The sequence below is a fragment of the Muscardinus avellanarius genome (assembly GCF_963383645.1).
Source record: "Muscardinus avellanarius genome assembly, chromosome: 11".
In the NCBI taxonomy this organism is placed as follows: domain Eukaryota; kingdom Metazoa; phylum Chordata; class Mammalia; order Rodentia; family Gliridae; genus Muscardinus; species Muscardinus avellanarius.
The window spans coordinates 4,343,374-4,412,650 of NC_137797.1; the positions used below are offsets into that span (position 1 = coordinate 4,343,374).

The 69,277-nt window shown below is 62.0% G+C and overlaps 1 protein-coding gene across 2 annotated transcripts; it reads left to right on the top strand.

The window, feature by feature from the left end:
- Positions 1–14,760: 14,760 nt before the first annotated feature.
- Positions 14,761–55,791, top strand: WNT7B (Wnt family member 7B; the record flags this gene model as incomplete). 2 transcript variants are annotated; one of them, XM_080706013.1, is made up of 4 exons in its annotated part: positions 14,761–14,831; positions 35,990–36,216; positions 50,323–50,594; positions 55,312–55,791. In XM_080706013.1, the coding sequence occupies 4 exons, from the start codon at positions 14,761–14,763 to the stop codon at positions 55,789–55,791; spliced, it is 1,050 nt and encodes a 349-aa protein (XP_080562139.1). The 2 variants fall into 2 exon arrangements, with proteins under 2 accessions (XP_080562139.1, XP_080562138.1); XM_080706012.1 differs by lacking the exon at positions 14,761–14,831 and adding an exon at positions 18,617–18,699.
- Positions 55,792–69,277: the final 13,486 nt, after the last annotated feature.

Sequence of the window (69,277 nt, forward strand, 5' to 3'; positions counted from 1 at the left end):
ACAAAGACAGGGCCCAGCGGCCAGTGTCCCTGTCACAGTCAGAGAACACAAGCCAGGGCCATTGATGGGCCCCCACAGACACAGGGTCCGTGGGCACAGGACCACCCCGTGAGCTGCTCCCATGTGCCCCTTTCCTTCTTGTCCTTGTCTGTGACAGCCGAGGCCCCACCCAAGTGCTGGCCCCAAAGTGAGGTGCTGTGACGGGTGCGTGCCGAGTGCCTGGCAAGCGGGGCTGGGGATCCCAAAAGCCTGATTTGGGGTTCCTCCTGAGGCCCCGAGCCCAGCCTGGTCGGCCCACGTGTCAGGTCACGAGGGAAGGGAATCTGACCTACCTTTCCCAGTAATAGCCCAACCCTGGTGGGGAATCCCCTGGATTAAGATCGGACACCTCCTGTGTGCCCAGTAAACAGCCTCTCACAAACCACTGCTTCCCCTTTTTGTCTTGGCTGCCAGGGAGCTTCCAGCAAAGCTGTGAGCTCTTGGGCCGACCTTTGCCTCCCGTCTGCCCTCCACCTTTCACCCCTGCTTTATTTATTTTGGTGGTACTGGGGGTGGAACCCAGGGGCTTTCTACCTCCCGGCTATACTCCCAGCCCTACTTTAGACTTTATTTGGAAACAGGGTCTCACTGAGTCGCTGAGAGCCTCACTATGTAGCTGAGGCTGGCTTCGAACCTGTGCCATCGTCCTGTCTCAGCCTCCCAAGGGCGGGGATTGCAAGCGTGCCCACCGTGCTCAGCTGTCACCCCTGCTTTTAAGTAAATATGTGCCCGGCGGCATCTTTGTTGCATCCTCAAATCCTTTTAGGGCTGGGCATGGTGCTGTCATCTCCAGTGACTTGGTACTTGGGAGGCTGAGACAGGAGGATGCAGGTTCAAGGCCAGCCTCTGCAACTTAGTGAGGCCCTCAGCAACTTGGCAAGACCCTGCTTCAAAATTAAAAAGGGCTAGAGTTGTAGGGTGGATGAGAAATGTTCCTGGGTTCAATCTCCAGCACCACACACACACACACACACACACACACACACATATACACATACACTCACGCACACATACACACACCACACACACATACACACATATACACATATGCACACACACACACACACACACTCACACACACACATACACACACACACACACATACACACACCACACACACATACACACATATACACATACACACACACACACATAGGGGAGTGTAGCTCAGTGGTAGAGCACACTTGGGTTCAATACCCAGTATTGCACAAAACAAAAAAATCCTTTCTGAGGCAAACCCTAACTTCCTTCTCCAGGTTCCTTGGAATAAAATAAAATAAAATCTTTGTGTGTGTGTGGTACTGGGGATAGAACCCAGGGCCATTCTACCTTCGGGCTATACCCCCAGCCCTATTTTTATCCTTTATTTCTTTTTTTTTTGGTGGTACTGGGGTTCCTGGAAGCCCTTCTAGCTCCGGGATACACTCCCGGGCTATACCCCAAGCCCTATTTTTATCCTTTATTATTATTATTATTATTATTATTATTATTATTATTGGTGGTACTAGGGTTCCTGGAAGCCCTTCTAGCTCCGGGATACACTCCCACGGGCTACACTCCCAGACATTTTTTTTTTTTTACCTTTTTATTTGGAAATAGGGTCTCTTAAGCCAGCGCGGCTGGCTCGGAACCAGTGCGATCCTCCTGTCTCCGCCTCCCAAGCGCGGGGATGACAAGCGTGCGCCACCACGCCCGGCGGTTTATCCTTTATTTCTGAAACAGGGTCTCACTGAGTTGTGGAGGGCCTCACTAAGTAGCTGAGGCTGGCCATGAACCGCGATCCTCCTGTCTCAGCCTCCCAAATGCTGTGATTACAAGCGTGCGCCACCACGCCCGGCAAAATAAAAGATTTTAGACACCAGATCCTCGGCCAGTGTGAGCCTACATACCAAACAACGGTGGCGGGGTTAGGTGAGCTGGGCCAGCGGGGCCTGGGCCCCAGCAGGTCTCGGAGCCTTTGGGCGGAACAGGCTTAGGCGTTGAGGTCTGGCCATGCTCGTAGCCCTGGGCCCCTGGTGAAGGACAGGCGGATGGCACAGGCCAGGGAGCAGTAGGCATGGCAGGGCACCCCATAGTGGCTGTGGCAGTCATGCAAGCTGGAGAAGGACCCAGGGCACACCCATGGGACAGATGTGTGTGAGCGCAGGTGGGGCCAGGGGAGGGACGCTGGAGCCAGATTCTCCCGTCCAGCAGGACCACACAGATTCAACTCTGGGTGAATGAAGCCCTTGTCCCAGAGGACACCAGGCCATTCTACCTCTGGGACATCTTGGGGCGTGCTCTTTGCCCCCCAGCCTGCGGGTGTGTGCCCCAGTCGGTGGAGTGGAGGGCCAGGCACAGCTGCCTCTGCACCCACAGGGCCCAGCCCCAGGGGTCAGCTTGGAGTTCCTGGGCTGGACCTCTGCGCCCCCACCCTCATGCCAGGGATACAGGCCCAGAGTCCCACGGGGATAGTGGTGGGATCACTTTTCCTGACGGGCAGGATGGAGGGCCCAGCATGCCAGCTCCACACTCCAGTCCTGGGCGGCAGTGGGAGCCAGGCCTGTTGGGCAAGGGGCAGGCTGGGCGCGGAGGGCCACCGGGCCAGGCCGCCTCCACAAGCCCTGGCAGCGCTGGAGCAGCCCCACCCGCCCAGGGCAGCAGCTGCTTCCTGCCAGACAGGCAGACAATGCACTGGCCGGGGCGGGGAGGGGTGGCCCGGGGCCAGGGCTGTCCACCCCCCAGCTACACAGGAAGCGGAACTCAGGAGACCAGTGTGTCCTGGATTGAACTGGGCCTGGCGCTATGGTTTAAAGACTGGATTCTGGGAGGAGGAACCTCCAGAGAGTTAAACTGATTTCTTTTGGCCTTAAAAGGGCCGGGGTCCTGGGACCCTGCCTAGTATGTGCGGAAGGCCTCAGGAAATCTTGGCTTTATTTCCACACCCTCCAGTAGGCCTTGTGCTTGGGCTACACTGGCCGTGGGCTGAGCTCCTTTCTACCGCAGGGCCTTTGCAAGGGCCAGGCCCTCTGCCTCAAGGGCTCTTCTCTCTAAGCACAAAACCTAGTACACGGTAGGACTTTGTGAAGACCCTTGCTGGCTGGCAGCTGAGTGAACCTGCACACAGTAGGACCTCACAAATCCCCTTGCTGGCTGATAGTGAGTGTGGCACACAGTCGGAGCTCACAGGGCCCTTGCTGGCTGACAGCAAGTGAACCTAGCCCACAGCTGGCTGATGGCTGAGCGAGCCCCAGAAGCTTCCTGTGCGCCTCCTACCCGCCCGCCGCTTGGCTTCACCTCCACCCCGGCCCCTCAGGACTGAGGGCCTCTGGGGCCTCTGCACTGACCACGAGTCCTCGCCAGGAAGAGTGCTGGGTGCCCTTCAGCCTTGGAAAGGGTGAGGCACAATGAGGCCCTGCCCACCCCTAGGCCATAACAACAACAACAACAACAACAACAACAGTAATAATAGTAATAAAAACACAACGACAGAACATGAGTCTGCGGAGGAACTGGCACTCTCAGACGCGGTGAGAGGCGAAGGGCGCGGCCAATGCGGACGGCAGTCTGGCAGATCCTCAGAAAGCCAGGGAGAAGACAGCCCCCATGTGACCCAGCAAGTCCACTCCCAGGCCTGCGCCCTGGAGAGGTGGCCGCAGGGCTCAAGAGGACAACTGAACCCCACGTTCACAGCAGCGCTACTCAAAAGAGCCCTAACAGAGCCGGGTGTGGTGGCGCACCCTTGTAATCCCTGCACTGGGGAGGCAGAGACAGGAGGATCGTGGTTCAGAGACAGCCTCAGCTACATAGTGAGACCCTTTGCAACTCAGTGAGACCCCGTTTTAAAGTAAAGAATTAAAAATAGATGCCAGGCGTGGTGGCGCACGCTTGTAATCCTTGCGCTTGGGAGGCGGAGACAGGAGGATTGCTCAGGTTCGAAGCCAGCCTCACTAGCTTAAGAGACCCTGTTTCCAAATAAAAATATAAAATAGGTCTGGGAGTGTAGCCCAGAGGTAGAAGGGTTTCCAGAAACCCCAGTACCACAAAAAAAAAAAAAAAGAATTAAAAATAGGGCTGTAGCATATAGCTGGGAGGTAGAACCCCCCCCCCCCAGGGTTTCACCTCCAGTACTGCACTAAAAAAAGAAAGAAAAGAGAAAGAAAGAAAGAAAGAAAGAAAGAAAGAAAGAAAGAAAGAAAGAAGGAAAGAAAGAAAGAGAAAAGCTGAAACAGTTCTCTGGAAACAGGACGTGGGCATCCGGGCTGGACTGGCCTCTGCTGCGGCCGGTCCCAGCACCAGGGTCTCTGGCGCTGCTCCTGGACCTGCAGGCCCCACTCAGCCCTACAGACCTGGGCCTCAGTTTCCCCGTGTGGGTGGGGTGCAGCCAACGGTTCCCTCCAGGCACCAAGAGGGCGAGGGGTCATCAGGGTCACATAGCCCAGTCCTCTGGGTCCAGAACCTGGCGCTCTCTCTCCTGCCAGGCAGTGTGGGCACAGCAGGTCTTTCCCTGTGGCAGAGCGCCCTCTGGTGGTCACACAGGGCGCTGACGGCGTTGGAGCAGGAATCTGGGACCAGCAGATCCCCAAGGTCAAGGACAGCTGAGGGGTGAGGAGCCGCCCCGGGCAGGAGCGCACCGGGCTGGGCCGCGGTGCCTGTCGCTGAGACAGGCCAGGAGGGGAGCCCAGGATGTCCTCATCAGGTGGAATTGTGGCCGGCTGGCACCCAGGAAGGAGCTGCGGGGCGGAGCTCTCAGGGTTACCAGGTCTTCCCCAGAATGCCCTTGGGCCCCAGGAGCTGAGGGCTTCTTTTATGGGCGCTGTGGACTCCAGCCTGGCCAGTATCTTTCTTGACAGCCCTTGGAGCCCAGGATTCTGGGGTATCAGGCGCCCTGGGGTCCCCGACTTCCAAAGGGCTTCTAACCTGACTATACCCACTGAGGAGGTAGACTGCTCCCTGGATTTAATCTCCATACCCCCCAAAATAAATAAGCAAAAGTGCATCTACTCCCACCGTCCTGCATCCATTTCCCCCCACCCGTGGAATGCAGCTGAGTTTGTTGAAAATGGGGGTGCTTGGGACCTGTGGCTCTCCAGTTTTGGGGGGCCAGGGAAGGCTCATGACAGCTCAAGACCCACTTTCTCAGTGGCTGGGCTTGTCCTCGGCCCTGACCTGGGTTTTCTCACTGTCTGCTCCCAAGAGGGGTGGCACCTGCAGGAGCCACCCAGAGCCTCTGCAGGGACCCCAGGTGGAGGGTAATGGGAATACTGACCGACCAACTGCAGGGATCACTGTCCTCCCATGAACACAGCTCAGCAGAGGAGCCAGCCCCAGCCCAGGCAGAGTCCCAGGTCCAGAAGTTTCCAGGGTATCAGGACAGGCTCCTTCCTCCTGGGGGGCTGTCATAGCTGGCTTCTGGGTCCATAGAACAGACGGTGAGGGCTGGAGACAGGGTCTGGAGATGGACACCGTGGGGAACCAGTTTCCAGGCTACGGCAACCCTGGTCTTCCGTGGTGATGGTATCTCTGAGCTGAACACTCAGTGTGTGGCAGGCCCTCTACAGACTTTCTGCACCTGATAATTTGGAAGGTGTCACGGATGGGGAAACTGAGTCACAGGGCCCAGTTCCCCCAAGGAGCTGCCCAGCACTGTGCCAGGGGCTGTAGACAGTTTCTCACTGCAGCCCTCAGATGGGCCACTTTGTAGGAACGCTCGCCCATGGGTGAGCTCTGAGGTCTGGCTGCAGTTGGCCAACAGAACCACCCCCTGGAGTATGTTAAACATGGAGGCATAACCCCGCTAGTGCCTCCATTACCAGGCGGAGACGGGGAGCCTGTGGAAGGTGCCTGCGTGCCCGCCTTCCTGGGCCTTGCACAGAGGGTTGGGTGCCGGCATGCGTGGCCTGGCCAGCACCCCAGGCTTTGGGTCTGATGCTGAGTCAGCTGGCTGCAGCTACCCTGTGTGCGTGTACATGTGCGTGTGCGTGTGAGTGTGCACACTACACACACAAAACCCCCAGGGGCCTTGTGCACTGGGTCAGCATACTGGGGTTCAGATTCTGCCTCTCTGAGCCTGGCTCTCCATCAAGGCAAAGCGCTCCGGCAAGGCCAGCGTCCTTGCTGCTCATGGGTCCTGTGTGCTCTGCCCTGCCGCTGGGCTCTTGGTGCCCGAGACCAAGGACAAGCACCTGTGGGTTTAGGTCACCCTGGCAACGGGTTTCCAGCTGCAGGAGCACTTGCGCTGCCGATGGCTCGTCCAGCTTCCTGGAGGGTTCTTGGCTCGGAACCGAGCTCCCTGCCAGACCTGGCTGCTCAGAGAGGCTGGGAAAGATGATCTGTTTCCTGCAGGATACCCTTGAGCTAGGAGGCTCAGTGGAGTCCCAGAGCGAGGCTGCAGGGAGATTGTCTGTGGACAAGAGAACTGCCCTGTGCTTCGTTCTGAGTGGTGGCATGTGGAGGGGTGTCAGGCCTGCTCCTCATTCCTTCAGCCTGCCCCTGCTGGACCTGTCCAGGAGCGGCCCCTGCGGCCCCAGTGCGGGCCACAGGGTAAGTTGCAGGCTGGAAAGCGGGTGTATCCCAATATCGTTTCCCCAGTCTCCTCCAATTAACCCCTGCTCAGCTAAAAGATGACACTCACTGGCTGCTAGATGCAGCCATGTGACCAACTTCTAGCCAATAAGAAGTGGGAGAGTCAAGTGGGAGGTCCAGAGGAATGGGCCTACAGCACAGCCCTCCCGGGTCCTGGGCGCAGAGCGGTGCAGCCTATCACAGCCAAGGATGCAGTGTTGGGGGCGGGCGGGCAGGGAGCATCCCATCAGCCCCAGGTCCTCAGCTCCCTTCCTGAGGTAGGGCTTGTGGATAGAGAGTGAGCCTTCTGGCCCATGGGTCTCATCTGCGGCCAGGAAGCCTGCCCAGTGCAGCTGGTCTGCAGGGTTCGTGGGGCAGAGGAGAGGAGCCAGGCCCCTCAGTCCAGTCCGGTCACCGCCTCTCAGCCCACCGCCAGGCTCAGGTCTGCCCAGGCGTCACAGTCAGGATGCGGCCTGACCTCAGCGATCTGGGGTCCCCAGGGAACTTTAGTCAGAAACACAGATTTCTTTATTTTGTTTTGGTACTGGGGATTGAACCCAGAGGCATTCTTCCTCTGAGCCATACCCCTGGCCTCTTTTATTTTTATTTGGAAACAGGGTCTTGCTAAGTTGCTGAACGTCTCAGTTAATTACTAGAACCTGTGATGCCCCTGCTTCAGCCTCCCGAGAACACTGAGTTTATGGCATGTACCACCGTACCTGGCTCAGCTAGGGTGTTTTAAAGACCAAAATGGCATAGCAAGTTTGTTTACAGTGCACTCGTGATTTCCCTACCACAAGCCTCATCCAGAGCTCAGAAGTCTCCCGGGAGCCCCGCTTTCCTGCTCTGTGAGCTCCCGATGGCCCCTTAGCAGGGCGCCCAGAAGTACTGGCAGGCTCCTGGGCTCCTGGGTCCTCGCTCTTCCCTGGAGCTCTGTGGGTCGCTCCACGGGCCTCTTCCCCTAGGTGGGCCCCTCCCCAGGGGCACCCTGCCCCTCCTGTGAGTGACTCCCTCTGAGTCCCTGGACAGGGGCAGACCCCCCACGGGGCTCAGGACAAGTGTGTACACGGCAAGGAGCTGGCAGGTGGGCTCAGAGCATCCATCCACAGACGCTCTTGTCCAAAAGTCTCACCGCGCTCAGGGGCTTCCTTTCCAGAGTCGTGGGGGCAGCTACTAAACCGCCCCCTTCCCCAGACACTCCAGAGAAGCTGGGCTGGGCAACCCCAGAACTTGGCTGATTGTGCGAACTGGGACACTCCGTCAAGAGCGCCCCTCTTCCTCAGGGTCGCCAGGGCCCACAGCACCAAGGCCACGCTCTGTGGCTGGGCTCCCTGTGTGTGCCCTGCCTCCTTCGTCTCAGCGTTTACTCTTCCTGTGACTCCTCGGGCCAGGAGCCGCTGCCCACCCCGTGCCACCCTTTGATTTCTACCCAAAGCTATCCTTCACGTTCAAACCAACAACCTCCGTTTTCCTTCGTCATGTAGTAGGGTACCGTCAACTCAGCAGCTCCGACCGGCCACAGGTCTGTCTGTCCCATGTGCCGCTGGCGGGCCTGGCTCTCAGCTCGGGGTCTCCCAGGCAAAAGGCAAAGCATGGCAGAGCTGGGGTCCCTCCGGAGGCTGCGGGGAGAACCAGGCTGGAGGTCAGAGGACAGCTTCCTGTCTCCTGGAGATGCCCACACGCCTCACCCTGAGCTCCCGCCACCCCGGTCTTCAAGGCCAGCAAGAGGTCAAGTTCTGGGCATGCAGCAAATCTCTGACGGGACAGGGCCCTGGCCAGGGCCAGAGACAGCTCTACTTTTGAAGGGCTTGTGGGAATAAACTTGTGTGTGTATGTGGTACTGAGGTTTGAACCCAGGGATGTCCTCCCTCCGAGCTACACCCCCAGCACTATTTTATTTTATTTTATTTTTCAGTTTGTAACAGGGTCTCCCTAAGTTGCTGAGAGCCTTGCTAAGTTGCTGAGGCTGACCTCGAACCTGCGATCCTCCTGTTTCAGCCTCCCAAGGACTACAGGTGTGCGCCACCTTAACAACATCTTTTGCCTCTTGCGGTCACATGATGTGGCCATGCACAGCTTCTCACTCACAGGCCCAGGCTTAGGGGGACATCCTGGAGAGCCATTGAGGACCCTGCCTCACGCCCGTGGGGTTCACCTGGTCCTGCTAGTACCTTGCTGATGGCCTCCTGTCACCGGCCACTCTCAGCATCCCTCCTCTTCTTGGGCTGGGGGCTCCCAGCAAAGGAAGGGGGTTTCTACCCCACCCCACCCACCCATCCATCCCCAACACCACGCAGCCCAGGGCCCACCTTCCGGGAAGCTGAGAGGTGCAGTGGACAGAGCCTGGCTCTGGGCCCGACAGGGGTTTGAACCCCACCTCCACCAGCACCTCCCTCTCTGCCCATGTGTTTACCCATGTGTAAGGTGAATCCAGTAGCGTCACGTGTGTGAGGCCCAGTAGCAGAGCCCCGTCCTTATCCAGGGGCCACGCGGGCTCAGCGTGACCTGGACGGGGGTTGCTGGGTTCAGGAAATGCTCCCAGGTTGTGCCACGAGGTGTGGGGGAGGGCAGCAAGGGCCCCGGGTGGTCGGTGCTGGGGAAGGTGGGCTGCGCTCCAACTCAAGGCGTAGAGGAGTCCAGCCCGTAGCACGGCATAGCACGGCGGGTCACCCCAGCCGCCTGCTTGGAAAATCATTCATTTAGCTGCAATCACTTAACTGAGCACTGACTATAAGCCAGGGTCTCGTGTCTCAGGGTAGAGGAGTAAGCAAGGCAGCCATCGCAATGGCCCGTGGAGTCTGTATGCTGGCGGGAGACAGAAAACAGATAACGGCATGTTGTCCTCCAGGGTTAGAGGGAGCGTGATATGATGGTGAGCGCCATGGAGCTGTGTTTGGGGGCAGGAACGTGGGAGTTCCTCTAATGTGGGCCACTGAAGCTGGGGACTCCCAGAACTAGGGGAAGCATCGTGCCAGAAGGAACTGCCTGTGCAGAAGTCCTGGGGCAGGGACTACCTCGATGTGTTCAAGTGGAGAAAAGAAGTGGTACCTCAGGGCTGGGGCTGCAGCTCGGTGTTAGAACACTTGCCTAGAAGGAAGCACGTGGGGGATGGAGAGGAGAGAAGGGGCTTCCCTATGTGATGTGGTGGAGAGGCAAGTAGGGGACAGAAGATGCCGGGCTGAAGGGCAGGCATTCATTTCTTCCAGAGAGCAACAGGCAGCCACAGAAGGTTTAAGCAAGAGAAATGGCCCGATTCGGCTTGTGCTTATCCAGAGTCCTCTGGCACAGGCTCTCTTAGGGGGCCGAAAGAGGCCGCAGGGCACAGCGGCCCCTTCATCTTTCTGGGCGGAGTCGGTGGTGGCCAGTGGCCTGGGGGCGGGGCAGGGAAGGCGGAGCTGAGGACCTGTGACTGGATTCGATCCAGGAAGTGAGGCCCCCCTCGACTCCAGCTGGAGAAAGTGGGAGGAGGCTTTGGCCGGAAGGATTAGGATTCTCATCCTGGTCAGCACCAGCCCAGGCATACCCTGGAAGCAAGCATAACATATTGGAGGAAGGGGGATCCAGTTCCAGGGGGCCCACGTGCAAATGCGTGTAAGAGATGTGCTCCTGGCCAGGCTCATCTTCCAACCTCTGTGTCCTCCCCTCCCCTGCCAGCATGCCAGCCCCCAAAGCCAGGGACTTCCTGTCTGCCCCCTCTGTATCCCAGCACACGGCCCCAGGCTGGAGCCTCCAGGGACTCAGCAATGCCTGCCCAGGGGAAGGACAACTGAGCCCAGAGCATGGTGATAGGGCGGGCCTGCTTCGTGGGGGTCCTGTGAGGACGCAGTGGGGCTGCGCTGGGAACAGGTGGGATAGGCACTGCACTCACACGTCCAGCAGGCCGTGCTTTCCCATGAAACGTGAGCTGGTGTGGATCGAATTACTGGTTTGTTTGTTTTCTCGTGGTACTGGGGATGGAACCCAGGGGCATTCTACCTCTGAGCTACACCCCCAGACCTATTTTTTATTCTTTATATTTTGAAACAGGGTCTCACTGAGTTGCAAAGGGCCACACTAAGTAGCTGAGGCTGTCTGCGAACCGCAATCCTCTGGTATCTACCTCCCGAATACTGGATTATAAGCATGCACCACCACGCCCAGTTTCGAATTACTCTTAATATTTCCATTCCCACACAAAACTCATCCCAGTATGGCGAGCCCTGGGAGCTTCTTGCCAGGGCACAGAGTGACCACTGGCCTCTAGGGAAACTGTGGGGCAGATGTTGGAAAAGTACACACACACACACACACACACACACACACACACACACACACGCAACCACCCATCCACGCAACCATCCATCCATCCATCCACCTATCTGTCCACATCCATCTATCCACATATCCTCTATCCATCATCCACTCATCCATCCATCCACGTATCAACCCGTCCATCCTCCAACCACCCATCTGTTCAATCACCCCATAACCTATTTATTCATCATCTACCCATCCACCCATTTGTCCATCCATCCATTCATCTATCATCCATACACTTATCCACCCATCCATCCATCCATCCATCCACTCACCCACCCACCCATCCATCATCTTCCCATTCATCTACACATTCATCCATCCATCCACATATCCACCCACCCACCCACCCATCCATCCAAGCACCATTCGTCCATTATCACTCATCCATCCATGTATCTATCCATGTATCCACACATACATCCACATATCCATCCATGCATCCATCCATTCATCCATCCATCCATCCACAATTCACCACCCACCCACCTGTTCACCCACCTGTTCACCCCCTTCCATGCTCACATTCAGCCACCCACACATCCATCCACCCATCCATGCACATGCCTATCCATTCATTTACACAATCCATCCATCTAGTCATCTGCCCAGGACAGATTCATCCATCATCCGCTATCCATCATCCATTCCTCTACTTATCCATCCATCCATCCAACCACTGATCCATCCCTCTATCCATCCCCACATATCCATACAGGTGTCCATCTCCACATCCAGGTGCCCACACCTCTGTCCCCATATATCTATCCATGTACCTCTCCATGGGCGTATGCATCCAGGTATCTGTCCACCCATCTTTTACTCTCATCTGACCCTTCCTCAGCTCTGCTATGGACCTCGCGGTCATGGAGAAAAGTCAGCGTTGTCATTAGCCTTGGGTATCTGTTCTGGAGGACACAATTAGAGGAAGCTCGTGGCCCAGAGCCAATGGGATGCTGTGGACACAGGGGCTGTCTAAACTAAAAACCTGGCCCTGCTGCTCCCCTGTATGGGACCTGCTCCTGGCTCCCACTGTCCATCAGATCAAGCCCAGGACCCTTGGGTGGGCATTCAGGGTGTCTCCACCCCAGCCTTGTTCCTCCCCAGATCAGTCATACTCACCTGGAGCAGCTTCTTACAGGTCACATCCTCTAGAATGTCCAGAGAAGGCAGAGCCCGGTGGACCAGCTCTTAAAAAGGGACCCAGCAAGTCCCGAGTTCCTGTTGACCAGAGGAGAGGAAGGGGCTCTCAGGAGCGGGACAGTCACGTGGGCTGGCATGTGGGAGATGTGGCAGATTCCAGTGACCTCTAGCCCCTCTCAGGGAGAGCCGGACAGAGGCTCCTGACTGCCTTCCACATGCAACCAGAGAGTTGTCCTGCTTAGAGACACCCCACAGGCAGCCCCCCCCCAATGCCTCTGGAAACTGTGGGGCTGCCAGAGGAGGCCTGGATGGACAGTGGGACAGACATCTGACTCACCCTGCTGGGCCACGTCCTGAGCTCTGCAGCGGTTGGGTGCCTGTGTGTGCCAGGCTCGCGCATTCTGGTGTCAGAAGGACCACTGTGGGGAGTGGGTACCACCTGATGGTGATGGTGACCGGGGCCCGACACTGCAGGCTGTGGGTGGCCAGAGACCCCGGGGGCTCCTGGATGTCCTGACTTTGAAAAATTTTCCCAGCAGACGTGCAGCCTCCACTCTCTCTCCTCCATGGTCTCCCCACCGCACCCTCAAACAGGTGCAGGATCCTTGGAGCCAGACCTTGTCCACAATCCTATTCAAGCTGTGATGCCCTATTGGGGGGCAGGGGCTGACCTGTTTAAGGTCCCAGCCCTGCGGGTGCAAGAATCTCGTGCTGCCTCTGCGAAGCCCTACAGCTATTTGGGGACCCTTCAGGCACCCACCGGACCCCCAGGGTGGCAGGAACCTAGGGGGCCCACCGAGTTCAGCCCGACTCTCCCGCGGTGCCGCTTCCCCCAGCCACCGGCAGGGGGTAGCAGGGCGCCGCGCGGCAGGCCGATCTCCGGGTCCCTCTGCTTTCCCAGGGAAACTGAGGGACCGAGAGGCTGTGGGAGTCGGTGGACTAACACGGGGTCCCGCCAGCCGACTGTAATCCGCTTCTCTCCAGTCCCACCCCACCCCGTGAGTCCTGGAGCCAACCCGACCTCACCCGGGGACCGGCCCAGGCAGGAGCGAGAGGGGTCCGCGCGGGGAGGATGCCCTTGCTGTACCCGCCCCGCCGCAGCCAGACGGGTCTTGGGGACCGATCCCACTAGCGACGCCAAGCTCGAAGCTGCTGGCGGGAGGGCGGAGGGGCCCCCAGACCCATGCCGGCGTAGGGCGCTGCCGGCCTCCTGGACCCGGCACCTGTGCTCGGGCTCCCGCGTGCGAGTGTCGCTCCGTGTCGCCGCCAGGTGGCAGCATCGGCCAGCCCAGCGGCTCGGGATCTCGCTACTGGACCCGGCGGTTCCCCAGCCCGGCTCCGGGTCGGCGAAGTAGGGCGACACCCGGGCCGCTGGCGAGCAGGGGCACTAGGTGGGGCTGCCGTTCCGCTTCTGCCTGTGCCTCAGTTTCCCTGCCTGTGATCCAGACCCCTTTCTTCTCGGAGGCCTCCCTCCCGCCCCGCTCCGCACAGCTGCACATCCGCCTGCCTCTGATCCTGGGGCCCACTCTCCCGCGCCGGGGTCATGGCAAAGGTTCAGAGGATTTGGAGGATTAAGAGGGGATCAGGGCCGGGGTCGGGCGGGACGGGCGGGGTGGGGGACAGTAGCTCCTGCGGCCTCCGCGGGGGCGAGGCGAGGTGGGCTGCAGGGCTGCCGGCAATCCTCCTCCCTCAAACACCTGCTAGCTCCCACCCAGCAGCGCTGGCTCGGGACTGAACTGTCCCCGCGTCCATCTGCTGGCAAGGACCTGGACCACGGCCACCGGCCGCCCCCTGAGGACATACCGGGCCTGGCGCAGCAGGGTCTGCGGATCCCTGCGCCCACTCAGCAGGGGCTGAAGCGGGCCCGCCTAGCTCCGGTGTGCCCGGCACCGCGGCCGGTCCAGCGGGCGCGCCGGGTCGCTCAACAAGAACACCGGGCTGAGCTCCTCGGAGGGGACCAGGAGGGACGGGGCCCAGCGCCGGGGGCCTGCTCAGTGCTATGCCTTCCACTGCCGGCCAGTGCCCGTGCCTCGGCGGACCGGTCCCCCGTGCCATCCCCTTCGCGTGGCCAGGCTAGACAGCGCGTCTCCCGCGTCCCCGCGCTGGGCGCTGGGGATGCGGCTCCCCCCCAGGCGGCCTGGAAGCAGGAATACTGCGGCAGAGGCGGGCCCGGAGCGGAGATGGTGGTCCCTCCCACCCCCTCCGGCCGCCCGAGCCCGAGTGCCCCCCAGGCCCGCCCTCTCGGGGCCCGCCCGCGGGCGCAGGTGCCCCTTGGAGCCGCGCCGTCCGCGCGCTCCGCACACGCTCTGCCCCCACGCGGCCCCGGAGGGCGGTGGGAGGGGGCCGGCCGGGGAGGGAGGGGCGCCGGGAGAAGCGTTCGAGTGTCGGGGGCGGGAGGGCGGAGGCGGCCGCGGCGGGCGGGCGGGCGGGGGCGGGCGGGGGGCGGGCCCTCCTACCTGCGCTCGCCGGCGGGCGCCGCGGGCCGGCCGAGTCACCTGCGGAGGCCGGCGAGTGCGCACGCAGCGGCCGCGGAGCGGGAGGCGCAGGCGGGCCAGCAGGCGGCTCCGAGGCGCGGCCGCCGTGCTCCGCGGGCCTGGGGCGGCGCCCGGGCTCGCCATGGTGGCGGCGCGTGCCGAGCGCCCGCGCGTCGCCCGCCGCCCGAGCCCCCGCGCCGGCTGAGCGCCCGCCGCCCGCCCGGCCCGCCCCGGCCGTCTATGGCGCAGCCCCCCGCGCTGGATCATGCACAGAAACTTTCGCAAGTGGGTCTTCTACGTGTTCCTCTGCTTTGGCGTCCTCTACGTGAAGCTGGGGTGAGTCGCCGCGGCGGCGCGGGACCCTCGGCGCCCCGCAGGCGGCGGCCCCCACCCGAGCGCCGAGGCCGGCCGCGCGGAGCAGCAGCGGGCGCGGCGTCCACCTGCCCGGGCCGGGCGCGCCCCCTCCCCGTCCACCTGCCCGGGCCGGGCGCGCCCCCTCCCCGTCCACCTGCCCGGGCCGGGCGCACCCCCTCCCCGTCCACCTGCCCGGGCCGGGCGCACACTCCCTCCTTCTCCCCGTCCACCTGCCCGGGCCGGCCGGGCGCCCCCCCCGCCCCCCCCCCCGGCCGCCGAGCCGGCCGAGCGCTCCGGCCCGAGGGCGCGGCGGGCGGGCGGGGGGCGGCGGGGGCGCGCACCGGCCTGGAGCGCGCGGCCGGGCATATCCATCACCCGGACGTGTTGAAATTACCCTGACAGCTCGTCGGGCTGGCTGGGGATGGGCCGCCCGGGCCGCCGGCCGCCTGGGGCTCCCCGGGCCGCCCCCCGCCCGCGCGGGCGCCCCCTCCGCCGCGCTCCCCCTCTCCGGCGGGCGCCCGGCGGGCCGCGCTCGCTGCTCGCCGCGGTAGCTGCTCCGAGTCGTATTTCCACATTCCTGAACACAGCCGAGTCCTTACCTGTTGAGCCGCGATCTCCTTTAGACAGATTCCGTCCCGGCCTCCCTGGATTGGGGGTGGGGGCGCGCGGAGGCCGGAGCGAGCTGGGTGCACCCTCGCGGGGCGGCCCTGCGCGGAGCCGCCGCCGCCCCCCGCACCTGCGGGCGCTCGCGCCCCGCGCCCCCCGCGCCCCGGGCGGTGGGGAAGGAGGGCAGCCCCGCGGGAGCGGCGGCTTTGGCGTAAGTGCGAGACCGGCTCGCCGGCGAAAGGTGGAAGCCCGGCTTGGGAGTCATCGGTCGGCTGTCCATCCCCTCTCCTCCGCCACCTTGCGGGTGGAGAACTGAGTCCCAGAACCGGCAGGGGTCGGAGCCGGCGGCCTCGGAGGCCGGCCGGGCGGGAAGCCCCTGGAGCTGGCTGCGGCCCTGCCCGCCTGGGCGGGCGTGTCTGTGGCTGCTGGTGGCTCTGTTTGTTGTAGGTCTACGGGTAGGCCGTGTCCCTGGGTGTTTGTTTCTGGAGGTGAGGGGTGCCGCGTTGGGCCGGCCACCGTCTTCCGGCCACTCAGCAGCCCTCCGTGGGGTGGGCAGTCCCACCGAGTCCCTGTGCCTGCCGCCTGCGCTCAGGCCTTTCCAGAAAGCTTCTTGCAGCCCCAGAGTCCTGGGCTTGTGCTCTTCCGGCATGGAGGGTTAGACAGTGAGCCCAGGAGGCCAAAGCGGCTGTCCACAGGGACCAGGGGCAGAATGGGACTGGACCGCCCCTGGCCTGCACTGCCCACCACTCTTCCTAACACCAGTTCCCCAAAAGGAACCTTCAGGGAGCAGCCCCTCCCCCACAGCTAGTGGACAGGGCTCTGCCCTCTCTCCACCCCAAGCAGGAGCTGAGGGCCAGGCCTAGCCTGTACTCCTGGGCTGGCCTCTGGGCTTGGAGGCCTGCCTGGCTTGCCTGATCCCCCTGAACCCGCCCCCCCGTAAGTGGGAATGTGGCCCTGATTTCTCTGAACAGCTTGGTGTAGGTGAGCAGGACCCCATCCCGTCTCCCTGTGGCCCAGCCTGAGCTCCCAACCTCCTGAATCAGCTTCCCTCTGGGAATGTGCAAGAAAGGGGCAGTGGACAGATGTCCCTCTGTGTGCTCTGACTCTGCCCAGGAGTCCCACGGGAGGAACTGATTCCTCTACACCACACACGTCTCCCTCCTGGGATTCCAAAATGTGATCTCCAAATCCCTGGTGGGATGACGGCCAGGAAAGCCAGACACCCACCCGTGACCCGTTCAGGAGAGGTCAGGGAGAGGAGCAGGCTGGCTCCTCCCCAGGGGCTCTGGCCTTGCTCTCGGCGAGTAGGAGGATGCTGCTGGGCCCAGGTGGGGCCTAAAGGGTTAAGTGACTTGGGAGCCCATGGGTGGAGAAGGGGACTTGGGGTCTGGGACCATCCTCCCATCACCCCTGGCCAGTGCCCTGGGCGATAATCTACCTGACCGGGCTCCCTTCCCTCATCTGAAAAAAAAAAAAAAATAGGGTGATGTAAGCATCCCCTTGGGGCTGCTGGGGGATCCGTCCTGGGGGCCTCTGCCCTGGAGGTAGTGAGGGCATGTGTCCCAGTAAACCCCAGTGGCACTGGTAAAGCCTTTCGAATGTTAATAACTATGAGATCACAGCCAGCAGGCACCGTGGGACACTTCCAGAAGGTGTATTTCAGGACTTTGGAATGCCAGGAGCCAGGATCTTAGCGTCATCAACATATCCACTTCAAATTCGAGATGGCAGGGACTTGGGGGGATCTGTGCTCACAGCCTTCTAAGCCCACCCTCGCTTGCTGTGTGTTTCTGTGTGTGCTGGGGGGCTAGCCTCCCTTGCCCCCACAGTGCACATAGGTTCATCACATGCATGCGCCCTTCTGCCGGTGCACCTCACGTGTGCAGTCCCTGGGGGCTTCCCTCCTAGCAGGAACCAGAACTCAGTCCTCCCAATGCCAAAACAGCTATGTCTTGGATTCTGAGCAGTTTCAAAACAGGGTCGCTTTGAGAGTTAGTTTCTAACCCAGAGCCCGCTTGGGACGGAGCAGCGGAGCAGCGGGGCAGCACCAGCCTCTGACGAGGAGCAGGGGGACCTGGGACCAGGGGTGGTGGCGGGTGCAGGAGGGCGTTCCTTCCTGGAGGATGCTGGGGATGGGCCTCCGTGCCAGGCCATCCCCTCCTCAGGACCACTGATCACACTGTACAAGGCTCCTTCTGCTTGTTTGCCCTGTTGGGTGCCTTCCCTGGGGCTGGTTTCCACTCCTCTACAGAGAGGTTTGTTCTTACCCAGCCAGGCTTGGCAGACAATAGGAGGTGGGACCCTAAATCTGTGTTTTTAGGCTTAGAAAAGCTTACTGGAAAAGGGGATTGTTTAGAATAGTATGTCCTTGTGGGTCTGCTCCACCCTGCACCAAATCCCAGCCGAAGCCTCAAAAGGAAAGCTTGAGCGATGTATGGGGGAGCCGGGTGACCTGCACCCAGCCTCCCCCGACTGGTGGCCCACGCAGGCCGAGGCGCAGCCCGGACGGTGCCTCTGTGCGCGCACACCTGCGCCCTTCCAGACCGCCCACGCTCCCGCAGGCGCATGCCGGCACAAGCCTGCACACACGAGCACCGCCGCTGAGCGAGCCCCCCACGAGCAGCACCCCTCCTCCTCCGCGCGGGCGCCCTCAGGTGCGCCTTCCAGAGCCAGGCGGGAGAGGTGTGGCCCGCGAAGGTGGGGGTGCGGGTGTCCGGCCAGGGCCAGGCCGGCAAGCCCTGGGGGCGGCTCCCGCCGCACGCTCCGGTCAGCCTCCCTTTAAAAAAACCCGCCCGCGGAGGAGGCGGATGTAGGGGCGGCCCGTCCAATGGCAGCCGCGCGCCTCGGGAGACTTGGAGACATGAGCCCGAGCGAGCGACAGAGCCGGGTCGCACCGACAGACTGACGGAGGGCCAGACAGCCGCCGAGGCGAGCCCGCAGCCCCGGGCCCGGCCCCCGCGCCAAACTCCAGCCCCGGCGCCCGCCGCCGCCCAGCCCCAGCGCGATGCGCGGCCCTGGCGGCGGGGCGCGGGCGACCACTGCCCCCGGGCCCGCGAGCCCTGGCCCCTAGCGCCCCGCGCCGCCGCGCCGCCCGGGCAGGGCCGCGGGGACCCGGCCTCCGCTGGCGCCGGAGCCCTGCCGGTGGGACGCGCCGACCCACCATGCTCCTGCGGTCGCGGCGGAGCGCGCTCCTCTCCGTCTATTGCCCGCAGATCTTTCTCCTCCTGTCCAGCGGCAGCTACCTGTGAGTGCCGCGGGCGGCCGGCGGGGCGGGCGGGCGGGCGGGGGCTCCCTGGCCACCAGCGCTGGAGCGGGGTGGGCAGGGAGCGGCGAGGAGGCCGCAGGGTGGGGCGCTGGGTGCCCGCAGCCCCCGCGCACCGGAACCTGGAGGTTTCGGGCGGTGCTGCGGGCCCACGCCGCTGCGCTGGACACCTGGGGAAGAGCTGCCAAAGTGAGCAGTGCCCGGCTCGGGGTCAGAAAGGGGGCCGAGAGCGGCCCCACCGCCCGCCAGGATAGGCTGCGCGCACCCAGCGCGGGGCCGGCGAGAGCCGGGCTGCGCGAAGATCCCCTGCGCTTCCCCGCGGAGCCCTGGACCAGCCGGGCCCCTCTGCTGCGTGAGCCCGCGCGGTGCGCACGGGCATGGCGCACCCGCGAGAACTGCCCGCACGCCCGCCCCGGCGGCGCACGCACGGCGCACACGTGCACGCCGCGCCCCCCAGACGGCATCCAGGGCTGCTCCGCAGGCGCCGCGGCGCGGGCGGCCGGCCCCCAGCCCTGGGGGGCTCCTCGCCTGGAGCCCAGGAGGGCGGCCGCGGAGCGCCCAGGTAGCAGGCTGAGCAGCCGCGGCGTGGGCGCGCCGCCGGGCAGCGCCACCGGCCGCGGGCAGCCCGGGGTAGGCCCAGTCCGGCCCGGCCCGGAGAGCCGAGGGGGCGCGTCCGCGCAGCGGCTTCGCCCGGTTCCTAATGGGACGCATATGCTCTGGCCTCCATTTAAAAAGAAGTTTGATTTATGGAACCGCCGTTTGGGGGAATTCAAGCTGGATGCTACTGATTAAACCTCAGAGCCAGCTCTCCCTCCCCCTCCCTCCCCTCCCCCGCCCCTCCTTGACACGCGGGCCACGTCCGGGGTCGCCTAACGCGGCCAGAGGGGGCAGCCGCCGCCGTCCCGCTCCCCGCCGCCCCCTCCTCCCGCGCGCGGCCGCGGTCCTAATAAATCGCCGCGCCCCCACCCCCTTTTAATAACGACACAGCCAATTTCTCCTCCAGCTCCTAGGAAATTACTATCCTACCAGTTTTCCTTCTATAAATAGCCGCGCATCTTGAAACAAAAGTTCGCAACCGCAGCCAGATGCTGCGAGGCCCGCGGTTTCCCCGACTGTGGGACATAATTACAAGGTCCGGGCAGAGGGAGCGCTCCAGGCCCAGCGGGCAGCCCCGGCTGCGGAGGCATCGCCTGGGGCGGGGTGGGGGAGCAGGCGGCTCTGGCAGGGCCAGGGGCCTTAGGCACCGCCTGATCAGCGGGGGCCCAGGCTAAGAAAGTGCCCGGCCAGAGGGCCCTCCTTCTGACTCCCTTCCTGGGGCACTCAGGGGCCCTCGGAATGACCAGGCTGCAGTTCTTGGAGTTCACTAAGCCCCCCCCCCCCAGTCCTGGCATCTCAACATCAACGTGGAGTCTTGCTAGAGATCCCACAGCTACTCTGCCCAAGAAACCGTTTTTTTGGAGCTGGCTGGCTGAGGTTTGGTGTTCCTGGGGAGGTGTCCAGCGGTGGGAGCCAGGAGGAGCCCTGGCGGGGTTTGGAGTGAGAGTCTGAGAGGAGGAGGTGAGCTTGGGGCTCAGGAGCTGTTAGGGAGAGGGGTGCCCCCAGCGGTTGGGGGAGGTGTCTGTGGCAGGTGGTGGCCGGTGCACTTCTGCAGCCGCAGGTTTTCCTTAGGTGGGGGTGGCCCCGCCTCCCAGCCCGTCTGTAGCATCTGTACAGGCTTGTCCCCTGACCGCACACACACAGGCCTTGTGGGCAGAAGTTCTTTAAAGGGAGCAGCTTTCTTAAATGGTCCAGTGCTGGGGTCTAGCAGGAGCCCTGGGGCTCCATAAGCCAGCCTAAGCCCCCGCCTGGCCTCAGTGGGCAGCCCCAGCCCCAGGGGGAGAAAGCGCTGATGCCGCCTTCACTGGGACTCTGCTGTGACCCTGAGCCATGGAGGCCCGGGGGCCGCTGGCTTCCCCCAGCTTGCTGGGTGGCCCAGGGCTGGCGGGTTTGAAAGATGCCCCAGGTGAGAGCAGGACCCAGACTATTCTAAGGCAAGCCTGGGTAGCTAGAAGACCTTGCTTCTGTGGCCCTGGCTGGTGGCCGGCCTTGGGTGTGGAAGAGCCGGGAGGACAGGAAAGGTGGTCGGGCATTGAGCCCATCCTCAGACCCACAGATGGCAGGAATACCCCGAGGTCAGCCCCTGGCATCTGAGTTTGCCGGGGCCAGGGGAGGCCCTGGGCGGAGGCTCTGTTCTGCTCCAGGGAACTTTCCAGAAGGCATCCCATGGCTCAGATCAGACACTGGCGGACAGTTGATCCTGCCCCTTTCATCTGGGCTGTTCTCCCAGCTGCCCGTGCTGGGCTGTGGTCCGCACACAGCGAATCTCAGACACATGCCTGGCCCCTGCCGCTGATTGGGTTGGACGGGTGTGCTGGCCTGGAAGGGCCCCGGGCCCCCGGCGGATGCCGGGTGCGGCCCAGCTGGGTGAGGAGCTCCGGCCAGCCCCAGCCAGCCCCATGCTGGCTGGTCAGAGAGCAGGCTCCCAGGGCCAGTGAGGGTCAGCAGAAGCCCAAGAGAGGGCAGGTGGGGGCCGCAGTTCACGAAGAGGGCTTGCGGTGCTGGGTCGGTTGGCACAGGGGCCTGGCCCGGCATGGAGCCAGGACCAGGCTGGGCCACTGTCCTGGGCAGGTCCCTTCCGGTCTTGGCCTCCCTCTCCCAGATGTGGCTGTTGGCTGTGACACCCCCCCCCCAGGTCTTCCGGTACAGCCTCATGGTGACCGCCCGCTCTGGGGAGCTGGGTGAGTCATGGGTGACAGGGTGGTTACTCACCGACCACCTGGCTGTGGGGGGTGGGGGGCGCTCACCACGGCCCTGCCAAAGCCGGGCTTCTTCCCGACTCCCACTGTGGCTCGGCTGGTGGTGTAGACCGCAGTCTCAGAAGGCCTGTGGGCATGACCCTCGGCAAGCCCACTCCCTCCCATGGGGGCAGATGAGGCCATGTGGCTCCAGTGTAGACATGTCTCCCTTGGAGAGGAGCAGCGAGAGGCCCTGAGGGTGGGTCTCCCCAGGTACAGGAGGCCTCGCTGGACCTCGGTCTCTTCTTTGGTCACTGTGCCACAGGGAGAGTAGAGCGGGAGACCTCATGGGCTCTTAACTCCCAGGATGGCCCACCTGGAGGTCGGCAAAGGGGCCCCTCTGTCACAGCACACTCCACGAGACCCCTTGCCATATGGCTGAGGCTTGTCAACCTTGAAATTGAGGGTGGTGCCCACTGGGGAGGTTGGCTCCGGCTGCCGTCGGGATCCAGGCTCGAGCGGATGGGCCCTTTTCTAACCCCCCTTGGGTCCTTGTGAGGCCGAGGGGCGTGCGGACAACCAGATGTGTTTCTCCCCTGACTTTTCTGTGTGGTGAGGATGTCATGGGGTAGCCCTGGATGCCCAGAGAGAAATTGCGGGAAAGCTGTGCTCGGTGCCTGGTATCCAGCAACTGCTCTGGAGAGAGTTGTTCTCTGGCATGAGAAGCGGGGAGGCCGGCCACGGGTGATAGCGAGGGAGGCCCAGGGGCTGTACTGGTTCAGGAGGGAGTTAGCAGCTTTGGGGCGCCTCAGCAGGCATCCTGGAGAAGTGGCCTGCACTTGTCATCCCAGCATTTGGGAGGCTGAGACAGGAAGATCGTAGTTTGTGGCCAGACTCAGCTACTTAGTGAGGCCCTTTGCAACTCACTGAGACCCTGTTTTAAAATAAAGAATAAAAAATAGGGCTGGAGGTGTAGCTCAGAGGTAGAATGCCCCTGGATTCTATCCTCAATACCGCAAGAGAGAGAGAAAAAAAAGTCGCCTACACAGGGTTTTGAAGGATGGATAGGAGTTGGCTGGAATAATTAAGAGCTTGAAAGAGACTGCTGGGTGAGGGAGCAGTAGGACAGTCTAACACGTGGACCCGGGCGCCCCGTCCACACCTCACAGCGTTTCACTGAGGGGGCAGATGGGGTGCCGGAGCTGGAGAGGAGCCTTTCCTGAGGTCACCGGGAGTGTGGCATCCAGGCCTGCACTGCCTCTCAAGGGTCATGCTCTCTAGGGTAGTTCAGCCGGGAGGGGGACCCCAGGTGTGGGGCACCAGGAGGCCCCCCAGCCCTGGGGTGCACTAGGACTGGCAGGTGACCTCAGGAAGGCAGTGATTTTTTGAGGCGCCCATTGCACATGGCTTATTTCCTCTGTCACACAGGTCCCGGCCCTCTAGAGGCTCGGTGGACACAGGGCTGGCCAGTCCTGCCCCGTCCCCACCCCACACCCTTGACCTCACACCAGCCACGAAGGCCGCAGCCTGGTCTGCACCGAGCTCCATCGGGCAGCCTCCGGGACAGCCTGGAGGTGGTGGCGGGCCTGTGGATGGGTGGGCGGGGTCTCCTTTTCAGAGCGGGGTCCACAGGTCAAGGTGGGAATGGGAGCATCCCTAGCTGGGTCGCTGGGTCCATCAGCGCAGCTTGCTGCCTCCCTCATCTCCTGGGCAGACGGAGGGGCTTTGCGAGCTCCCTAGAGGCCTCCATTCTGCGCGGCCCCTGGTCCAGCTCAGATAGGGCTCGGCTCCCTCACAAGGGGACAGGAGGCGGGCGCCCTCCCTTGTCAGATGAAACCCCGGCCCAGGGCTCCCTCAGCCTGATGAAAGGGTCATTGTGTGGCGCAGGCCGCCCGCTGGCCAAGGACAAAACCTCTGTTTGTCCTCCCTCCTTGGCGCAGGGCTGGGGGCCTCCCCTTGGGCCGGCCGGTGGGGTGGGGGTGGGTACAGGTGCGCTCCCTCCTCCCCTTCCCTCCTTGTCTTCCTGCTCAGCTGCCCGGGCCCCCTCCCCCTTTCCTGCCCCCCTCCCAGGATGCCCTTGCCCTCTGAATGTGGACCGCGAGGCTCGGGCCGCCTTGCTGTTGTCGGGTGGCAGTGGGCTCTTGGGCCCCAGAGGCATACCAGCAGGCGCAGGAGGAGTGAGAGGGATCCTGGAGGATGCTGAGGCCACCCACCGACTCGCAGCAGGCAGAGAGGCCTGGACACTGACCAGGCAGGTGGCTGCAAAGGGGGTGGGGTGCCCCACAGCCTGTTCCAGGCTCGGTCTGCAGCCCCAATGGCCACTGCGCTGAAGCAACAGGCCAGCGACTCTGGGCACCAGCAAATGGTGCAGAAGAGCTGGACCCAGTGTCCCTGGGAGTCCCACCGATGACACCTGAGGGCCTCCGCTATTTTCCAGAACCCTCTCTCGTGGTGACCCCTGCTCCCAGTCTCCTTGGGCTCAGAGTCCCGCTCCCTTGCCTAGCTTGAGCTGCCAGGCCCCCCTGGGCGGGCTCTCTTTGCAAGAGGCAAGGGTGCTGTGGGCTCCTGAGCGGAGGCTGCAGCCCAGAGTCCGGGTGCTGAGCCCCCGAGAAGGTCCTTTGCACAGCATCCTTGAGGGGGGACTCAGCCCCTGGGGTCCTGGGAAAGGCTGTCTCGTGGGACTGCTGTGTGTACATTTTCTGGGGTCTGCTCCCAAATCTGTTTCTTCCTCGGCTGCCAGGACAGGGGAGCCAGGCGGGACTGTCAGTGACGGGTGGGAAGATAAAGGCAGCGAGGTCAGCCAGGCGGGCCACATGTCGAGGCGGCTGAGCCCCAACTCAAACCTGGGATGGTCTGGCTTGGGGTCCAGCAAAGGTTCCATTTTATACAGAGAGACCAACTAACCCAGCTGGTTAGGGCTGTGTGGATCAGGGGTCACTGAGTTCGGAGTGGGGGCTTTTCAGGGTCCCCATGATGTCCCTTTCCTGGAGCGGGGTATGGGGACCCAAGAGGCCTGCTTGGGGTGCTTCTCTGCCTTGGCCCCGACCTGGTAGCTCCAAGACCAGTTTGACAGGGAGAGAAAGTAGCCCTCCTTGGCCGTGTCGTGGCATCTGCCAGTGAATGTGTGGCTGTAGGGAAGCCCAGGACCTAGCCTTGGGGGTACCTGTCTCCTTGTCTGGGCCTCAGTTCCCCCTATCTAGACGGTGGTGGAGGTTCTCTTCCACAGCCTCCCTTCCCCCCTTCCCGCTAGACCTCCCCACCACCCTAAGCTGTAGCCCCATGCTGGAGCATGGGACTGGCCAGGTGGGGCGGGAAGGACCTCTGGGGGCTGCTCTTGGGCACCCACAGCAGGGACCCGTAATCCATCTGCAAGGGGGTGGCCCAGGGAAAAATGTCCCAAGGAAGGTGTCCAGTGAAGCCTGTGGGGATGGCCTCTGGCTGGCACTGGTAGGAGGTGATATTGGGGCCGGGCTGGGGGCTGGATGGTATCCCAGCTCAGGCCTCAGGTCTTCCCACGGTGATGTCACCGCTGGCGGGGAGCCCTGGGAATTTCCAGGTGCTGCCGATACCCCCTCCCCACTGTCCCCGTCAAGGAGCCAGGCCCTCACCCCGCCATCTATGCCAGCTCCATCTTCCTCAGGCCTGTCCTGGTCCCCGTGTCTCAGGTTGAGCTGTGGGGAGAGCTGGCCTCCAGGTGCCAGACTCCTGGGGCTGGAGTGCTGAGTGGCTGAACCATGGACCAAGCCTGTCTCTGCGCGGCAAGGTTGTCTCTCTTGCTGGAACTGGCCCCGGAGTGGAGAGTGGGTCAGGCAGGTCTAACCTCCCAGCGTGACCTTCCTGAGCCTCAGGCCCATGAAGTAGACCACGGTGCCCGGTAGCCCCAGCAGGATGTGCAGAGAGAGGGTCTGGGGGTTGCAGGGCCGTGTAGCACCAAGAGAGTGCCCAGCAGGGCGCACAGCTCTGGTCACCCAGGGCGGATGCCCGGGGACCCCGGAGATACAGCCCCTCGAGATGCCGGGTGGTTCCCTCTCAGGCTGCAGCCCCTTCTCCACTCCCCCGCCCCTTCCCTCATGCTTAGGCCTCAGCAGTGTGCAACACTGTAGTGACTCGTTCAGCCGCAGGACCTCCTCCTCATGGTCCAGCCTGCCGGAGGAGCAGCCCTGAGAGGAAGGCTCCTCATTTGGAAACCCAGGGCACGGGGTTTCCAGACAGGTGTGCTATGAGCCCAGACTGCCCGGCTCGCTCGCTGCATTGATTTGTGCGGATTCCTGGGGGGAGGGGTGCCGAGGAGGCAGAGTCCAGACGTGTGAAGGGCCACGTGGCCGCTGATGTCCGTGCCAGGCTGCTGTGTGCCTGGGAGAAGACGCTGCCACTCTGCGCGTTCTGTGGAAAATGGAAATGAGGAACCCCAGCCAGCCAAGCATCCCAGCTGAGGCAGTTGGTTGGGGAGGCTGTGGGGTCCCAGCAGGAAGTCCAGGGCAGGGGCTGCTTCGCTGCTCCGAAGTGTGGGGAGTGTTGGGGGTTGGCCCTAGGGATCCCCTGCTTTCCTGAAGGCAGTCAGCAGGCTGTCTGGGTCCTGTGTGGCCAGGGCCGCCCTTCTCCAGGCTCTGTCTCCCTTCTGTTCCTGGAAGGAGAACCCCCTAGGGCTTGGGGCTGGGGCTGAATTCTGGGCCCAGAGCTTAACCCCCAAGCAGGCGGCTCAGAGCCCTTTTGGGACAGCCACCACACACCCAGAAGCCCAGCCTGGCGGCGGGCCAGTGGGGCCTGTCAGCTCCTCCCACCTGTTTGGCCTGTCCAGCCACCCATCCATCTGTCCTGGGGTTTCAGGCTGGCATCTTGGCCATACTGCCCCCGTGTCAAGCAGACCGGGCCCATTAGGGCCATGGCGGGGCTGCCTTGGATGGCTGGTGCCCGGGTGCCCTGGCATCTCTGGGTGTTGGCGTCCTGAGCTGTGTCACGGGGAGCCTCGAGTAGGGTCCCACTGACTCAGCCTGGCACAGATGGCCTGTGGGAGGGGAGGGCAGGACCTAGGAAGGTCCCGGGGGGCTCCTGGAAGGAAGAGGGGCTGCATGGGATCAGGAGTCTTGCCTGGCTGCTGGATCTGGCCCAGTGGGGCCAGAACCCTGTGTGTCAAGATGGGCCCTGTATGCCAGGAGTTTTCTGGAGCTTTCTGAGGTCAGAGGTCAGAGTCCTGAGGTTTGGGGTTACCATGACTGAGTGGGGCATTGCTTTTACAGATGCAGAGCTGCCAGCTCCCTGTGCCCCTCAGCCATGAGCTCCCGTGCCAGCTCACAGGGCCCAGATCGCCAGAGGCTGCCTGGTTCCTCTCGGGCTGGGGTCTCAGGATGCCAGGCCAGGAATGCCAACTATGCAGGAAGGGCAGGAGGGCAGACACTCTGGGGCACCAGGGGCGAGTGGACACTACGCTTTCCTCCCTGGTAATATGGCGGGCAGCAAACTGAGTGAAACAGTGGCCCAGAAAGGTTGTAGCAGGCAGGACTCACGGGTGGAGGGGTAAACTGAGGCCCGTGAGGGTCAGCGGCCAGTGGAGCGCATCCAAGACCTCAACCCCAGAGAGGACCTCATCAGGCACAGCCTTGGGCACCTCAGCAGTTGTCCTGGCCTCACTATATAGAGGGGCACTGTGGCCTGGGTGGGCTGGGGCCGGGCAGGATGCAGCCTGGGGGTGCCTCCAGGTCGCTGGGTGTCCTCTCAGCCTCAGCTTCCCTCTGTAAGCCAGGCTGGGTAGGGACGGCAGGCAGTGCACGGGGGTGGCCTTGGCCTGGCCCGCCCCTCCCAGGTGTGGGCCCTGTGTTGGGGCGGACGAGGCACCGCTCAGAGGGCAGGGCTGGGTGCAGACAGGCTGCCCCTGCCACCTCCTGGGCCGCACCTGGCCAGGCCAGGAGGGAGGGCCGCTTGCCAGAGGGGGCTGATCATTTCCTATTTTCAGATTAAAAAACCCTGAGACCCAGAGCAGTCCTGGGCTGGTCCTTCTGGGCCATGTTCCCCACCGAGCCGGGGTCCTGGAGCCCCGCGGAGGAGAAGAGGAACACATTTTCGGGGACCAAAGGAAGGACGGTGGCTGGCGGGCGGTGGCCTGCTGTGTCCACCTCTGACCACTTCTGTTGCACGCTCTGGCTCCAACCCACACGGGGCTACGGGGGCCCTGCTGGCACCCAGCTCTGGTGCTGGGGTGTGCTCTCACCAGCCCTCTGTAGCCCAGAATGGCGGGGGGTGCCAGGGCAGGAGGGCAGAGCTCTAACTGGGACTCGGGGCCAACCTGCAGCCATGATTCACAGGGGCTGAGTCAGCCCAGACCTAGAAGACATTTCTATTCCCATTTGACAGGCAGGAACACTGAGAGCCTGCTAGTTCCAGAGCCAGAGCCCCTGCAGTGGCTGGAGATGCTCTGCACACCCCGGCCCACCTGCGGGAGAGGCCGGTGGGAAGGGTCTGAGCTGGTGTGCAGCCGGGCACCACCCTCCCCCGGTATTTGCCCAGTTACTTCCTGGATGAGTGGACCCAGGCCCTCCTCCCTGGCTGATCACAGATAATTAGAACATTCTTCAAATATTTTGCCAGAGGATGCCCAAGAAGGAAGAATTACAAATGCCCCAGGCTGGAGCGCGGGCTGGAAGAGCTGGGCAGCTAGGCAGCTGGCTGGGGCCAGGAAGGGGCCTGGAGGGAGGCCGGGCCCTTCTGTCTACCTACCGAGGAGTACCCATGACCCCCAACTGGAAGAGGGGTTCGAGGCCAAGGCCAGCATGAGGCCTGACCTGTGCTGGGCAATGTTGGGAGTCTCTGTGCTGGGGAGCCCAGGGGGGCAGAGGTTGGTGGGGAGCCAGCAGAAAAGGCCTCTGTAGTGAGAACAGGGTCGGCAGGACGAGGGACCTTAGGGGACAGGGAGCCATGAAGAGAGAGGCATTAGGGCCAGCTTCTGACCACCCACTTGCCCGGGGTCTAGGCTGGCCACAAGCCGGCCGGGAGCAGGCTCTGAGGCGGGTCTGTGGGCCTTGTGGAGGGTGGGGCCAGGGCGGAGGCAGGAGTGTGCACGTCCCCTGGTCCCTGGTCCCCTACCTCCTGTGGCTCTGGCTGGAGGGCTATAGGATATTTATGCCCGGGAGGGCTCGGGCTGGCTACGGAAAGCTCCTAGACCCTCTCTTGAGCTTGCTTTGGGAGACTCTCAGGGGCCTGTGGCACCGCTGCACCTGGGCTGCTCCAACCCGGACCCCTGGGGCTGGGGTGTGCTGCAGAGCCGCCTGGGCACCCACAGGGAGTGGGGCTCAGGACAGGGGGAGCAGGTGCCAGGGGACGGTCATCTGCCCTCCACTGGTACACAGTTCAAAGGCCCTAGGACCTGTAGGACAGGCTGCCTCTGGGTGGGAGCAGCCCAGTGTGACACCAGTGTGTGTGTGTGTGTGTGTGTTACTGGGGATTGAATGTTCCTAGGAGCATTCTATTTCTGAACAACACCTTCAGCCTTATTTATTTATTTACATATATATGTATATGTATGTGTATATATATTATATATTTATTTATTTATAATTTGCAGTACTGGGGATAGAACCCAGGGGCATTCTACTTCTAAGCTACAACCCCAGTCCTATTTTCTATTCTTTTTTTATTTTTATTTTTTACTTTTTGTGGTACTGAGGATGGAACCCAGGGGCTTTCTACCTCCAGACTACACTCCCAGACCTTTTTTTTTTTTTTTTTTTTTGCAGTACTGGGATGGTGGGACCCAGAGGCATTCTACCTATTCTTTATTTTGAAACAGGTGTCACTGAGTTGTGAAGGGCCTCACTAAGTAGCTGAGGCTGTCCACGCTGTCTGAGAACTGCGATCCTCTGGTCTCAGCCTCCCAAATGCTGGGATTACAAGCGTGCGCCACCATGCCCGGCTATTTTTTTTATATTTTATTTGGAAACAGGGTTTCACTGAGTTTCTGAGAGCCTCACTAAGTAGCTGAGGCTGACTTCGAACCTGTGCGATCCTCCTGTCTCAGCCTCCCCAGGTACTGGGATTACAAGTGGGTGCCACCACACCCAAATGTATTCTTTATTTTGAAACAGGGTCTCACTGAGTTGCAAAGGGCTTCACTAAGTAGCCAAGGCTGGCTGTGAACCGGGATCCTCCTGTCTCAACCTCCCAAATGCTGGGACCACGGCCTGTCTTATGTTTTATTTTGAAAGAGTCTCACTATTGTGAAACAGTCTCAGTAAGTTGTGGAGGCCTTTGCTAAGTTGCTGAGGCTGGCCTTGAGCCTGGGATCTATCTGTGCCTGCCTCCCAGGCTCTGAGCTAACAGGTGTGTACCATACCTGGCTCACTCAGCTGTTTTCGTGGTAAGATGTGGCTTGTCCTGTGACTGGCCGGGAGTCATTGCCCCAAGAGGGGCCCTCTGGGGAGGTTTTGCCCTCATCCAGACCCCCCGCCATGACATGGACCACTTGACCACTTGCAAAGCAGACACGGAGGGCTGTGTCTCATTCACCTGCAGTGTGGGCTGCAGGACAGGGACGCGCTGGGACCCTGCTAGAGTGTGGGGATGGACAGGGTTCCTCTTATCCGGAGCTGGCGGGGAGGCAGGGCCCATTTGGGAGGGTGCGTGTCGCAGCCTCCCCTGAGGGCCTCCTCCTGGGTGCAAGGTGGCGCTTTCTTCTCCAGAAGCCCCTACCAGCCTGCCCAAAGGCAGCTTCCTGCCCCTGCGGACCCACGGGGGAGCACCACGGGGGAGCACCCCTGCAGGTAGACAAGCGACCCGCCCCTGTCCACCTGCCTTTGAGGGCACAGTGTTTAGTGAAAAGGTCCCTGACTGTGGAGGCAGGTGCCTGAACCTTTCTGGACCTCCCGTTTCTATCCTGGGGAAATCACAATTATTTATTAGTATTGTTATCATAGTATTCGGCCCCCGAGCCTTGACCTAGGAGTGCAGAGGGGACCCCCCCAGCCAGCCCAGTCCAGCACACAGTAGTGCTCTCCGCCTCATGCTACCGAAAGCCCCAGCAGCGTGAGGGGTTTCAGTTAGACTCCCACCTGCCAGCGGGCTTTGGAGGAGATTAGAGGAGGCAGGGCCGCCCTACCCACAGGACAGGGCAGCTCTAGTCCAAGGCACAGGGGAGACAGATGTGGCCCCCGGCCTTGGCGCAGGGTCTTGACCCAGGATGAGAGCTCAACTGATGCTCCGTGAGGCCGTGGCAAGAGAGGGGTGCTCTGAGAGGTCCCCGGCTGGGCCTTGGCAAAGCGTGTAGCCCCGTGTGAACACGCTGAGCTTGTCCCTGGGGTCGGAGGGAGGCCGGGATGGCCCACTGGGGTGGTGCAGGGGCTGCCGCAGGCCTGTGCTCACGTCAGGGCTCAGCATAGAGATCGCTGGCTCCACTGGGCACCGCTGGCCCCTGACTCCCCAGGGGCTCAGAGATCGTGTGTGTCCGAGGAACGCGGGTCAGTCTCAGATTCCCGGTCTGAGCCCCGGAGGGTCAGCAGTGGCACTTGGTGTTCATGACCGCAGGTCAGCTGCCTGTGCCAGCAGCTCTGTACTATGCCCTGGCTGCTTTCAGCCCATTTTACAGAGGAGTGAACTGAGGCACGGAGCATAAGTGTCATGGCCGGGAAGAGACAGATCGGGGCTCCTACCTGCACTTCCGGTCCTAGCGCCAGCCCAGAACCTGCCAGGTGGGTGGCCTGGTGCCCGGCACACATGACCATGTCAGCTCCCACCTGTCCCTGAGCAATGAGAGAGGGGCTGAACGTCCTCCCCGTCACCCCTTCACCTCACAAGGCACATTTTCTTGGGGCCTCCCCGGTGGCAGAGATCTTCCTAGTATCCAGGCATAGCACCTCCTGGCGCAGCGTCCAGCCCCAACCCAGTGCCAAGACACCGCAGGAGCATGTCCGCTGGCCTTGTGCTGGCTCTGGCCTTAGTCCAGAGGTGGCGTCCCCAGCCCCTCAGGGACAGAAAGGAGCAACTTGTCTTGCAGGGCAGACCCTCTGTCCTCTGAGCTTTGGCCCGGTCCCAGGCAGAAGTTTCCAGACCCACAGCCGGGCCAACTGCAGCTGGCATCGTGCCTGTGCCCAGGGGCCCAAGACCAGCCTGGAGCAGAATTGTCTATGGAAAAAGCCACCAGTGTGAATGCCCCCTCCTGGCTCCTCGGCTCCCAGGTTGTGCGGCCGCCCTGGCCATCCTGCCCGGGGTGCCCACCGGGGCCGGCAGCTGGGGACCCGGAAGAGAGTTTCCCTGCTGTGGGTTGAGAACCAGGCCATCTAAGAGCATGCCCTCTCCTGCCCTGTCAGGAGCCCCCAGAGCACAGCTTGCCTGACCCCGCCTCGCGCCACCTCTAGAGGTTCAGTATTTAATTCCTATGTTTTTACACTGTTTCCCACTTGGACAGTTTTCTACTGAGGGTCCTATCTGCAGCCCCCTCCTGTGCAGGTGTGGCGGGGCCTGGCCTGGCATGGTGTGGGCAGACTGGACCAGGCCTAGGGCCCACATCTCCAACACCGTCGCCAGCCTGTTCATAAACCAAAATGAATGAATGAATGTCCCGAAAGGTGTTTAGCACAGGATGACTCAAGCGACATTCTGAGAATACAGATCTGGCGTGATCTGGGCGGGGCCTTCTTTGGGGACTGAGCTGCTCCCTGTGGTTCCCTGATCTGCACGGGGGCTGCTGCCGGGGCCTGGGAGGGGAGCAGGCTGGGGCCTGCCGGTGGCCTCTCTGGGCGCCATGTTGCACACCCGCGCACAGGCCTTTCGGGGTGAAGACGCAGCTAGGCCGGTGGAGTGGGTAGTGTTGAGAGGAAGCCCCCAGGCAGAGGCAGGAGCTCTGACATGACCTGTGAGTTATCACTGCCTGGAGTCATCTCCAGTGTCCTCCTGCACAGCACCTTCAGCTCACGCACTGACGTGCTGGGGTGGCAGCCCTGGATCCCCGTCCACACACACCCCAGCAGTTCTCTTCCTAGCTCCATCCTACCCGACTCTTGGGCTGTAGCAGTCCCATGTATCATGATATATTTTGTTTTTGGTACTGGGGGTTGAACTCAAGTTTATTATAGCTTTGAGCTACACTTCCAGACCTTTTCATCTTTTAAATTTTGAAACAGGGTCTTGTTAAATTGCTGGGGCTGGCCTCAAACCTGTGATTCTCCTGTCCCAGCCTCTCAAGTACTGGGATCACAGGCATGTGCCGCCACACCTGGCTATGATAATTTTTTTAATTGAAGTTAAAAGGCCCATGAAATAAAGTTCCCCCCTTTGACCATTTGAAAGTGTGACTCAGTGGCATTGGTACCTTCACAAGTTCGTGCCACCATCACCTCTGTCTCATTCCAGAACTTTCTCATAACCTCAGTAGGAAATCCCACACCTACTCAGCCGTCCCTCCCTACCTCTCCTCCCAGCTCCTGGCCACGCTCCCTCACTCTCAGCCTCTCAGATTTGGGGTCCTGGACGGTTCATGTAAATGGAATCAGACGATGTGTGGCCTCTTGTGTCTGGGCTTCCTCTACATTGTAGCACGAATTAGCTCCATTCCTTTTTATGGCTAAATAATATTCCATGACGTGTATATACCACATTTAGTTTATCCACTCATCCGTTGATGGACATTCGGGTTATTTCCGCCTGCTGGCTGTTATGAATAGCGCTGCTGTGAACGTTTGTGTATAAGATTTTGTTTAAACACCTGTCTTCAGTTCTTTTGGCTCCATACCAAGAAGAGGGATTGCTGGGTAGCTCTGTGTTTAAAACCCCCTGTGTAGCCGGGCGTGGTGGCGCACGCTTGTAATCCCCGCTCTTGGGAGGCGGAGACAGGAGGATCGCACTGGCTTAAGAGACCCTGTTTCCAAATAAAAAACATAAAAAAAATAGGTCTGGGAGTGAAGCCCGGAGGTAGAAGGGCTTCCAGGAACCCCAGTGCCCAAAAAATAAAAAATAAAACCCCCTGTGGACTGTCATCCACCTCGGCGGCACCTTCTCGCACCCCACACCCTTGCCAACACTTGTTATTTTCCCCTTTTCTTAGGACCCCGTGGTCCGGGGGGTGTGGCGCGGTGGCTCCGTGGGGCTCGGGTGGGCATGCCTGTCCGGACAGCGAGGTTGACCATCTCCAGGCGCTTGGCGACCGCCGTGTGTCTCCTCTAAGGACCCGTCTCTTTCAGTCCTCTTTAAAATCGGGTGCTTATCTTTTGGTTGTTGAATCGCAGGAGTGGTTTCACACAACATTCGGGGGCACCGAGTAGTTCATTCACTGCTTCATGGGGCCTCGGGGATGCCTGGACACTGTCTTGGAGAGTCCCGCTGTCTGGGGGCGCTGGCGTGGAACCAGTAACTGGGGGGACAGGGGTGAGTTCTGGGCTCTCAAAACCAATGCCCACACACGCCTCCTGGGTGCCAGGGCCCAAGGCTTGGAGCACAGGGTCTGGGGGCTTTTGTTTGTGTGGGGGAGGGGAGCAGAATTACTGGGCAGCGGGGGACGGCACCACCGTGGGCGGAGGGACCTGCTAGCAAACTGGGACTTGGAATGGAAGAGAAGGCACAGGTCCCCGGAGGCCAAAGGGCAGTGGGGAGCGATGGACGCGCGCTCAGATCTGGGGTGAGGGGTGGCTCGGAGGTAGCCCAGATGCAATGGCCTGCTGCCGCCCAGGGCTACCCTAGTTCCCACCAGGTCCCCCCTGCCGGCCCCACATGTCTGGACTCCTTCCTCCAGCAGGGAGCGGGCTGCGGCGTGGGACCTTGGGGCGGCCTGGCCCGGGTGGGGTGGGGGCGGGTGCCCAGCTGGGTTCCCATCCACCTCATTTCCCGGGCTCAGTTTCCGAGGATCTACAATTACTTTGGGCTGAATTCCCCAGATTCCAGCCCGCTCCCAGCCCCACCCGTCCAAGCTGCCCTTCCTCAACGCCGGCCTGGGGCGTGTCCCCCCATTGTGCCAGTGGGAGACTCAGGTGGGGTCTTGGCCAGATTAGCGGGTGGGGCGGGCAGGCCAGCCGAGGATTGAGTGTCGCAGGCCCGGCTGCAGCACGTGCCGGGTGCTCGGCACCCTGGAAAAATACTGTCTGCTTCTCTCAAGAAAGGAGGCAGGTGGGGGCAGGAGGGGTGTCCCTGCCGCGTTTGGGGGCCCTGGTGGTCTCTCCGACTCTGGTCCCCACTGAGCAGCCCTGCCTGTTGTTAGGAAGCCACATACGGTTTTGAAAACTCACCCCACCCCTTTCTATTTTGCCGTTAGCTCAAAACCAAACAATGGCTGCACCTGCCATGGAAAATATCTTAGCGATTCCTCCAGAGGCTAAAGAATTACCGTATAAGCCAGCAATTCCCGGGGACATGCCCGAGAGATCGCAAACAGGTGCACACACGTCTTCACGGCAGTATTATCCACACTCGTGGGAATTACCCCGGTGCCCATCCCTGGTGACGAGGTTAAACTAGATGTGGCCGATCGCACAATGGAATACTATTCAGCCGTAAACAGGAAGCCACGCCGTGGCTGGACTTTGAAAACAGGGTGCTAAGTGAGAGGAACCTGACACAAAAGACCACGTATTGTAAGATTCCATCGACACGAAGTGCCCAGAACAGGCCAGTCCGTGGGAACAGACAGCAGATTAGCAGCCTCCAGGGGCTGGGGGAGGAGGGAGGGGTGGCTGCCAATGGGTACGGAGTTTCCTTTTGGGGTGATGAAAATATCTTGGAACTTGATAGAGGTGGTGGTTGCGCAACACCGCATATACAAAATGCCAAGGGCTGAGTACTTTAAAATGGTTAATTTTATGTATGTGAACATCACCTCATTAAACAAACAAACAAACAAACAATCACCTGCTAACTCCTCAGGCCACAGCGTGCTTGGCCAGTGGCTTCCCGCCCAGCGTTGCCGGGAGATTAAAGACAAGGGCGCCCTGGGAGGACCCCCGTGAGCACCCCCGTGTTGCACCCCCGTGTTGCGTCGAGCTCCCTGCGAGGCCGGCACAGAGCCGATGCCCGTGTGCTCCTGAGTGCGCGGGCCTCTGAGCATCATGGCTGCTGTCCTGTGTGCAGCCTTCTGTGGATGGGGACACTGAGGCGTGCCTTCCCCAGGTCGCACGCAGGCCGGGGCTAGAGTCTGCCCGGTGGGCTTGGCTCCCAGCCTGCTTGGCCCGGTGCCACAGGGAGGGGAGCTGGGTCTAGGCGTGATGGGAAAGCGCAGTGGTGTGGACGCGGTGTAGCTTGGAGCCTCAAGGGGTAGTGCGGAGACCCTGACTGTCACATCCCAGCTCTGACGTCCCCTGGCTGAACGGGTCAGAGGCTGGGAGCCGGGTCCCTGCACTCCCCACTGGGATTCCATGGCTCTTGCAATCCCCAGGCTGCGAGGCCTGGGCGAGGGGGCTGGCGGAAATGAGCCTCCAGGGCAGGGACCAGCTTGACCCCTGGGGCACCTGGGAGGCTCAGCGAGGGCCCAGGCATGGAGGGGCAGGCCCGGACCAGGGTCTCACCGCTGCCCTCTCTCCCCGCCTCTGCAGAGCACTGTCGTCCGTGGTGGCCCTGGGAGCCAACATCATTTGCAACAAGATCCCCGGCCTGGCCCCCCGGCAGCGCGCCATCTGCCAGAGCCGGCCTGACGCCATCATCGTGATCGGGGAGGGGGCCCAGATGGGCATCAACGAGTGCCAGTACCAGTTCCGCTTCGGCCGCTGGAACTGCTCCGCCCTGGGCGAGAAGACAGTCTTCGGGCAAGAGCTTCGAGTAGGTAAGGGCCGGCCATGGGGCCAGAGGGCGGGCTGCCCACCGAGGCCCGCACCGCCCTGCCCTGCACACACTCCCCGCGGACCCCTGCTGTGCGGGCAGCATCCTGGGACCCTCCCCAGCCCTGGCCAGGCTGGGGCTCCGGGCACCGCCGGGTCTGGGGCAGGGGAGGCCTCGACGGGAGCCCGCCTGGGTGAATGAGGGTCCCGGCCCTGGGGAGCCGTGTCTGATGTGGGCACACCCTGGAAGTGGGCAGTGTGGCCGGGTGGTGCGCGGGGGGGGGGGGCTTTGTGCTGCACCTGGCCCCCTGTGGACAGAGGCCTGTTGCTGGGGAACAGGGCTAATGTAGCATTTACTCTGCGAGGTCATTGGGGACTTGATGGGTGCAGGCCTGGCCCCAGAGGAGGGGGATGCCAGGCAGAAGGAAGGGGAGCCTGCTGGCTGGGGGCAGGCGGGCAGGTCTGCGGGGTGGAGCGCGGCTGGGGCAGGGGTGGGCCTCCGGTTCCAGGACAGTGACGGTGAGCGCCGTGAGCACCTGTCAAGCGGGTTTCTGGGAAGTCTGCGGGGCGCCATGGCTCCTCCTGTCCTCCCAGCCCTGGGGACAACTTCATCATGTCACTGTTAAGAGGAGACAAGGGGCCCAGGGGTGACTTAAAGGAAAAAAGGGACCTCCGGTGCCTCACCTGGATTTGAACCCAGCTATGTGGCTTTGGGCACGTCAGTCAGGACTGCTCTGGACCTCTGTCTCTAGAGCAGGAACTCCAGAGCAATGGGTCCTGCTCCCGTCTCCAGTGCTCCTCCCAGGGCTTGCAGTAGATGCTCCAGAAACGGCTGTGGGACGCAGGAGGGAGTCGAGTGGGGTGCTGTGAGGCCAGGCCTGCGAGGTGCCCAGCCTGGGTGCAGCCCATGCTCCGCATCCCAGAGGCCTGGAAGCACCCCCTCCCCCCCGGGCTGCAGCTGCTGGGCCCCCGGCCAGAGGCGGGCTTACAGCACTGGGAATGCTGGCATGGGGCTGGGGGTGGCGCAGGGGAAAGCCCTGGGGGCTCCTTTGTGGTGAGCAGCCCGTGGGTGGCACCTGGCGCAGTCAGAGGGGCGGGCCCGCCCCCTCCCTGGGGCCCCACCACCCAAGTGCAGCTCTGCCTTCCAGGTGCCAGCCGGGGAGGCGGAGGGCACGGGTACACTTCCTGCTGTGCAGAGGGGCCAGGCTCAGAGCATCTCAACCCCCGCGGAGGAGACCGAGGGGCGCTGGGCACAGTCTCCGGCTGCCTCTTGCTTCCCACAAGGAGCCAGGTCTCTGCACAGGTGGACACCCGCAGTGTGGACACCGTCCCGGGCTTCTGCAGGGGCGCGGGAGCTGGGGCCAGGAGACACAGGGCGAGGGCCACCCCAGCCTCTCCTATAGTACCCCAGTCAACGTGTGACTCCATGGCGGTCCCCGCAGCAGTGATACCAGCCCCTCTGCGGCCCCTCCCGTGGTGAGCGCTGCTGGTGCCCGCCCCGGTCACCTTGGCTGGCTGAGCGGCACACCTGGTCTTTCCTGGGAAGCAGCCTCAGGCCTGATGGGAGCTGGGAAGGGCGAGGCTCTGTCCACGGGAGGGTCAGACACCAGGTGTGAGAGGCTGCGCGCCTCACGGCAGGGAAGCTTGACCTGTGCAGCCCTGAGCCCTGCGGGCCAGCTGAGGCTCTGCCCTCGTCCTCTTCCTGGTGAGAGCAGCGAGGCCCATCCAGGCCCGCCCTGAGGGCCACCCGAGCCCCTCCGCCCTCACCAGCTGAGGAGCCCACCCTGGCCCCTCTCTCTCCACCCTGCCCTAACTTCTGGGGGTGCACATTCTCACCCGCCATTCCAAGTTCCACTGACCCACAGGAACCCCTGGCTCTCAGCTAAGCACCCGCAGTCAAACCCGCCATGCCTGGCCCCCACCTGACTGTCCCTTATTGCAGCAGACACCAGGGTATCACCTCTACTGCCCGCCCCTCCGCTCAGTCCCGTGGCCGCGCTGGGCCTGCTTCTCTGGTCCACTCCTGCCTTCTCCTCGATAGCCCCCATTACTGGCTTAAACAGGCCATGTCTCGTATTGTTGCCGTCCTCTAGAACCTGTAGTAGCTCCCTACTACCCCGGGGTAAAATCAACAACTTAGCCTGGAGTCTGAGTAGCCGCCTTGCATGCCTCATCCCTGCTTCCCTCCATCCCTTCTAGAAACTACAGCCCCAGCTGCATGTGGCTGGTCCCTCCCCCGAGCAGGCCAGGCCCTCTGTGCGGCCTGTATACAGCCGACTTCTTCCTGGGGGCCCTTGCAAGCCTCCCGGGCCTTCCTCATATCCAGCGACTTCAGCCCTTGACACCCTTGCAGGCCAGCTCAGGCTGCCCGGGCCCGCCCCAGAGGAAGAGACGTCAGATCCCGTTCAGCGTCCCCTCGGGCTGACCAGGGGACTGGGGCGCTCCTGGCCCTCCCACACCAGTGCCGCCCAGGGGGTCTCAGCCAGGCACAGGTGTCACCTGAAGCTTTCTAGCAGTGGCACCGAGAGTGGTGGGAATGCCAGCGCAGTCTGCAGAGCGCTCTATCCAGCCAGCCTATGGAGAACTTTCCATTGGCCACTGGCACGAAGATGACCAACGAGAATTGGCGTGCCGCTCTCAGCGGCTTTCTGAAGCCCAGGCTGGGTCTCCCTGCCCCCTGCAGCCCCAAGGGAGAGGCCTGCTCTCGGCCAGGAGGGCTCTGGCTGCGGTCCCAGCCGGCCAGGCTCTGAGCTCTGCAGCAGGAAGCCACCTGGGCCCAGAAGGCACCTTCCACTCCCGGCCTCAGCTGCCGGGGGTCACGAGCTGCAAGCAGCTGGTCAGAGGCATGCAGGGTGCCTGGGCACGGGCTGGCGGGGGGCCAGGGCACTGGTGGGAGAGGCCACTCAAGCAGGGCCAATTAATGATTGGCCCTGGAGTAGGTGGCCTGGCCCCCTCCCCCTAAAGAGGCAGAATCCCGCTTCTGCACTCGGGGTATGGCCGCACGGAGCTCCGCATCCTTGTCCTGCCCTGCAGAAGGTCAAGTCCCCACCAGCCCACTTAGAAACCGGCTCCTGCCATGAGCTCCTGGCCAGGCCCTCCAGCCTGTGTCTTCTACTGGCCGAGCTGGGTGTGCGTGTGTCCCCATGCAGCGGTAGTCGCCATGGTGGGGGAAGGGCACATGAGGTGCCTATGTTCCAGGGGGCCCTGTCAGAATCCTGGGGCCCCCAGTGAGGCAGATTCTTTTTTTTTCTTTCTTAGTTGCTACTGGGAATTGAACCCAGGGGCATTCTACCATTGAGTCATACCCCCAACCCTTTTTATTTTTTATTTTGAAACAGGGTCTCACTAAGTTAACTGCAAGCCTTGTGTCTCAGCCTCCCAAGTCCTGGGATCACAGGCCTGCATCACCAGCTCCGGCCCAAGCGAGGCTGTTATTAATGGGCACCATAATCAAGTGTGGGCTTCCTGGAGGGAGTGACCCGGGCTGGCCCAGGAAGCGCAGGAAGGGGGCTCCAGGTGGAGGGAGTGGTGTGTGCCAAGGCCCGGGGGCTGGGAAGCCAGTGGCGTTTTCCTGGACCACAGGACCTCCGAGGGCAACAGAGGACAGCGAGCTGAGGCTGGGAAGGTGGGGGCAGGGAGTGCCGTGAGCCTCAGGAGGGCCGGGGAGGCACGGCAGGGTTCTGAGCAGTCCAGGGCTCTCCTCTGAGCACCCATGCCCTGCAGCCACTGCCCCAGCCCGTCCTGAGCCCAGAGTCCACAGGACCCACCATTCTGGGCCTGGGTCCTGGCCTGGTGCAGGCCCATGGCTCCACCCACTGCCAGAGAATGCGGAGCCCCGCCCATCATGTGCAGGCCACGGACATGACCAGGCATAGGGGCCGCCCCTAATCCGGGCTCACATGAGCGGCCCAGGGCTGGCTCCTGTTTGCTTTGTGGGTGAGCTCCACCTGGGGAGAGCTTCTTGGGTGCCTGCTGGAGCCCCGAGCCCCCTGGCCACACACCAGGGGCCCTGAACTAGAGAGGGAGGATCCAGGGCCATGCTCCTACTCCCCGCCAGGACTTTGCAGACCAGGCCCAGGGGAGGGAGGGCATTATCCCCAGGAAGGGCTGCACTGTGGGCTCTGGTGGCCGGGGAGCACAGAAGGCTGGTGTGTGCGCACAGAGGCGTGCTGTGTATGGACACCTCGGGCTCTAAAGACTCACACCCAGAGAGCACGCCAGACCTCCCTTCAGCCGTACGTGCCCGTGCCGACGCCGCTGGGATGCCCGTGCTAAGCAGAGTGTGGCCACCCGATGGGCACCTGGCGTTCCCACCTCTCTGTGTGGCCGCTAGAAAGTTTCGGGTGACCCTGTCCCCGGCTTGAGCCTTCTGCTGGGCGGCACCTGGTCAGGGCAGAGGGGACGTTTGAACCGGATCTGACACCTCTTCTCTGGGTGCGGTGCTCCGGAGTGGGCCGGGGCAGCCTGAGGGTGAAGGTCATCTGCCAGCTGCTTCCTGGGGACAGTCAGTGTAGGAGTGGGAGGGTAGGCCCGGCATCGGTCCCTCTTGTTGTCCAGCCTGCATGCATTGAGCGCCTGCTGTATGCAGACCAGGACTGTAGGATGCGTAGGGTGAGGAGGCCGCCGGCCGGGTCCTTGTCCTGCCCGAGGCCTGAGGGCCGTGTGTCTTCACCCCATCCACCCCGTCATCCTTCTGCAGCCAGAGGCCAACCTGGGGCAGCAGAACACATGTTTCCGAGGCTCGCGGTCCAGGTAGCCAGCGCTCTTGGACAAGAGGGGCTCGATGGTCAGGGTCACAAAGACTTTCCTAGAGGCAAACCCACCCCACCTGCTCCGGCTTAGGGCGTGAGCAGGCGGCTGACCAGGGAGGTGGCTCTGGAAGTGACCTGGGAGACCCTGTGGACCTTCCTGGGGCCACGGGTGCCTGCGGTGCCTCAGGGCAACCCGCTGGTGCTGTGGACCACCTGGGGGCCTGTCCTCTGGCCCCAGATCCTTTGGCCCCTCAAAGGCATCTGGAGCTCGTCCAAGATGGGAATTGTCACACTCCCTGGAGTGGAGTGGGTGGGGCTGGGGTGCAGGGAGAGCCCACCTGGGCCCACTCTGGCTGTGTGACCTTGAGCGTAGCCTCATGTCCTTGGTTCTTCAGTGTACTGGGAGGTGCTGAGGCTGGATCTCTGCTGGGACTCAGGCTCCCTCCTTAGGATGGGGACAGAAAAGCTCCTGTCTTCACAGCCTGGAGGTCCTTGGGCAAGGGGTCCAGGGCTCTGTGCACCAGCCCGCTGAGGCAGGACACAGGCCACTGGTGGGCAGAGCCCATCTCTTGAGGGAGGGGCAGGACCAGCTGGCCTCAGATGTCTCCTTTACCCCTGTGACTATCTCATGAGCCCCCACCGTGGGCTGGACTCTGTGATAGACATCACTGGACTCAGGTTCCGGGTCCACACATTGCAGATAGGGAGACAGAGGCTCTCCCAAGGCCACACACCACAGGAGCTGGAGATGCTGGCAGTCCTGCCCAGACCCCCTCTACCAGGTCCCACCCTGAGGGCCAGGTGAGGAGGAAGGGGGCTCTGCATCACCACAAACAGGCAGTGCCTGATTTTGCCCCCTCCCTGAATGAGCGAGGGGGCACTCCCGAGGGTGGGGGGGGGGCATAGCCGTGCAGGGAGAGGCTGCTGGCCGCAGGAGAGGCCCCCCAGGAGCGGCCCCGCTGCCTCCTCGCCCGCTGTGTGGCCCGGGGCCCCATGCCCGGCTGGAGCGACCCGCTGCGGGCCGCGGTGTGCGAGGGCCGCCTGGGTCGGAACAAAGGCCCGGGGCGCACGGGCGCCGGCATGTTCAGGCTGGCGTGGCTCTCCAGCCTGTTTATCAGCGGCAGGGAAGGGCTTAGTGTGGAGACTCCGACTCAGCCAGAGCTGGGCGGGCAGGCGGGGCCCGGAGGGATGAGGGACAGGGGACAGAGGACGCGGGGAGGGACGGAGACTGTGGGAAAAATACGCAGAGAAGGCAACTTGCACACAAGTTGTAAACATGCAAACACATATACACACCATATACACCAAACACACAGGTACACATATGCAAATGCACACAGAAGCACACACATACATATGTACATACATGCATGCTTCCATAAATACCATACTCATGTGTGAACACATACATACATACTCACATATGCACATATATACACATCCATGTGTATACACACCCACATATGAACACTCCACACATATCACACATATCCACACATACATATACACAAGTACATGCACACTTACACACATGTACTCATGTGAACACACACATTCATCAATACACACATATACACATGCATGCACATTCACAAACACCCATGTGCAAACATACATGTTTATACTCGCACATGTAAATACATGTATACATATATTCACATATAGACACGCCCACACCCACACATATACCCATGTGTGACCACACACATGCACACTTATGCACATGTACATGGGCACACACGTGCAGGCCTTCTCCCACCACTGTCCCCCCCCAGCAGAATTGGGCTACACGGGCTGGTGACAGCACTGCCTGTACACAGGTCACTGTGTCCTCTGTCACCTGCAGAGGGCCTTGCATCCACTCACCCTGGAGGGCCCTGTATCCATCCATTAACCTGAGAAGGCCCTGCGTCCACTCACCCCAGAAGGCCCTGAATCCACTCACCCCAGAGGGCCCTGCGTCCACTCACCCCAGAGGGCCCTGAATCCACTCACCCCGGAGGGCCCTGCGTCCACTCACCCCAGAGGGCCCTGCGAGCTGGTGCGGTGTCGCCCCCTCCGCCAAGCAGCGCAGAAGCAGGTGTGTGCTGCAGGCCCGCCGGCCCCGCCCTCAGCGCGCATGCCCAGTGGGCTTGGCCAGGGTCGGGCAGCATGAGCCTGGTTCGGCGGGCTGGCTGGGGAGGTGGCAGGCAAGGCCAGGTGTGCCTCCCCTGCTGTCCCTGATGCCTGAAGCTCTCCGCGGCCAAGGCCACCCTCGACCACCCCAAACTTGGAGCCGCCTCCCGCAGCCCCAGCCCCACGTGGGGAGTCCTTCTAGACCCCCCTCTGCAAGCCCCATCATCCAGTCTACCCACTCATCCCCCTGGCTGCGCCCTCGGACTGTGTCCCAGGCCTGGCCGCTGGCCACCTCCACCTGGCTCCTCGGGTCTCCTCACTGTTGCCCAGCACGTTGTTTGGCCAGAGGTTCCCTGGGGCATGTGTGTGCATGTGTGTGCATGCGCATGTGACTAGGAATTGGACCCAGGAGCATTCAGCCTCTGAGTTACACCCCCAACCCTATTTTCTTTTTTTTAAGTACTGGGGATGGAACCCAGGGGCATTCTACCTTCGAGCTACACCCCCAGCCCAATTTTTTATTCTTTATTTTGAAACGGGGCCTCACTAAGTAGCTGAGGCTGACCGTGAACCGCCATCCTCCTGTCTCAGCCTCCTGAATGCTGGGATTATAAGTGTGTGCCACCATGCCCGGCTCTTTTTTTTCTTTTTAACGGGGTCTCTCACTAAGTTACTGAGGCTGGCCTCTAACCTGCCGTCCTCTTGTGTCAGCCTCCCAAGTGGCACATGCCACTCGCCTGACTCAGGGGCCTCCTAAGCAGTAGCCTGGGTGTCGGGGTAACACCCTCACTTGCCCTTTTTTTTTTTTTTTTTTTTGGTGGTGGTACTGAGGGTGGAACCCAGAGGCTTTCTACCTCCAGGCTATACTCCCAGACCTTTTTTAAAAAATATATATTTTATTTGGAAACAGGGTCTCACTAAGCTGCTGAGAGCCTCACTAAGTAGCTGAGGCTGGCTTCGAACCTGCGTGATCCTCCTGTCTCAGCCTCCCAAGCACGGGGATTACAAGCGTGCGCCTCCACACCCAGCTTCGCCCTATCTTCTTAGCCCAGGGTCTCCCATGGTGCCTAACAGCAACACCCCTTCACCTCTACTGCTCTGTGCTGCTGGGCCACACAGGGCCCTGTGTTTAAGCCTCGAGGGGTCCCTCACCTCCCCGGGTGGCTGCAGCTGACTGCTCCACACCCTTCCTGTCCCTGGGTGTTGTGGACCTTTCCTTTGCCCTGCCGTGACATGAACCGGCACCTCGTGGTTTTGGTTAGCATCTCCTCGGCGGCCAGCCCCAACGTGCATCTCTTTCAGCGCTTACTGGCCTCATTTATACCTTTTTTTTTTTTTTTTAAGAAATGCCTGTTTAGACCCTTGGCTCATGTTTATGGTTGTTTGCCTTTTGGTGGTTGGGTTGTAAACAAGGCCATTGTTTTAGAGAGGGGCAGATGTGAGCTGGCCGAGAGGAGGGCGGGTTGATCTGTGCTGGCGGCGGGTGTGGGCTGCTCACGCGCGGGAAACGCATTCGGCCCAGGCTCATGTGCCTGGGGCACACACAGAGCACACACACAATGCCCCTACGTGTGCAGGCCATGGAGACCGTGTATGTCACATGTGTGGGCAGAAAGCTTGGGCTAGCCGCCTCTAGGACGGTGTGACCCTCTTGCCACACTGCACTTACTGATCTCCTTTTGCAGGTGGGGAGAAAAGGACGCAGAAGGGACCCTAGACTAGTACACGGCCACCCAACTGGCCACTTTGAGGATTCAGGCTTGAATTCAAGGAGTCAGAATCTGACATCCCCGCCCCGACCTTCCAGAAGGGCCCTGGGGCCCTCTCTGGCTCTGAGCATTTGCTCTCACCTCAGCCGCGCCAGGACCCACTTCCTGAGCTGCTGTGTGGCTTTGGTCAATGTGCGCCCCTCTCTGGGCCTCAGTCCCCTCGCTGTGGACAGGAAGTGGCACTGGACAGTCCTGGAGGCCCTCCTCTGTACCAAGGTTTCTGCTTCCCGGGTCCCCTTCCAAGAGAGAACCGGGGCCCTCGCCACCCTGCCTCCCCTGCAGATAGTCACAGTGAGCTCAGATACAGCCTCCAGAGCTTTCCCAAACTGTCCTGCCACCTCCTGTGGACACGAGGCAGTGGCTGGCAGCTTTGAGTGGTGGGGAGCACCAGCCAGGGCCTGGGAGGTGGGCTCGGCCCCACCACGGTCCTGGGGAGGGAGGCCCTGATTTGCTGATCCCACTTTGCCAGCAGGCATGCCGGTTCTTCTAGAAGCTGCTCACAGAGCTCTTCCAAGGTCCCCAGTAGAGTTCTCCTTGGACTCAGGGTGAGGGATGACAGGGTTGAGAGGGGCCCCCTTGCCCCGGTGCTGGGCTGGGCAGGCCTTGTGGACCCATGCCATAGGAGAGGCCTGCCCATGCCGGCTAGGGCCTGGTGCTCAGCGGGCTCCAGGAGGTCTAGAATTTGAATTATCTAAAGGCCAATGCTGAATCAGATGGTGTCTGGTGACCTGGGCAAGTTTCTGTCCCGGCGGCCTCAGTTTACCCACATAACCATAGTCCCAGGACTCCGCTGCTCTAATCCTCTGGATTTGTCCAGAACGTGTGTGGTAGGGCTGACAGGCTGGCCCTTGGAGGGGGCTGTTTTCAGCACCGACAGCTGCCCGGGCCTGTCCAGGAGTCCCATGCTATGTCCATGGTCAGTTCTGGCCTCTCACCGTGGTGGTGGACAGCACCATTTGTCCTGCTCGCTCTCAGAGCTTGTTCCTGGAGCCAGAGGCCAGGCGGGGCTCGTGGGCCTCACCAGGTGAACAGCTGCACAGGCTCCAAGAGGCTGGCGGCTTGCCTGGGGCCACAGGGTGGGTGGAGGCTCCAGGTCCAGTGCTCTCTTCAGCAAAAACCTCAGGCTAACGGTGCTTGCCTGGACCTGCCAGGGTGCCAGAGCATTGGACAGTGCACCCTCAGGGACTAACGGGACCTGAAAACTACCCAGAGACCCCTAAGAACTAGGGAGAACAGGGGTGGGGGGCAAGGTGTGGTCTCCTCGCCTGTCAGCAGCTCCCTGGGACACTGCCGTGGGCTCCCACGCCGAGGGGCAGGTCTGCACTGGGGTAGGCTCTGGCTCCCTGGGGCCCAGGAACCCCCAGGACAGCTGATGGCCTCCGACCATTCATGGCGCCTTTGGGCTCCTCTCCCCCCTCCCCTCACCAGCCCATCACCACGAAGCGAGCCACCTCCCACCTCAGGCTCCATCCTCCGGTCTGTGAGGTGGATCTAGCTAAAACCACCTGTTTGGTGGTGAGGTGCACAGCCTCCGTTCTGCTCCTGCGGGGGGGGGGGGTAGCGCTGGGTGGGGTGCACAAGAAACCAGGCGTGGACCGCGTGGGCCCCGTCCGCTGCTCTGGCAGCCTAAGGAAAGCCCCAGAGGAGGGTGTGCGTGCCTTGAGGGCATTGGAGGGCAGACGTGTCCCAGCTGCACCCAGAGCCTGGGGCAGGGGATGTGAGCTGACACTCTAGGCAGAGTATGCTGCTGCCCACCGAGGCTGGAACCTACGAGGTTCCTTTGAGCAGCGACAGTCACTGCCCCACCCACGGTGGGGCTAGATATTTAGCTGGGCCACGCTGGGCTGCAGGGAGCCGTGAGCCGGGGCCGTGGGCTCAGGCCTAAGGTCTCTGGGGGACCAGCCCAGGGTGCCAGAAGTTATCGCAGGGGCCTGTGAAGCCAGGTGCACTGGGCCAGGCTGTCTGCACCTGGTTCTAGACCCCAGCCATTGCTGGCTCTCAGCCTAGGCCGGGAGTGATTCTAGGAGGGAGGGTCCCATCCTGGCCATTTTCCCCATGGGTCCAGTGTGGCCTGGGGCGCGCAGTCACGCTCTCTGAGCAGCAGCCCAGTCTGTGAGAGGAGCCCAGGCAGGAGAGCGAAGGAGACACCTGTGGCCTGCCAGGCCGCGGGACCCTCGCCCCGGACAGCGCCTCTGCCTAACGCCGCTGCTGTCGATTCTCCCCAAAGGACAACTTCTTGTTCACCCCCTCCCTCGTCTCCATGGTGAGAGACCAGAGGGCTTGGCTCATTAAAACCAAATAAAAAAGGAATTAGCGGGAGTGGCAGCCCGATGAGTAGCTGGTGAGTAACCAGGTCTGCGCTTGGTGTGGGCACAGCCAGGTGAGGGCAGAGACCCAGCAGGGGCGCCAGGGAGGGCTTGGGAACCGGCCTTGAAGTGTGGGGCCTGGCCGATCTTCAGGAGAGAACCCCTCTGGAGTGCCCTGCCCCACCTGGCAGCCTCTGTGGCTGGGAGGAGTTGAATGGTCAGAGCAGCTGCTTCCCGCCTCCGAGGGGTCACCCTCCTCTGCCCTCACCTAGGGACTCTGGTCGCACTGGCCTCTTCCATACATGCACAAGTGGGGGGTTTCTGGCCTCTCTCCTGGGTCCAAGCCCACCAGGAGGCCAGCCTGGCTTTCGCAGATCCCCACCTAGCATCCACCTGCTTGCCAACCCCTCCCTTCTCAGGCCCACGCACTGTCCAAATGCCAAGCCTTCTCCCCGGGGTCCTCCATACCCCTGCCTCGTCTCTGCCAGCCCCGGGTCTCGTGGCTCCAGAGGGGCCAGGCGGGGGGTGGGGGGCAGAACGGCTCCCAGTGACCTGCACCCAGGCCCTAAGCCCCTCCCTGGCCTTTCTGGGCTTTGAGCCATGGCCTGTGAAGGTCCTGCGCCAGCTGCTAACGCCTCATTTTGTAACCACCCCGTGCCTCAGTCTCCCCACCTGTAAAATGGCAGTGGCAGTGAGACCCGCCTCTGCGGTCATCGTGACTTATGTAAGATGTGGGTGAAGGGCTGAGGGTTTCTGGCCCTCGGTGAGAGACTCGGGGGACTTACGTAGATGGCGTGCGCTCTGTCATGCCTGCTCCGGGGTCCAGCCAGTGCCTGCCAGTGCTGCGATGACCCCAGTCTCCAGCCCCTGTGTGCAGCGACCTCGCCCAGCAATCTCATGTCAGTCCTTGGGCCGCTGCTGGGCCACTGCTGGGAGTGTGCCTGCCCCCCAGTCCACAACACAGAATACACCACACACACAAGACCGTAAACACACAGAGACATAGTGCATACATATCACAAACATGCCACACACACACACACACACACACATGCTTCGTACACATACTGTGCACACACACTCACAGGAGCTGATCCACACTCCTCATGAAAACTCTACTCATGTGTCTTGACCCGACCATGCAAGGCCGGCGGGGGAATCCCTGTTCCCTGCAGAGCCCCTCCCTGCGACCCCACCCCGATCGGCAATGAGCGCCTGGGCTCCCTGGGCAGCAGCCAGCAGGCCCTCCTGGACCTGGGACCCACAGGAGCCCCAAATGCCCTCTTTGGACTGGGCTGCCTAGCAGATCTTCTTCGCCTGGTTTAGCCCCAGGGATGTGATTTGGCGTTCTCCCCTGTCCTGTTTGTCTGGGGATCCCGGGAAGTACCTGAGAGCACAGGCACCTGGGGTTCCTCCCAGCTCCTCAAAAGGTAGTGCCAGCCAGCACGGGGCGTTTGGAGCCTCATCCGTACTGAGATGATTTCCTGAGGAGCAGAGCACCGGCCTGGGACAGTGGGGCCCGCGCTTGACTTGACTCTTGGCTTTTCTTGGCCTGTGGGTATGCTGGTGCCAGAGGAGGCAGGCACGGGGTCGTGCTGCCCTGCCTCCTGGGTTCCAGCCATCCCCTTCCGTGTCTGACCCTGCTGCCTGTGGATAAGAAGACAGAGCGTCTTTTGCCCTCTGGAGCTCTCCTGGGACCATTCATGAGCCTGCTCAGTGCCCATGAATGGGCAGGGGTAGAAACTTGGAGATATGAGGCCCAGGCTTGGGCAAGGCCAGAGGGACCGGTGAGACGGTGGCTGGACAGAAGGAATCAAGGGCTGTGGAGAGGAAGGAAGAAATTAGAGCCAGCCCCATCCACCCGAGGGGCCTTTGGACCCAGGTGGCACCAGGAAAGTGCCTTGTGTCTGGTTAGGCAGGTGGAAGGTGTGCCCAGGGTATCTGCAGCTAGGGCTCCCTTCTGGCTCAGCCTGGGAAGGCTACCTGGAGGAGGAGGCACTGGACCCGGATCTTGGAAGACCTTCAGGATTTGGGTATGGAGGGGAAGGGAATTTCACCCCAAAGACCAGGAAGCCGGCACCAAGACGGATTGAGCCATGGTTCCGGGCAGAGGATGAAGATAGCGGCTGGGGAAGCCAGCCAGGCATCGGCAGGGGAGGGTGGAGGGCTGCCGGCAGAGAGGAGCCAGGGAAGGTGCTGGGGAGACTGAACTCGGAAGGACCCAGCTGGGGAAGGGAGGTGGTGGTCCAAGGAGCCCCCGGGGCCCCTGGGCCGGGCAGGGGTACAGGCAGGAGAGGGGACACTCAGTAGCCAGGGCCTTGGGATGGACTGGAGGAGCACAAGCCGGGCGTGGTGGCGCACACTTGTAATCCCAGCATTCGGGAGGCTGAGACTGAGACGGGAGGATCCGGGTTCGCAGCCAGCCTCAGCTACTTAGTGAGGCCCTTTGCAACTCAGTGAGACCTTATTTCAAAATAAAGAATAGAGCCGGGCGTGGTGGCGCACGCTTGTAATCCCCGCACTTGGGAGGCAGAGACAGGAGGATCGCGCAGGTTCGAAGCCAGCCACGCTGGCTTAAGAGACCCTGTATCCAAATAAAAATATAAAAAATAGGTCTGGGAGTGTAGCCCGGAGGTAGAAGGGCTTCCCAGGAACCCCAGTACCACCAAAAAAAAAAAAAAAAAAAAAAAAAAGAATGAAAACATCGGGCTGGGGTGTAGCTCAGAGGTAGAGTGATTCCATTCAGTCCCCTGGGTTCCATCCCTAGTATCACAAAAAGGAGAGGGGGGCAGCACCGAGAGCCCGGGGGGGGGGGGGCTCCTGGCTGGGTGGGGAGCCCCCGGGGCAAGCTCGGCCCGAAGGCCGGCTTCTGTCTTCTGTGCATCGTGGTCCCCAAGGGTTCCACAGGAGCAGCTGCTGGGAGTGGGCAGAGCCGGAGCCTCGTGGGTCCCTGCTACTCAGCCCCAGGCCAGAGAGCTCCGGGGAGCAGAGGGAGCCGACAAGAGGTTACGGGCTGGCCTGAGGACCACAGCATACACTGAGTGCTTGCTGTATGCCAAGCACTGGGTTCTGCCGGAAACCAGGAGAAGGAGGTCACAGCCAGGGTCACACAGCACGCAGTCCCGGGCCGCCCAGCCGCAGGGCCTCACCGTGCACGTCTCTCCCCACAGGGAGCCGTGAGGCCGCCTTCACCTACGCCATCACGGCCGCCGGTGTGGCCCACGCTGTCACAGCTGCCTGCAGCCAGGGCAACCTGAGCAACTGTGGCTGCGACCGGGAGAAGCAGGGCTACTACAACCAGGCGGAGGGCTGGAAGTGGGGCGGCTGCTCCGCCGACGTGCGCTATGGCATCGACTTCTCCCGGCGCTTCGTGGATGCCCGCGAGATCAAGAAGAACGCCCGGCGCCTCATGAACCTGCACAACAATGAAGCGGGCAGGAAGGTGGGTGCGCGCGACCCCCAGCTCTCACCGGAGCCTCCAGCGGGCCTCGGAGCGTGCTCGTGGCCCGGGGGAGCTGGCGGGCGTAGCAGCTGTCCTAGCCGGGGACCCATGAGCAGTGGAGGCCCAGGCCTCGGCCCCCGCCTCCCTGCCTTGGGTGGCAGGAAGGGACATCTGAGGCTCACAGCCAGCCTCGTGCATGGGGAGGGTGGGCAGGGGCGACCGTGGAGGAAATGCAAGCTGGGACGCAGTGGGGAAGAAGTCAGGGTGAGCCCCACTGGCGCAGGGAGATGAGGGCCCCAGATACAGGGCTGGGAGGAGCAACCGCCTCGGCGGCAAGATGGCCCGAGATAGGGCGGCCAGCCAAGCAGAACGCCTCCCAGGCAGGCGCGCTGGCCTGGGGCTGCACCTCAGGCAGCAGGGCCTGAAGGGCTTCTCGGGCCTGGGACAGACTTACCTTTCCAGGAGAAGAGGAACCCTCTATCCCAGGAGCGTAGCTAGATCACTCTGTCATTCGCTCAACAAACACTTCCTGCTTGCATTGTGCTGGGCACCAGGCTGGCCACAGGCAGAGAGGATTCTACTTAAGGTGTCCAGGGACCACACCCCGGGGTGCGAGGGCCCAGAGCTTGTGGAGGCGGTGGAAGGTGCCTGGACGAGGCAACTTCACAGAGCGGGGGTAGGGAGCAGCTGCAGATGGCCAGTCTGGGGGAGCACAGGGCTGGGCGGCTGGGCCGGGGAGGTAAGCTGGGTTAGCACGGAGCAGGCTTTGACTCTGAAGTGGAGGATGCCGGCAGCAGGTAACTTCAGCTGCAGGTAGCTGTCACCTGGATGAACAGATGCACAAGCAAAGGGTAACACAGCGTGGCCCCAGAGGCCTCGCAGACAGGGGAGCCACCCTGGAGGGCAGAGCAGGGTGTGTGTGGCCTGGAGGTATCCTGGAGGGCCTCCCGGAGGAGATGAGAGCACCTTTGAGCTCTGCTGGAGCTGAGCCTCTGAGCAGACAGGAGGTATGAGGAAGGGAGGTTTCGGTGTGGATGAGGGAGATGGGGCATGTCCCTGCAGCTGCCAGGCCAAGGGGACGAGGACTGAGGGCCTTGCCTATTGGGAGGGGGCTGGACGCCGGGAACTGACCGGAAGAAGGGATTGTGGGGGAGGCAGGGCAGCCCAGGAAAGGGCTCTGAGTCAGGGTTCTCAGGACGGTGTTGTCCCCTGCCGCCCAGGAGGACCGGTCGACGCCATCCTGCCCGGGAGGTACACGTGTCACCTCCCTTCTCCGCTGCCCCTCAGCAGCACTCATGGATGTAGCACTTAGAAAAGGCCAAGGGTGGTGGCCTCGGGGTGGCCCTCGGGGCTGGGGTCCTCCTCCCAGCAGCATGGTGCTTACCCTAGTGGCTCCTCTGGGTTCCCAGAAGACCCCAGGCCAGACCTTCACAGGGGCCCCGGTGGCCGCAACCCCCATCATAGCGGCCCTGTTTGCGCTGAGCAGGACCACATGGGCAGCGGGTGAGGAGACGATGACCCGCAGAGGACCACAGCTAAAAAGGACCATGGCCAGAGTACCACAGCCCAAAAGTACTGCGTCCAGAGTACCATGGCCCAAGTATCATGGCCAGTGCTTGCAGCCACAGTTACTTTATCTGCTACTTGTGGAGTGGATGTCAGAGACCAGGTGTGGGTAGAGCCGAGAGGCCAGGTCCTTCCTGCCTCACCAGGGCTCTGGTGGCTCCTGATGGCCCATGACTCTCCTCTTAACTGCACCTCTCCAGTTGCCGCCTCTGTCTCTGTGGCCTCTCTTGGTCCAGCTTCTCTTCTGTCTCTTACCCTCATATTGGACTTCGGGGCCCCTCATCCAAGATGATCACACCTCCATCCTTCCCTTAGTTACCTCTGCAAAGATCCTATTCAGGAGGTCACCCCTGAGGTTCCAGGGGACATAAATTGGGGAGGGGGAACCATCAATCCACCATACTGGTCACCACCCAGGCTGCACAGGCCCGGGCTGGTATCCCTGGGCGGCTCAGGTCAGATGGGCTGCTCATGGGAGCTGGCCTGCCACGGGCTCCCACGAGCCCCACACCCACTGGGCCTTCTCAGCCCCCTTGTAGGCCGGGTGGCCTTTAGCGAGCAGTACCCGGTACCTGGGCAGGGAGCTCTCCGACCGTCCCCTGAGGCTGAGCCTTTGCAGACAAGCACAGGCTATGCTGGGGGCTGGGGGTCTGTGCCCCCGCCAGCTGGACCTGCCTGACCAGCTCTGGGCACAGCCTTTGTCTGCCCTGGGGTCCTGCAGGGTGGGCAATCATTCCCACTGTATGGATGGGAACCTGAGGTCACGGGATGCCCGGAGCCACAGGACTGTTCCCCCACACGCACGCTCCCAGTCCACACCGTGGGCCCCGCATCAGAGAGAAGCTGGCCAGGGCGCATGCCCGGGTGGAGCGTCTAGACAGCCCTGCGGTGGGGGGCAGACCCGGGCGGGCCCTGCCTTGGCCTCCGCTCCTTGGGTGGGACCAGCTCCTCTGCGGCCTCCACGCAGGTCCCTGTGCCCTGAGGTCCCAGGGGCCGTTGGCAGTCCTCGCTGCGGCTGACGGTCAGGGCGCAGGAGGAAGGGCACATCCTTGAACCTGTGATCACTTCCCCACAAGGCTCAGGTCCAGGGACCAGCCAGGCGAGGACCAGACCCTTGCTCTGCAGACACCTACCCGCTGGGCCTCCTTGGCCATGGGCACCAGCAAGGCTGCACTGCGTCCGGGTGTCCCCATGGCAGGAGGGCACAGCCTGTCTGGCCCTGACAAGGGCCAGGAGGTAGAGCCTGGGCTAGGGGGCAGGCCGCGGCAGGGACACCAGGTAGCAGTTAGAGCCTGACCACCACCCCGAGCCAGCTCTGGCCTGCATGTCCCTCCAGGCCTCCGGGCATCTGAGGCAGGCCATCTTGAGAGATGGGATCGCTGAGAGGGCACAGCTCTGGGATGGTGCTGGCCAGAGGGCGTCCCCAGGAGGCAGCAGGACCAGGATGGGAGCCCAGGCGCAGGAGGCTGGTGAAGAAAGGGGCGGATTCCAGCAAAGATGGCCTCTGGGGTGGAGAGGGGCTACAGGAGAAGGCTGAAGAAGGTCCCAGACACGCTTTCCCCTGGGACCACCTCCCCCAGACTCTCTATCCTCCTGGCCCTGTGCCTTCTACCCAGCACCCAGACACCCCTTGGCCACTCTGAGCCCTGAGATTCCAAAATGTCCTAAACCTGTCCCCTCTCCCTGCCATGGGACACCCGGGCCCTTCCCTCTCTCCCTGTGGGGTACCAGCCACCCCTCCCCAGGCGCCCCAGCCTTGGCCCAGGACCACATTCACTCAGACACCCCACAACTCTAGGCCACTAGCCCAGGGCCACCCCACGCCCACCCACGACACATTTGAGCCCCATCCCTCCCAGGCTTGCTGGTCGGTGGTCCTCCAGACCCTGGCTCATTCTGAGCCCCTCTCAGAACTCACTATCTATCTAGTGGGCTTCTACTCACCCTCCAACACCCACTGTAGAGTTCGCCTCCTCCAGAAAGCCCCCTAGGCACCATCACCCACAGGGTGGGCTCTCCAGGGCTCTCACAGCCTCTGCGAGCGGTGTATCGCTTCCCTTCTGTTTCCTGCTCTGGACTGTGAGCCCCAGAGGAGCCAGACCAAGGAACAGTGGCCATCTCAGTGAGGTCCATCCTCCCTCCTTCCCACCCTCCTTCTCCCTACTTCCTTCCTTCTTTCTTTTATTCACTCGTTCACTTATTCATTTGCTGGAAGACTTCTTGCCTGGGGCAGAGCTGAGGACCTAGGACAGGCAGCCCTGGCAGGGTGTACGGCCTGGGGGCAGGGGTGGCCAAGCCCCTGTGGGGCCGGGCTCCCAGGTAGGCCTGCGCAGTCTGACAGCTGACAAATGGCCCTTCTGCAGCCTCGGGGCGGCAGCTAATGATTCCCCATCTTTAATCAGGCCCGGCTGGCAGGGCCCTTTCGATCCGAGTAAATGAATACCTGGGGTCAGGGCTGGCTCTGGGAATCAGCCTTCCGGGGCCGCCAAGGGAGGCCCAAGGAAAACACAGGGCTGCACCAGTGCAGGGCCCTGCTGGAGCTGGGGAGAAAGAACAACAACCACCAGCCGGCCGTTGGCTTCCCAGCAGCCAGCACACCCAGGCCCCCGACCCATGCCCCCGCCTGGCCCGCCCCTGGTCCTGCACGGAGCTGCATGGGCACACCGGGCCTTCATTAAGTAGCCGTTGGCTAAGCCTCCGCCGCGTGTGAGCCCCTGCACCCGGCACAAGGGCAGGAGCGGGCAAAAAGGGGCTGGGGACCCACACTTATTAAGCACCTTCTGCCGACGGGCCACCCCCGGCGCCAGCTTCACGGGCTCCAAGTGGCTGAGCTCCTGAACCTCTGTTTCCTCATGAATCCTCTGATGTAAACCAGGGCTCCTGGAAGGGCTTTGAGGATTTAACCACATGTATTTGATGAGTGTACACCAGGCTAGAGTCCACCTGCAACTCCCTGCGCATAGGGTCCTATTCCAGCAGCCCATTTAAGGGCTGAGGAAACTGAGGCTCGGAGAGGGGTTGACACTTGCTGGTGGTCACGCAGCGGGACAGAGAGGAGCCAGCTCTGGGATGGGACTGGAGTTGGGGAGGGGATCCGGGCCGGCACCCAGTCCCCACCACCCCTGCTGAGCAGCCGCCGTGTCGCCCGCAGGTTCTGGAGGACCGCATGAAGCTGGAGTGCAAGTGCCATGGAGTGTCGGGCTCGTGCACCACCAAGACCTGCTGGACCACGCTGCCCAAGTTCCGCGAGGTGGGCCACCTGCTCAAGGAGAAGTACAACGCCGCCGTGCAGGTGGAAGTGGTGCGCGCCAGCCGCCTGCGGCAGCCCACCTTCCTGCGCATCAAGCAGCTGCGGAGCTACCAGAAGCCCATGGAGACAGACCTGGTGTACATCGAGAAGTCGCCCAACTACTGCGAAGAGGACGCGGCCACCGGCAGCGTGGGCACGCAGGGCCGCCTGTGCAACCGCACCTCGCCGGGCGCGGACGGCTGCGACACCATGTGCTGCGGCCGCGGCTACAACACTCACCAGTACACCAAGGTGTGGCAGTGTAACTGCAAGTTCCACTGGTGCTGTTTCGTCAAGTGCAACACGTGCAGCGAGCGCACCGAGGTCTTCACCTGCAAGTGAGGCGCGCCCGGGCCCCGCCCCGCCAGGCCCCGCCCCGCGGCCCGGCCACGCCCACCGCCGCTGCGGGAAGCGAACCTCACCTTGTGCACCCATCCCAGAGGACCAAGCGGCGACCAGGCGGGCCTCCTCCCCGCCTGCGGCTGGACGCAGACAGGCCGTGTGGGCCGGTGGCTCTCAAGACTGTCTCCCTGGCCGTGACCCCCGCTGGGCCCCGGGCAGTGTGGACAGATGTTGACAAGATTATTTATGTTTTCTTAGCATCGGAAGAGGATTCTCAGCACTAACGAACATATAGCCAGTCCTAATTCTGTACTCCGTGTGGGCCTGTCCCCTGATTGCCCCCTTTGCCCCTCTCCCAGGCTCCCCGGCCCAGCAGCCTCTGCCCCCTGCAGATCCGAGGGCTGGCGGGAGGCTGGCTGTTCATGGGGTCCTAGAGGTGCGCTGGGCAGGGGCTTGGGGCCCACACAGCCCCGAGAGGGCCTCGGAGGAGACCCTGCTTTCCTTCTGTTTGGAAATCATATCAAGCAAATCAGAATGCCACTCATGCCAGGTTCCAAGAGCGCTTCATACCCTCCCCTGCCGCCCACCCAGCCACCAATGGCCTGGTCTTCCAGTGTAGAGAGCCTTCCCGCCCAGGGCCACCGACCCCCAGATCGGCATGGCTGGCAGGCGGGCAGGGCAGGGACGTGAGCCCCACTTGGTGGAGGGGGACGCAGGTCCAGGGAAGCCTGGTCAGAGGCTCTGTGGCTGCGAACAGACTCTCCTGCCTCAGCTCCTGCCAGCACACCCTCTGGAAAGGCCGCGTGTGGCCTGAGGCAGCCCTGCCTTAAGAGACCCGGCTGCTCCCTTCCCAGCCTCACGGGGCTACTGAGGGCTTACTGAGGCCCGGTCCTGTCCCCTCCACCCGGCTCCATGCTGGGAGAACTGGCATCCAGGGTTGGGCCCCCTGCCCGCTGTCTTGAGAGATGCCTCTTCTGCAGACTCCTCCCCAAGGGTCCTCACACCACCCAGGCCCTCCCCAAAATCCAACTCACCTCTCCAAAATCTTTGAGAAAGGGACCCAAGGGGGCCTCCCTGATCCTGGGGGATCAGAGGCTGAGCCCAGTGCTGGGCCTGTCCTGTCCAGAGGACCTACACTCTGTCCAAGAAACAGGAATGGAGGGGGGACTTGCTCAAGGCCCGAGAGATGGCTGCCACGGCTCTGCTCGTGTCTGCTGCCCTGCCCGGGTGCTTTCTCAGCAGGAACCCGTGGACATGTGCTCCTGGCTGGCCGACGAGCCAAGTAACCTGGATGTGAGGTTGGGCCTGGCCCTGGGTCCAGCTTGCCTGCCGATGGTGCAGGGATCTGTGAATGCCCCTCCCCACCCCAGCCCACGTCCTCTCCCGGAGCCCCGGACGCCTCGAGCCCACAGCCCGGCGTCCTCTGCCGCGGAACCTGGTTAACTTATATTGTTATATAGCGTCCACATGTCTATAGTGTCTTTTAAGTTATTGTGACCTACACTGGGTACTGGAGGTGAGAGCGGATGGCAGTGGCCGCTGTCTCCAAGCCGGGCTCCTCCTTCTGCTTGAAACAGACCCTCGGGCGAGTGCCACGAGGCCCTGCACTGTCCTGGCCCGGGTGTCCTGCGAGCCCCGCCCCTGGGTCTGTCAGCCACCCTTTCCTTGGGGGAGGGAGGGGCTCCCACAGCCCAGTGGGGATGCTGGCCACCCACGTGCTGTGTGCAGGGGTGGTGGCTGGGCTCTGCGCATACTTGGAGCACCCTGCTTCTGGCGGGCTGCGTTGCTGGCCTCCCTGGAGGGGAGCACTTGGCCCTAATAAAAGCTGGAATCAGAAAAGTGGATTTGTGTGGGGTCCCTGCGTGCCGCCCCATAGCTCCTGCCCTAGCAATAGGGATGTATGGGTCACACCACTCTGGGATAAGGCCCTCGCCTGGGTCCCAGGCTGGAGCTCAGCCATGTGCCTGCTTCCAGGCAGCAAGGGTCCCTGGTGGGGCTGGACAGAGACCCCAAGGCCTCCCTGTGCAGCACAGGGCACAGGCTGACCCACAGGGCCCGGCAGGAGCCGCTCTTAGAAGGGGCAGGAGTCTCCCTCCCCTCCTGGCATGGGGCAGGGTCTGGGGCCTGGAGGTCTGTCCAGCCATGCCTGGCAGATTTGTGCTCAGGTGTCCCCTGGGGCCCTCCTAACCCTCCCCAGGCCTGGGAGGCAGCCGAGGTCCCTGAGGGCTAGGCCTGCACGCTGCGGTAACCCTGCCCAGACGGCGATGAATGGCATTCCAACAGAGGGCCGGGAGGCATGCAGCGGGGCCGGTTTGGTCACTGCCCGCTGTACCCGGCAGCCTGGCATCGGGCGGAACTGCCGATCAAACAGCCCCGTCCCCACTGTGCTTAGCGGGGCACCCACGGGGTCTGAGCGCAGACCAGGTCCCGGTAGAGGCCTCTGGGTGGGCTTTCAGGAGCACACGCCCCTGCAGGGGCAGACTGGAAGCGCACCACACCCCGACCTAAGCCCTGCCCCTTCCTGGCCTGGGCAGCCTAGGGCCGCCTTCTGATGCATGGCCTCAGTCTCCCCATCCCAGGGCAGAAAGTGGCCCAGGGCCAGCACTCAGTGGTCGGTGGGGCCTGCGGTGCTGGCTTGTGTGGAGCCCGTGCCAGGGCTGGGCCGTTTGGCAAATCCACAGTGGCGGCTGCGCGGAACGCCGGGGTCCGGCTACTCCCACAGGGCCAGGAATGAGGAAAGAGGTTTGAGAATGCCCGGGCCCCAGTGCCCAGACTGTACTGATTTCTTGGCAACGGTTCAACCCAGCCCTGGCCTCCCGGGGCCGCCCCACACATCCTCCGAGGGGTCCCGTCTGGCCAGAGGCCCAGCTGACCCCAGCCCCAGGCCCCACCTCAAGGCTGACATTCCAGGATGGCTTGCCCAGGCCAGCACTGGTGCCCCAGGGCTCGTTGTTCCCAGGGCGATGCCCCGGGGCCCCTGGGCTCTGGCCTTCCCACCCCAGGCCTTCCTGCCTCTCTGCTTACAAGGGTGGCTCCTTCCCCATCAGTCTGCACACCACACTCATGAGAACCCCCAGGGCACACATCACGTGGACCTCACTGAGTGGGATTTGGGGACACCATGAGGGGGACTGAAATCATAGGAACAGTTCTCTAGCCCGCCACGGTCCACTCAGCGGTCTGGCAGCCTCTGGAATCCTTCCGGACCCTCTGCCCTGCCTCCCACAGCCCACGCACAGAAGCCCCCCAGCAGGACCCTCCTCAGCCTTTCCCCGTCTTTACCCCAGCCACACCCTCCACTTGGGACGCCCCGTCTACCACCTGGCCTTCCTCCCAGAACCCCCACTTCTTCAACCAGCACGCCTCTCGGTCCCAGCTCCCGCCCGTGAGCAGCGCTCCAGTCTCCGGCTGCTCCTGCTCCCATGCAGGCTGGGTCCTCAGACGGAACACCTCCAGCCAGCGCTGAGCAGCCTCTGCCAGGCCACAGCCATCACAGCCCTCACCACACCCCTTCCCAACCAGCTCCCCTTTACAGATGGGGAAACCGAGGCCAGAGAATCCAAGGAGTTGTCCGGTGGAAGCGGAGCCAGGATTTGAGCTGTGTCAGGCCCAGGGACCTTTTCCCCAGCCACACAGAAATGACTGGAAATGGAATGGCACGCTTGAGGTCTCAGAGACGACCCATAACACTGTCTCCACCAAGGATGGAACAAGAAAGACCGGGTTAAGAAGCACCAGGCAAGGCCTGGGTCAGACATCTGGGTGAACTAAAGGCGGTTCAGGAGGGAGGGGCCCTGGGCCAGCCTCTCCCTGTTGAAGGGAGAAAACAGGGTTGTCCTGGGTAGGGCCACGGTCTGGGGTGCTGAGGGACAGGGTTGAGAGATGAGAAAGGAGAATGGAAGCCGGGCGTGGTGGCGCACGCTTGTAACCCCAGAACTTGGGAGGCTGAGACAGGAGGATCGCAGGTTTGCGGCCAGCCTTAGCTACTTAGTGAGGCTCTCAGCAACTCAGTGAGACCCTGTTCCAAAATAAAGAATGAGAAATAGGGCTGGTGTGTGGCTCGGAGGTAGAATGCTCCTCGGGTTCAACCCCTAGAACAGCAAAAAAAAAAAAAAAAAAAAAAAAGAATGAATGGAAATGTAGCCAGGAGGACTCAGGAAGCCCCCTGGGGAGCACTTTGCCTAGAGCAGGCAAGCCAAGAAGCTCAGCTGATGCTGCTTGGCTGAATTCTGGCTGTATCTCTCCTCCTGGTCCTCTTCTGGGATTCCTCACACCCTTGAACTTGAAGGACCCAGGGACACCCCAGGACAGAAGCTGTGAGTCATGGGGGGCCCAGGGAGTTGCAGGTTTGGCACCCATAGTAGTGCCCAGGAGAGGCCCCGGTGGTGGGCAGCTGGTCCGCAGGAGGCACTGGCTGGAGGCCCTGGCACCTTCAGTCCACCTTGGGCAATGCTGTTCCCTGGCCCTGAGGGTGGACATGGCTGCACCCCAGCCAGAGCCAGTGGGCCCAGCTCCCCGCTGGGAGCCTTCCTCTTGAGCCCCATGGAGGCTGAGCCGGGTGGCCTCTGGCCCACAGGCCTCCGAGCCTGCCCTCCTGTCGGCTGCTGCCTTTCTAACCCCAACCCCGCGGCCGTCAAGGAGGCAGCAGACGCAGGAAATGCAGCCAAGGATCAGGAGTCCTCTTACCCCCTGCAGGCAGACGTCCCGCAGCGGGCGGCCAGGCCAGGACACCCTCCAGGGGCCAGGGGCAGGTGTCCTTCCCAGGGCTCAGCTGGAGCAGCCACACACCTGAGACCCCTCCAGGACCCCGCTCCTTCCTAGCAAGCGCTGGGGAGGCTCTGGGTTGGCAATGCAGGGCAGGACCCCCCAGGAGGCCTGCAGCTCTGGGAGTTCCCTGCCTGAGATGTCTGAGCCCCAAACTCGCCCTGGTGCTGGGCTGGGCAAGCTGTAGCCGTTCTGTGGGCACAGTGTATGCCCGGCTCAACACCCCAGAGAAGATGGGTCCTTGCCCAAAGCCCCTCCCCAGGTTTCTGGGTCAAACTCTCTTCTGGTTCCTTGGGCCCTGCCCCCTCTTCCAGGTACAGGTATGGTACCCACACATTCTCCATTCATCCATCACCACTGAGGTCCTCCGGACGCTGAGCTTGGCTGGCCATCCTAGGGTCTCAGAGCTGGGTTTGAAATGGGGTTGTCCCCTGCTGGGCATGCTGACACACGTTGGAATCCCAGTACTTGGGAGGCTGAGACAGGAAGGCCCCACGTTTGAAGACGGTCTCAGCAGCTTAGGGAGACCCTGTTTCAAAACAAGATAACGAGCTAGAGAGAGGTGTGAGCACAGCAAGGGCCTGAGGAGCTGGGCTGAACTTGGGGACGGTGGGGCAGAGTTATTGAGGAGCTGGGACACAGGAGGGCCACCCTAAGCTGACAAGTTTCCAGAAAGCTCCAGAAGGACAGAGGGAGCCTTGCTCTTACGGCCCATGGTCTCCAACACTGGGCAGGAGCATTTGCTCCCGCCCATCCTGAAGCCACACAGCCCAGTGCCCTGCCGGGCAGAGCACCTGCACGCACATGGCCCCAAGCTGCCTGCTGGGCCCCTGCTGCCTAGGAGAATGCCCCGTCCACCAAGTGCTACCAGGCACGGCGCCCTCCCCAGGCCTGCGGCTGGCGGAGGCCTGGGGGTTTGGGCGGGATCTTCACAAGGTCCCACATGCCAGGCAGTCTCTGTGCCCCTCCCTCAGTTGCCCTGTTTGGACTGGCTGACCCCAAAGGGCCCTTGCTCATCCTGGGGGTTCTCATCAGGCTCCAGGGTGGCCCAATCCCAGGCAGTCCTGTGGGCCCCCTTTGAAGTAACAAGGCCGAGGTCAAAGGCTGTGGGCTTCTGTCAATCAGCCTGTGGGGGCGGGGCCAACACCTGCTGCTGACAAGGACCCTCCTGGATGGGTCTAGACACAGGCAGGGTGACTAACGCTGCTTCCCCTCCCTGGGTTTCCAGAGGAGAGGGATTGATTACATCTCCAGGATAAACACCCTGGGAGGGGGAAGAGCTACAGCGACATGTCTGAGTCACTGGAAATTCTCTGGGAGCAAGGAGTGCCTTTTGCAGGAGGGGTGCACCCCAGCTCAAAGGCCCCACCGCGGTGGAAAGGGCCTGAGACAGTGGTCTGCCAGGACCTCGGGGGCAGCCCAGGAGCCCCAGCAGGGAGCCACAGTGTGCAGGCCTGCAGGGCCAAAGAGAGGGAGGGGGGCCTCGGTCACTAGGGAAATGCAGGCCCGGTTTGATCTGCACACGAGAGGGAGGGGTGTAGCGGCTAGTGCTTGGAGTCCACGGTGCAGATGCTAAGAGGCCATGCGGGGTCCTAGGAGTCTGTGGAGAGGCAGTGGTTTGGGAAGGCACCTGGTGGTTCCTGTGGGGCTCTTGGGCTCACCTCTACGCCTTCCCTCTGCAGGTATCATTGCTCTGGGCTTTGACTTCAGGCACAATGGCTGCCCCCATCTGGAGATCTGGAGGGGGAGACAAGCTACAGCTTCTCCGAAGGCAATGGCGGCTCACCGGGACTGAGGAAGGGCTGGAGGGTCACACTGAGGTGGCGGAGGGTGTCGCTGGATGGGCTGGAGCGGACTTCTGGCAGCCATGAGGCCAGGGAATCGGAGATGCAGCTGGATGGGCCGCAGGGTCCGGTCACATTGAGCCTCAAGAATCCCACCTGAGGGCCTGACTTCTGCCCCAGCACCTGGGCTTCAGGGCTGGCAGACAGGCAAGTGGCCAGAGGATTCCTGGGCTGCAAGGAGTCTACTATGGCACCAGTCCGGGTGCAGGGTGGAATCCGTGGGATTCCAGACATACTTTGCAGGCAGAGCAGGGGCATTCGGCATTCCGTCAGCGGCAGCCGAGGTGAGGCAGCCCTGGATGCAATCCCGGGGAGAGGAAGGCCCGAGGAGGCTGATGGTGCACCTGGCCCAGACCGTGCGCCCCGAATGTCGCTTGGGGGCGTGTAAGAGTGGTGCTCGAGGATGAAGAGCTGGGCTAGGCCCGCTTCTTGCTCAAAGAGAGGCCGGGGGCCCAAGGCACACCCTTCCCCCTTCTCTCCTTCACCAGGTGTGGCCGTGGGCGGCGGCCAGGCTCAGGAAGAGGCTCGGAGTCAAGCTCAGTGATGCCTGCCTGTGCACTCCGCCTCACCCTGCCTCAGTTTCCCCTGTCAGTTGTCAGGAAAGTGCAAGGGGGTTCCAGTGAGACAGTTGCGGTAAGCATGGCCATCTCCCCCATGGTCAAGGCCAGCTGAGGAGTGGGAAGCAGATGTGCCCATGGCCCCTCGCCGCCCCCACGCAGTGCCCGAGGGGGCCACCCCTGTCCTTCAGGCAGGGTGCTGGGTGCCCAGGAAGAGGGGAACAGTGTCCAGGGACTGGCCCAGACTCAACTGGCTCTGCAGGGCTGGGTGGCAGGGAAGCTGTCCCCCAGGCAGTCAGGCAGTCGGGTTACTCTGTGGTAAGGCTACACGTTGTCCTTATGGTCGCTCCCAGCTCACTCACAGGCCCGGGAGCCCCTGGCCCTGCCTCGCCCTTATTCCAAGGGGCACCTCTAGACCCCCAGCACCAGCCTGCACGAGCATCATCTCACCCGTGGCCCTGGGTGGAGCTGCCCCTCCTCCAGGGGACTCCTCCCCCAACCCTCGGGGGCCCCCTCTCTGGGGACACCTGGCTCCCGTCCAGCTGCGGCCTGATTGGCCCAGATCCACTGGCAACCCTGCTGGCGGCCACCATTATGTCCCACAATAGGACTTTGTGTCTGGCTTGTGGGTCCCTCTGACACACCCCTCCACTAGGTCACCCTCAGGTCTCTGCTGGGACATCGCTCCCTCCAGGACAGTGTGGAGCCCTTCCCGAGCCCGGGTCCCGACACTGCCCACTGGGGCGTGGCCGGCCTCTTGTGAGGCTGGAGTGGGCGGGCAGCCCTGGCCCACAGTTGCCCACACCTCTGCTTCTCCCATAGCTGGCAGTCAAGTCAAAGCTTGGCTGGAGACCCGGAGGGCCAGACCAGGCCTTGCACAACCCCGGGCGGGGAGGAATCCCCGCGGGGACCCGAGACGCACCTATTTTTAGCTTCAAGAGGAAAACTAAACCCCAACACACAAAGCATGCAACACAAATATTTGTTTTTATTCTTAAAAGGGCTCGGATGGCGGGTGGTGGGTCTGGGCCCTTAAGCACACGCTCGGTTGAGTCACGCAGGCCCCAAGGAAGGCCTGCCCAGGGCGGCCTCTACCCCAGGGAGCAGGGTCCTTCTGAACCAGCCCGGCAACTCCCCACTCCTGCCTTGCTCAGAGCCCTACCCCTACGACACCCCTTGCCCTCTGGGCGTCCTGTATACCCCCAGCTGAGGGCCAGTAGGGTGTCTTCCCCTCCAGCAGGCTGCCCTGTTCGAGTTGGCCTGCAACCCTTGAGCTGGCCCCCATAACAGTAGTGTGGCAGTAGACACACTAGTGTCTAGTGTGGCAGTAGTGTGGCAGTCTTCTGTTTGGGAGCACCACTCCCACTTCTCAGCCTCGGCTCCTGGGCTGCACCCCAAGGAAGCAGACTCCAGCAAGAGGAGCTCTCAGTCTCTGGGAGGCCTGGGGCAGGCCAGCCGAGCTGTGACATGAGGATGACCACAGGGCACTCGTGGAGGGACAGGGCCCTGGCTCCCTGGGGCTGCTGGAACAGGCGACCACAAGCTGGGAGCTTAAGGCAGCGGGTGCATATTCTTTCACAGTTCTAAAAGACAGAAGTCTGAGATGGAGATGTGTGCGGGCTGTACTCCTTCTGAAGGCCCTAGGGGAGATGCTTCCTGCCCCTCCAGCGCCCGGCGGCTGCGGGGTCCTTGGCTTGTGGTCGCATCGCTGCTGTCTTCAAAGCTAGACCTCCCTCTGCTCCTCTCCACGTGGCTTCTCTGGGTCCAAGCCCGCTGCCTCTTTTGAGCGTTCACAGGTCACATGAGGAGCCACCGGTCAATCTAGATAACCTGTTCTCAGTATCCTTAACTCAATCTCATCTGCCATGGGAGGTAACTTTTCCAGGCTCCAGGGATTATTCTCTGAATATCTTGGAGGGCTATGACTCAGCCTCCTACTGACAGCCGAGGCCGCATGAATAGGGGAAGCCCTGGGGCAGTTCATTCTCAGCAAAGGGTAGAAAAGAGTCTATCAAAGCAGGCCAGAGGTTACTGCCTCCAGAATTTGGGTTTGGGGGAGAAAAGCAGAACTTGGGGCTGCACCACAGCCCAGCCTGGTGGGGTTGATGAAGGGGAGCTGGCACTGTGTCCACACCGGGGTGGAGCAGGCCCCAGTGAGCATCCAGCTTTGAAGTCAGCTGAGGTCACGGGGTCCGCAGGGTTGGCGCAGCGAATCCACACATCCCACCAGCTGTGGCTTGTACTGTCGACATGACCGCCCTATCTGACCTCCAGCAGGGTTGGGGTCTGCCGAGGATCTTGTGGGGTCTCCCCGCTCCCCTCACCCACCCGAGGGGCTGGTGAGGCCGTGAAAACGAGGGGACCCAATGTGGTTCCCTGGACATAACTCCACCTCTTCCCCCAGCTGTCCTCTCCCTCTGCACCCCACCACACCCCGTCACAGCCGGTCACACTGCGGCTACTTGGGGCGACCGCGCTAAGGCACACGTCAGACAGATGTGCCCACGCCGTCTCTCCCTGCCCTGCCCTTCTTAACTTTCATCAAGTAGCCCCTCTGTGCCTCCGTCTGACTTACTCTGCAGACCCCTGCACAGACATCCTCTTGCTCCTGGCCCCAAGTTCCCTCCTCAAAGAGGCCCTCATTCTGAAAAGCCTCCCAGTCCCTGGCCACCCCCATGCTTCAGAGGAGGCAGTCAAGGCTCAGAGAGGGACACGGTCTGGCCCAGCCCTGCTGGTCTCTTGCCTGGGACGTGGCGGCACACCATGGGCCTGTCACTCCCACCCGCGCTGGCATCACCTGGCCACGGCTTCTGACTAGCCCCATCAGCATGCCTGCCCCAGGCTGGGAACAGCAAATGGCTGTCACCGGGCGGCTCATGATGGAGTCGGGCGGGACAGGAATACAGCCAGACTGAGGCCATGGGCAGGTGTTTTCCAGATACAGGTTCAACAAGGAGAAAATGCCACAAACACCAGAAAACGGAAATCCCTGAGGGTAAGACCAAAGGGCTGCAGTGAGCTGACCCGGTGCCCCTCCTCACACCCCCTGCAGTGCTTGGGGGTCTCTGCAGGGCTGGTCCCTCCCAGCCTAGCTGGGCTATGGTTACTATGGGTTACTATACAATTATGAACTCAGACAGAGCCTTTGCCTGCCATGTGTATTATTGAGCACTGCTGTATGCCAAGAGTGCCCTGTATTGAATTCTGGGACTGCAGGTCCCGGATGAGGCCCTGAGCCCATCCAGAGCACTTTCTGAAATAGGACTGGGGCGGGGGGAGGCTGGACATCTTTCCGTCACATGCAGGAGCTGCCTGGCACTCAGTAGACCAGGTGAACACACTCTCAACCAATCTAACAGAACCATCGGCCTGGGAGGCGGCGTGTGCACACTCAGCCAGGCTGCCCAGGCTTTGGTCCACAGGGGTTTGGCCGACCCGGGGATGGCCCCAGATTCAGGGGTCCTCTCTAGGTGCAGGGGCGGGGAGGACTTTGGGGTGTCTGGTTGTATCAACCCTTGCCCCCTGGGGCTCAGGGGCACAGGGCAGGTGAGCAGGGACCAATACAGGTTGGGGTTCAGGCCCTCACACCCACATGTGCAGGGAGTAGCCCCCCCCCCTGTTGGCTTAAGGCGTCAGGGTTCCACAAAACGGTTAGTTTGGAAAAGGGACTCTACTGCTAAAATGTTTGAAAGCCACTCAATCCAGTGCCCATGCTTCACAGGAGCCAGTCAAGACTCAGAGAAGGACACGGTCTGCACCAACCACAAGGGCCACACAGGCGGGACGTCTCTCGCCCAGTTCCCACATCCGGGTCCCCACCCCTGCAGGCCCTCGGGGCCCAGGACACTGTCACTTGCTCTCAGCCTCCACGCAGGCCCCAGCTGAGCTCTGGAATGCGCCTCTGGGAGCTCCAGAGATGCCTCTCTCTCTGGCCCTGAGGTCGAGGGTCACCCGGCCACAGGTTGGCTCCTCTGAGCTGTGATGGAGAGGGATGGCTGGCCGCTGCTGGCGCCCTGGTGTCACCGAGGGGACGCGAGGATGGCTGGAGAGTCCACCATGCCCTGTGGGTGCTGGGGGATGCCGGGGGGGGGGGGTCATGCCAATATTGAAGGGATAACTCAAGGCCGCACAGAGGCCAGAGTCTGATATCAAGGCGTGAGGTGAGGGAGCCTTGGACCCTGCCAGGAGGAGCTTCCAGCAAGGAGGCCAGTAAGGGCCCGCAGGCCTGACCAGGCCCGACGCCGTGTGTCCTCCCAAGCCCCATCTTCTCAGGATGGGACCTACTGGGCCTCCCAACCCAAGCCTGAGCCCCTAACGGCTTCCTCCGAGGGCTGTGGGGCCGCCTGGCCATGGCTGGAGGCTTCCAGGGGTCCTGTCTGGCGGGGCCTCTCACAGAACCAGGGGCGCTCAGGGGCCGTCACTGTTGATAGCCTACTTCATGGGGAGGTCTCTGCGCTTGGGCCCCACACCAGCACCAGCTCTGGGCCTCCCAGAGTGCAAAAGAATGAGCAGAAGAAGGGAATGAATGAGTGTGTGGATGAGTGAAGGGGACAGGGGTGCACCAATGGGGGAGCGAATGAATGAGTGAATGGTAGAATGGACCAATCAAAGAATGAGTAGGCGAGGAGGGAGGAGGGACCCGGAGTTCCCTGAGGAGCTCCCCTGGCCCAGGGCCTTCTGGGAGCTCAGGCTGCGGGACTTCAGACATGCCAGCAGCTTCCCTGTGATGGAGGCCTGCGCCACCCTGCAGGACTGCGACCCCTTTTTCATGCCACTGCTCCCCCATGGGGTCCCTTGGCTCCTGAACATGCCCGAGGGGCCTTTAGGCCTCTCGGCCATCAATGCCTGTGCGTCCTTCACAACTAAACCACGGGTCACCTCCTCCTGGAGGCCCCCGATAGGCACAGGCACAGAGCTCCGAGGCTGCACCCGCTCCAGGCACTGAAGCGCCTTCACCCCACCCACCAGGCCCCGAGTGCCCACCCGGTGTCCTGGAGCGTGGTATCATCTCTGAGGGTCTGGTGGGACTCTGCCCAGACTGGCAGCCTGGGGTTTGGAGTGGCATGCTGGGAGAGTGTGCCCAGCTTGCTCCATCCCCACATGGGCCTGGGCTTCTCTGGTGATGGCCTAGCTTCTCTGCCTCGGTTTCTTTTCTTTTTTCTCTTTTGGTGGTGCTGGCAGTGGAACCCAGGGGCATTCTACCTCTGAGCTCCACACCCAGCCCTCTTTTGTATTCTTTATTTTGAAACAGGGTCTCACTAAGTTGCGGAGGGTCTTACAAAGTAGCTGAGGCTGGCCGTGAACCTGCGATCCTCCTGTCTCAGCCTCCCAAGTACTGGGATTACGAGTGTGCGCCACCACGCCTGGCTGAGTCTTTTTTTTTTTTTTTTTTTTGTGGTACTGGGGGTGGAACCCAGAAACTTTCTACCTCCAGGCTATACTCCAGACTTATTTTATTTTTATTTGGAAACAGGGTCTAAGTTGCTGAGAGCCTCACTAAGCTGCTGAGGCTGGCTTCGAACCTGAGTGATCTTCCTGTCTCAGCCTCCCAAATCCTGGGATTACAAGTGTGCGCCACCACGCCTGGCTGAATCTTGGTTTCTTCATCTGTAAAACGGGAATTCTCTCCCCTTTCGGACCTGCGAGGAGTAAGTAACCGGGCGAAGGGCACCAGGCTCGCGGGAAGCCTACTCACGAGTGAGTAACTGGCGTGTATGGCACAGGCGAGCCCCGGGGATGGTGGAGCTGGCACCCGGGAAGGTCCCCCTGCTGCCCTGGTGCTGGATCCTCACTCCAGGGAGAGCCTGGCGGGCGTAGACAGCTCCAGCTCTGCCATGCTGGGTACAAGGCCACAGCACCCGCTGCTCTCAGCCCCAGCAGCCCAGCCTGGGGACAAGGCGGGTCCTTGTGCTTTTAAGGAGGAAGCTGTTAGTGACCCGGCAGCAGGTCTGTCCCAGCCCTTCCTTCGTCATCTGTGGCCACGTCAGGGAAAGTGCGTGACTCCCGCAGTGGACGCCGTCCCCTAGGAGCAGTGGACATTCCCCTCCCTCTGGGGACTCAATAGGGCTGGCACGGGGCCTGTCACAGGCTGGACTTAGGTGTTCAAACATACATGGCCTTCAGCACCATTTGGTGAAGATGCAGACTTCTGCCTGTTCCCTACAGGTCTGGGGGGCTCCAGAAGGCTCCCCAAGACCACACTCCACTGCTCGGCTGGCTCTGCTCTGGGGAGATGCCAGGGGACCCCATGCAGAAGGGGCCTGACAGTCCGTGTAGGACTGGGAGCAGGAATCCCTCTTGGCAGGTCCTCTGCCTCTCCTA